The sequence below is a fragment of the Aulostomus chinensis genome, chromosome 19 (genome assembly GCF_037954235.1).
Source record: "Aulostomus chinensis isolate RoL2024-O1b breed Wild chromosome 19, RoL_Achi_v1.0, whole genome shotgun sequence".
NCBI classification, from domain to species: Eukaryota; Metazoa; Chordata; class Actinopteri; order Syngnathiformes; family Aulostomidae; genus Aulostomus; species Aulostomus chinensis.
In genome coordinates this window covers 12,133,091-12,203,069 of record NC_141338.1, presented here as the reverse complement: position 1 = coordinate 12,203,069, position 69,979 = coordinate 12,133,091, and the positions used below count along the sequence as shown (strand labels likewise).

Sequence of the window (69,979 nt, the reverse complement as noted above, 5' to 3'; positions counted from 1 at the left end):
ACTTCCAGGATCTGCTCAGGGGAATCGAGTATTGTGAGTATTCCAAACATGTTGCTATCTTTTCTCTGAGTGTGTGGCTGCGTTGTAGCATTTTTTGTGTCTGTCACTTTGTAATTTGTCACTTATCTATATGAGGCCAACCCCCGGAAAGAGAAGTTACACATCTCAAAACGGACTCTTACAAGTAGTAATTATTACTACCTCAATTTTTATTTTACTAAATCTTAAAGGCAGAAACTTTTCAGTCATCCAGTCTCGTGAGGTCATGCTTTGTACCTCAGAAAATGATAGACACTTGGAACGCAGACACTTGAAAATGAAACTGTCTTATTTCAAATCTCCAAAGCAACTCAGTGAACAATGATATCTTCCAATGCATGTAGTTTTATGCCTTTAATAGTCTCCGACCATCCGTCCCTAACTGAGATGAAGGTTTATTCTATGCAAACATAATTTCTTACGTCATTTTGAGGCTCTTGTGTATGTGGATCTGTTCTACAGTTCTCCCATTTCCCCAAACCCTCCTCTGCGCTGTTCTTGACTCAAGCCACCCACAAAGCTCATTTCAGTTGGCTCAGTGGCTCTTAATGCATTTCAGCACAGGAGAGGAGGTTGTTGCAATAAGTGTCGTCTTGGAGACCAGCACAGAGAGAAGGAGAGGGAGGGCTCTGCAGCAAGAACGCTAAAATTGTCACGACATTAAAAGTAATCCTAACTGAAGAAAAAGGGAACCTGTCTTAAAGGAACAGGCCTGCTTCCCTTACAGTGAGTGCTAGACAGGAAGATGGATAACCAGAGACCAGATGACCATTAGCTAGCTTAGCACAATAACTAGTAGGCAATGGGCAGGTTAGCATACTTCAATTTAAAATCATCAGAAACACTTTTCTCCAGAAACTGTCTTTGCATAATTCATGAAGTTAAGGTTTAAAGTAACATCCACTAGTAGATAGATTAACGTTTGAATCAGGTAAGTAGCCAGAATTACTCTCCTGACTGGGTTCTGTGGTTCCTCACAGCTCCTTCAACATTACAGACAAAACAGACATTTTTTGACAACTAGAAGAGCAACTGCTGTTATTGATCATGCCTGACTTTTAAAGAAAGGTTGATTACATCTGGATAAACCAAGATACTTATAGTTTTGCTAACACTTCCCACCCACTACCATTCATTGTGTTGAGCTAACTAGGGCTCATCTGGTCTCTGAGGGTCTATAATTCACACAGAGAGGAGAGACTGGTATCTGTCCTCTTGTCTAGCTCTGGGGAGGATGAAAATAAGATTGTTTCCCAAAAAGTGATGTCTTCCCCTGATAGAGTAGGAAGTTGGGTTGAGAAACACATTTCAAAAAGAAAAGTACCACAAACATAGTTTTCACATATCTGCAGCTGCTCTATTGATTTGTATTGGTGGCAGCAGATGCTGATGTGTTCTCTCAAACAATGCACTACTTTGCCTAAATTTAATTCACCAAAATATTCAAATCTTCAGAAGTTAACATTTTTATTTAAACCCTCCTTCTTATTTCAGAATTGTTTGAGTTTAGTGAGAATGTATATACAATGGAATACATTGATACTTGAATTATGAATATGTAAAAAGTGAGCTATTTTTCTGTTTCAACAGTACATTATCAGAGGATCATCCACAGAGATATTAAACCCTCTAACCTGTTGGTGGCAGAAGATGGACACATCAAGATTGCAGACTTTGGAGTCAGTAACCAGTTTGAGGGGACTGACGCCCTCCTGACGAGCACAGTGGGAACGCCTGCTTTCCTGGCCCCTGAAACGCTGTCAGAGACCAGAAAGAACTTCTCTGGGAAGGTGAAGGAACATTTAGTTAACTAGCGCCCCCTGCAGATGATTCCCTCCAGTACAGAAATCTCCTCATCTGGTTAAATAAAGAAATTGTTGCGTCAGTGGCCCCAGCAGAAGTTATTTGTTGAAAAAGTTCTCTTCCATTTCATTCAACATTTTCTCCTGTAGGCTTTGGATGTTTGGGCCATGGGAGTGACGCTTTACTGCTTTGTCTTTGGAGTGGTGAGTCTTTGCTTTTTCCTCCTCTGTTCGTGCTGAATGAGCATCTGCTGATCTTCAGCTGACATCAAGACTGAAATGTATTTCTTTGTTTCACAGTGTCCATTTATGGATGAGCGCATCCTCAGTCTTCATCAGAAGATCAAGACACAACCAGTGGAGTTACCTGAAGAGTCAGTTGTACTCTGCTTCATCCGATAAAAACTTGACTTTAGAAAAAAAAAAAGAAGTTATAGTTAGAATCTGTCGCTGTGATTCTTGCTGTCTCAACAGTGCTGACATATCAGATGATCTCAAAGATTTGTTGCTGAGAATGCTGGACAAGAATCCAGAAACCAGAATATCTATTCCACAGATTAAGGTAATCACACTTCACTTCTCCCTGTCATATATTTGATATGACAAAGAGTCGGTAAACCAAACTTTATAGAGTAGAAGGTTGTAAATGGATCTTAAAGTTCTCATAGCGATAAGGAAATTACACAGCAGTTGTGGTGCAATATTTTTGGGTTTTAAGAAAAAAAAACTTTTAAAATTCAGAGCTTTTAAAAAGCAGATTTTTTTTTTAACTTTCTCATTTAGTAAGTACTTCATTAAGGTGATTACTGTAATATTCCTTTGTTCTTCTCATGCTTACTGTATATCTAGGTGCACCCATGGGTGACGAGGCACGGCGCGGAGCCCCTTCCTCCAGAGGACGACAACTGTTGTATGCTCATTGAAGTGACAGAAGAAGAAGTGGAGAATTCCGTCAAACACATCCCAAGCCTGGCGACAGTGGTGCGTGTGTTACCAAATATGTGTGTATGTGGGCTTTGTGAGACGTTCTTCACAGACGTGCCTGTTTACTTTTTCCTTCTGCTGCCATTTAGTGAATTAACGACACCGAGGCATGAAAACACTGTCAGATGTAGACGAGAATGAATGATTTGTTACTAGCAATACACGTTTCTTTTTCTAAAAGTCAAGTTTGAGTATTTTAAAAAGGCAAAGTAATGTTCCTTTGGTTTGTTATTTGAGTTGTGAATTCCCCCTTTTTAGAACACAACAAAGGTTTGGTCTTTACTTTGCTATTATTGTTTATTCCTTTTGCAGATCCTGGTGAGAACCATGTTGAGGAAGCGTTCCTTTGGGAACCCTTTTGATTGGGGCCGTAAAGAGGACCGCAGCAGTTTAGGACATATGCTTGCGTAAGGATTATCATATACTGCAGACTCTTTACTAAAGTAGACACATTTGCCAGAATAGTAAATGTCTAATTAAACGTAAAAGAGTGTCTACACGATGAGCTCTACTCACTGAAGGTATCAGGGATTCATTCTCCACTGCACAGTGAAGCTCATGTGGGGAGGAATGTCTGTACGTCTTCGGTTGACTATGGTGCTCTGTGGGCTACCATTAATTGTAGTGACTTGAAAAATGTGTGGTCACTATTGGGCTTTGTGTTTTAACTTAGTGGCAGTCCTTTATGAGTAGTTAGTGGTCTGCTAGCTTTTCACATCACTTTTTTGTACTGACTCAGCCTTTTAGGTACTTTTCGCAATGTTTGAATGATGGAAAATTCAGGAAGGTGAAGAGAGCAAAGGTGGTGCCAAAGTAGCTAAATTCCCAGGTCTGGTTCTGGTTCTGGTCCCTGGTTCTGTCAGTGAAGCTGAACCATAAAAAAGAAAGATCACATTGATGTAATGAAAGAATCTATGAGTGTCTGTCCTTTTTTGGGAAGACAGAATGCCCTTGAAGCAATATTTCCCTGAAAAAGTATATCTTTCATACATTACAGTACATGTAATGCAGTAATGCAGCCATTACATTTATGAGTACTCACACAAAGGTTTATTAAATGCACAAGGACTTTTTTTTTTTTTACTGCTGCGTCACTTCTTTATGGCTCCAAAATGCAGAAATTCAGCCTTGTGTGTTTAGCCTGCAGCTGATGGTGTCCCCATTACAAACAACAAGCAAAACTGTTCGAAAACGACAGTTTACAAACTCTCAAGCGCATCTTCCAGTATAATCCACATCCTCTTTATCCAGCCGTATGCTGGGTGACCCACGAACATCACAGATGGATCCACATATTTATTCCTTTAGATATTGATTTGTGATCAGTTTGATCCAGGTAGTCAATCAGGAATAAAGACATACATCAAGAACTGAACATTAGTCCTCTTCTCACTTCATGTCACAGTTTAATGTTCTTCACTTCCTAATCTGAACTAAGAGCAGCTCATTACTCTGTGGAGAGATTGTCAGCAGTGTTTTAACTAATGCTGCATGGCTGCTGTGTCACTCAGGAAACAGCAGGCTGGTGATGGCATGAGGAGTATGGAACTGCCCTACGTGGGAGAGGATGAGGCTCTTTCCTGATGCAGAGGGTTTATTATGCACGCTGGCATCTGCCTGCCAGCCTGCCTGCCACCACACAGCATGACACCCCTTTACTCACAGTTTTGAACTGTCAGCCGACACCTACGAACATTTCCTGGGAGGTGGACAAGTGTGGCGAACACACAGAGGAAGTAAAGATCTAAGGCACTTTGACGAGCATTTTAAAGCTTTTGTTCTATCCCCTCTTCTTACAAGGCTCAGTCTGGGGTTGTGGAACTTCTAACTGTGACGTGGGAACCTTCCAGGAGAGGATCCTCCTGAATCTTTCATCTGTCTTCAGCCCGTATTACCCAACATACACCCCTCCTCTTCTCTTGCATGCGTTTATATTCCTAGCATGCTCTTTCTCAGGCTTCAACTGTACAGTTTTGTGTTTCATTGTAGTTTAGCCCCTTGTCTTTTCTGGACAATTCTTTCAGGTATACAGGACGAGGGAGCAGGACGTGGTGGTGCTGTAAGTCAGGGAGATTCTCAGTCTTCACTTTGACTCCAGCAGGTCTCTCGACAATGATTGTCGGTTCACTCTGCTTCAGAGCAACAGGGGCCAGTTTTATCAGCTATTGTAGAGGGAAGAATCTGTACTGTTTTCCTGGAGTAATGAAAGGGGAAATCAAATGTTTACTTCATTGAATGCATGTGTTCCCAATGCAAATATAAGCTATTTATAAACATTTACATGCTCATAGTGATTCTTTTTTTTTTTTTCAATCTTACCGCAGACCTTTTCATAAAGTCTCCCGTTTACTATGAGAAAGCTTTTTAAAAAAAAAAAAACAGTTGATGTAGTGCTTAGTGAACAATCATACAGTTCTTCATGACTGCATTCAAGGTATCATAGAAAATCCCTCTCTTACAAAGCTAGTGCTTCTGGTGAGTCTGTGTTCAGTGAATAATTTTTATGTGTATGCTCAAATAAATTCAGGCATTGATCCACCAACTGAATTTAAGGAAAGGTGAAAGTTTGGGATGGAAATGGCTCTGCGACCATTGTCAGAAGTATTTTTATTGTTTAAATCAGCACCGTCCAATAATGTGGATGATACAGGATCATGTGATGTGGCAGTGAGGAGGAACAGAGTGTTTAGTTATGTCCTGTGTTCGTTTCCTCGGTGTGAAAGTTTGTACGTAGAGTGATGACTATTGAACCTCAAGCTAAAATTGTGAATGTTATCTGTCTTATTTGTCTCCTCTTCTTTTTTGAAATGGCACTGGTATTATTTTAAGACTGCACATTTTCAAGACACCAAAAATTTAAATTCCATATAATTTTGTTAGTAATTTAAAGAAAAGCAAACCTTTAAACTATTTGTTTGGTTAGAGATGGAAGCATAGTGCAGCTGTGGGCTTTTTGTACAAATCTATGCATGAATTATCTATAGGACTTTTGAATTAAAAAAGTGCCATCTTTGGGAAGACGAGGCCACTCTGCAAATATTTCTAACAAATTTTGAAGTATTTGTGTGTGTGTTTTTTGTGTATTTGTTTTAATGTTTGATTTGATACAATCCCAAAGCAGCAAATTATTCAGCACTCTTCACTTTTTTCTATTTACTTTCCCTTCATTCGTTTTTTTGTCTCCAAGATATTAGCATAGATGAAGTCACTGGATGTCTGATTTATAGAATATTGACTGCTTCCACACACTGATTACTTCAGCACTTGTATGTGTGTGAGCACTTGTGTTTTTTTACTTACTACTTGCATGTCACTCTGAATTGTATGTCCAGTATGTCAGTTTTTTAAGACTAGTACTATGCATATGATATGTCTCTCTCTCTCTCTATCTCTCTCTCTCTCTCTATCTCTATGTTTAGTGCAATGGTACACCCCTGTCACATTGTACCAAACAGTGTACACACTAGGTGGCTGTGTGTGGTTCACACTATTTGCTACGTACTGTTTTTCTTACCTTCATGTTTTTTTTTCTTCCCCTGATAACAGAAATACCGGCCCTCTAGCTTTAGATTTCCTTAAAACTATTGTACTTTTAAAGATCCTCCCTCCCCCAACATATTTTTTATTTCACAGTTCAGTTGATCATGCCTCAGTTTGTGTTATACTGTGATATTTATTCCAACATACTGTAAATTGCTGGAGATTACTGTTATTTAAGATTGAAACTGTAAGGCCATCAGCACTTTTTCATTGATGTAAATATATTTTGCCCTTCGCAGATGTGGAATTACTCTAGTATTATAATTGTGCAGTCAAACGGAAGACATAGTTATTCAGAAAACTGGGGGTTTTTTGCAAATACATTTGCAATTAAAAATGTATTGGTGTGATTCCTAAAGTTTTGCCGGCACGTGTGAAAGTTCTGTTCATGGAAGCGAGGGTTTTTCTTTGCTCATGAGCTAAGAAGTCTCATGCTAACCTCGTCTCAGCGTTGGTTCCAGAGAGCACAACTATGGGCAAAACCTCCAGATTTCTGAAAAGAACATTGAATTTCTTTTCTTGCAGAAAAAAAAAATCTTCCTGTGAAATAGTTTTGCTCTTAAATACACACATTTGATTGCGGACATCATTTGATTGCGCAATAAAGATACTAAAGTGATTCCATGCAGGACCTGCAGGAGTGCAGTGAAGGACATTTGCGTGTGAATGCAGTGTGACAGTACAAGTTAAAATAAAGTTATACGCTAAATATTTCACACCAACAATATTGAAACTCAATTTATTTCAATACAGTCTTTGACAATTCTTATAAAAAGGAACAAGCTTAGTTTCAAACATATATTGATTGCATGATTTTGCATTCTGGACTGAAATTAATTTTATTAATACTTTCTTTTTTTTCCCTCTAAATGCATGCCAACATGAACACGCATTGTATTGTCAGCATGAGAGGTTCTCAACAAAATGCAGGATGTTTGAATCAGTAAATCTATACATACTGTATCTTCTTAAACATTTGAATAAACTATTATTACCTTTCAGTAATGCGTTTGGTCTGGATTGTATCGACATTTCCAAAGAGGCAGAACACTTGTTAGCCGTAAATAAGCTGATGAAAAAGATTAGCTGACTAGAAGTTTCATAATATGGGAAGGATTTGGTTTAACACGGGAGTAACTTGGTCACAGGATAAGGAAGCTATTAAAAAGTAAGACTCAATATTTATTTATAATATTCATATAAATGGCTAAATACCATAGAGCTAATGTGTGTCATTTTTCCTGGCTAGTAATACTATCATGATTCTGAGTCAGTAGATCACATGACAAGGAAGGAACCACCTGAGGAAAAAATTGTTTGCACTTGAATATTCACATTAAATAGAAGCAGCAAAGAATGCTATACATAGAGACATCGACTATTTTCCTTTTACAGATATGGAGTCCTGGATCACATAACATGGAAATTATTAAAACCAAAATGAAAATTTGTTCCTTACATGAAGAAAATGTTGCTTTACGTATATTGCATAAGCATATTGAGAATGGGAGGCAGGAAGTAAAACGCAACAAGTAGAGGTGTGTCCTACTTGCAGTTATCTGTTACTGATTTGGAGTCCTTTGACTCGTGACTCGGAAGTTTAAAAAAGACTTCCAATATATGAAAAATGTATATACTGTGATTAGAGGAGGGGGGCCCCCTCACTGCCAGAAGTCTCAACAGACAACAAACTAAACAGGTGAGCTGACACAGAGAGACTGGTTGGTTGTCCTCACCTGCACTTTTTCAGAAGGCCTTGTACTGGGACCCCCACAGTTTTACCATTTGAAAGCTAAGACTTGTATAAAATGTACATGCACCAAGTCCACGCAGAAACGCCTGTGGCTGAGTAGATTGATTTCAGACACCCCTAAAATGGATCATACCATTCCCGAACCCCCTTGACCCTCACCTTGCTTTCTAACACGCCAGCGGGCCAGTGACACCATTCACAGGTGATGTTGGTTCGGGTAAGTGACTAAATACACGTTATTGCCTCACTCGCAGTTTCTCAGCCGGAAGCTGTCAAGTTTGACGTGATGAACGTGACATTTATAACTTCTGCATCAAGTTTCATTTGGCAGCTCCTGACGAGCTTAGCTAACTTAAAATTTTTTATTAATAATTCATTGTAAAATGTCTTGACGGAAAACATACATTAAATTATTTAACAGTATAAACAAGAAAAGAACAGAACAGCGACGCTATAAATAAAATATACATCTTAGCTAGCGTTACCGGCCAGCTGACGAAATTGAACAAGCTAGTAGCAAAATGGCGGCCCCTTAAGTACCGATATTTATGGATGGAATTTTACAGCGAGCGGTGCAGATATGTGTGTCCCATCCATCCATCCATCCATCCATCTTCTACCGCTTGTCCTGTTAAGGATTATCCCAGCAGCCTTCGGGCAGGCAGATATTTGTCACTTAGTTGCAAAAGTTAGAAACTTGTAGGATTGAGACGATAATGCAGCCTGTGTTTTTCAGTGGTTGTCATGCAGGCTTTTGAATGATAGTATGGGCGATCCATGAGTTTCACCCCATTTTGCTCAGTGAATATTGTTTTTAAATGTTGTCTGATAGACCAAGAGAGAACTCAATAAATTGTCATACACGTTTGGTTTTTTTTGGATCACTTTATTTATCATTACAAATCTTTTTTTGTTGCTGGTTTGTTTTTTGTTGTTGTTGTTTTTAGATTTTTGCTGTTTTCTCAGGCAGTACAACATTGACCTTGATTAGTAATGAAAAATCAATCTTGAGTGTCATAGTGGTTTAAAGGTGTACTAAGCGTTGTTGCCTGACATTGCATCTGTTGATGTTCGTCGTAAAAACCAAACAAACACAGAACAAGCTCGCCCATCCCCCCATGTTTCTGTAAATGTCCAGAACGCACATCTACATTGAAAGTGGACCTGTGCTGCGCTACTGTCGCTAAGATTAGTGAGCAAACTCCAACTGTTCTGATTCTGAGTCTTAAGACAATAAACTTTACAGTATTAGGTTATGAGTTACAGCTGATATATTGAAAACCAGTGTCTTGTCTGTGGTCGTGCCTCGGCCATTTACCAGAGTGTAACAAAGAGTTGCTAGATGCTGGGCAGCTATCTAGCAGTTTACCACGACGCCACTCAATCCACTCTGCTTATTCCCCAATGTATGAATGCGCACTACCCCCCCCCCCCCCATCTGAAACCATCTTGTGATTGGCTGGCACGTGGTTTGTTATGTTTATGTGCACATCCTGTGCACTCAGTGTTTGTTTGCCATTTGTGAGCCCTGCGTTGTCTCCAGAGACCAGACTTTTTCATCATATATTCGGGGGCAGGCAACAAGCGGATAAAGGGGAGACAAAAACAAAGTCTCACTGAAACCATGCAGCAAGGCTTAGTGCAACTTTAAACTCTCAATGTAAGTCATCAATCAACATAATAAATAACACGGACGAAATAAAACAAGAAACCTGGTGCAGGTTCTCTCTCAGTCATTGTCATAGATGCAATCTGGAAAGCAGACGTGACACCAAGTAAAAATATTGCTTTGAATATAAAACTTACTGTGCGGAAATTTCTTTTACAGAATGAACAACAGCAAACTTAACATACCGTCTCCGATATCATCATAGATATCACCATCACTGTAAAGAGAGAACAAAGATATATTTGTCAGAGCATTGGTGTATCTGAGTTTAGATACTCTTGTTCAGACTCCATGTTGTACACTATTGTGCGAATTTACAATCGTGTCATGACAATATCTCTAACCTTGTAATCTTTTATGAGTTTAAATGATATCCTTGTTATTTTTTTCTGTTGTGTGTCCTTTTCTTTCTTTGCAGACGCTCCACTGGCTGATACGTGTGCGGATGTAGTATGGTAACTTATCTTTTCACTTCTATACCTACGTCACGTTAATGAAGCTTGTAATGTGTAAGGTGACAGCCAGGAGCCAAATGTCTCTAATAAAGTTCTTAAATCAGACCTCTGACCTAATATTCAATTCTAGATTTTTACTTAATAATCTCAAACCCCAAAAAGCACTCAGATGGTTTCTGTCCTGCTTAAAAATCATGTACTTACTACATTTTGTGTAACTGTTTTTCCTATTACTTTGTAAAGTGTTTGCTGTTGCTATGAGGACATTGTAGGTTGCCATTTTTTTAGATTTTGGAAATAGGTTGGTAGCCCCAAGCAGTGATAGAAGATGAGGTGTCCAGTGTTGCTGTCTACTTTTTGACTGATATGAGGACATAATCCTGGTAATTGTAGTTCTAATCTTAGCTGGTGTGAAAGTATTGTAGTTCTTGTAGAGAAGTACTTCAAGTGAGCAGCAGGGCTCATTTGTTTGTGCACTGATTTGTGGTACTTACTCTGTGACAGTGTGGCTAGTTGACACGTAACCAACTAGAATAAAGACAGAGAGGTTTCATTCACAAGGCCTAGGATTCTTGGGTCTCTCATGAGGTATTTGTAGTGTCAAGCTAACAGCAGACACTCACACTTGCCCTCCTCATTCCGACAGATCAGTTTGTTGTCCTCAGCTTTGACGATGACGTCAAGTGTCTCCCCTGCTTTGACTGACAGATCTTTCCCAGTCCACCGCTTATTAGTCAGTATGGGGATGATCTTCACCTGATAAAGCACCTGTATCTCCCCGTCGTACTGTAAAGGGTTGAGAAATCGTGTCTTGAGTGTCTTCACAGACCGGAGAAAGTAGCGAGAACTGCTATCAATACAAATTAAAGACACAAACTTTAAACTTCTTTCTGAAGTCCTTCTCCTCCTTCTCAAACTTCTTCTGCTTTTTTGGGTCCATGTCTTCTGTCTTGCTTTTGCCTTTCAGGGTTGGAAGGCTAGACAGTAAAATTAAAAAAATTACTACAAATCTTTAAAATTTTTACTGTAGTCTTACAGTGGGTGTAATCAGGGCCCCACCAATAAATCAGCCTATCACAGACCTGTCACCAATATATCATATCAGTGCGAATGTTCTAACTACAATGTAGAAAACAGTCCCTGAGATGAGATAAAATGATGTAACGTAGCCTATCCAGCAGAGTGCTCCACTGACTTCAGCTTTTTTACTTAGTTTTGATTGAGTCTTTATTTAAATGTTCATGTTTGACAAAGTTAGATATTTTAAGTAAATTATTTGTCAAAGACATTAGCCTTCTGAGTGCCTGTACATAGTCATATCACTGCAAAATTGTTGCACCGTGGAAACAGAAAGGGTCTTTATCACAGTCCAGTGCCAAAAATCACTATATGGTTTGCACGCATCAGTAATCAGTGTTTTCTTTTGAATGCTTTAAAACTGGCACCGGTATCAGGCTCAAGAGTCCCATATCAACTGGGCCCTAGTTGTAAATGTACCTGCTGATGGGAGGAAGCGGGGGCAGGTTTTGGGCGTCAACATCATCGTATATCTCCTCAGTAATCGTTGCTCCTGGATGATCTGTGTGAAGACACGGAAAAAGTTAGTCGGGTCACATGTTGAATTTGTAAAGCCAGTGTGGTGGTTTTTAAAATTCATAGATGATTTTTGTACAAGTTTGCATAAAAGCATCTGGTTCATTTTGAGAAATATATGATTAATAAATATTCAGGACAGTTCATTGAATCAGGCAGTGTAGGGCACCACAGACCATCCACATGAATTCAGGGCACTTATCCTGTGGTCCGATCAGAGCAAGTCTTTGGGTTTTTACACAGATATAAGAAAAGCCAAAGAAGGGAACATATTGAGAGTCTGTGTTAATTTTCCTCTCATATGCATTTAGGATGTGGTAGTACCTGCATTCCCATCTGTCGTAAACTGGCTGGGAGGAGGAACACTGGCACAACAGGAGAGAAATATTAATACGATACGATTCACAAATTGCAATATTTGTACACATGTTAAGAAGTTGTTCTTGCTATATGCAGATGATTATTTGATTTTCTTTTCGGGCATACGATCATCAGAGATGTGCGAACGACTCGAGTAAAATCACATGGGACTGAAACATCATTGTTTGATTGCTTGAGCATTCATGCAGTAATCAAGTTGCTGATCAAGACGATTTGTTATTCAGAGAGGTGATCTGATCCGGCAAATGAAGAGGAAACGTGAATAGAGGTTAACAAAAGTGGACAGTAGTTCTGTGATCAGTCTTACTACGGAGTGTATTTTACTCTTTAGTGCTGGCTGGACGTCTGTTCCTGTCAAACATCCTCAGAAAGACACGAGCCTTCGTAGAAGATCTGGATTCATGGGGACTAAAGAGCCAATCGATCAAGGATGGAAACAAAAACCTGCATCTTTTTCATTCATTTTAGTTTCTTTGTCAACATACAGTTAAGCGTGACTATTCAATGTTCCATGTTAAAAGAATATTCCACTGTAACTAAAGACCCTCATCCATCGGTGCCCACCTGATTGCAAAGTTTGGATCGACAACATCGTCGTATATTTCCCCTTCTTCTGGTGGCGGCGGCAGAACCACTAAATAAACGACATAAACAAAGGGATTATCAAAAAAATGCTCGAAGTGTAGCTGAATCTAAATGTGATTTCTATTTGGCAGATGAGATTGATAGCGTACCTCCTGGTCCTTTGATTTCACTGTAGAGAAACAACAGTTTGTTACATAAACATTACAGATTGAACGTCTAAGTTTTAAATCAAAGGCTAAAAAGTGCGCGGGCTCAGAACTGGTGTCACTGGTACACACAAGTTCCTGAACTCACTTGAGATAGAATAAACAACTGTCGGGCTTTTTCTCTCTGAACTCTGCCAGCCCCGCCTTGTAAAAGCATCTCAGTGGGAACATTGCTGGTCAAATAAAGGTAAAATAGTCAGATTCCTGGTACCTGGTACCTGAAGAGGCCACATCAATGTCATCATAGACCTCGGGGTCGTACGCCTGCTGAGCTTTATGACTCTTCAGAGTGTTGAAGTCAATTTCCACTGAGGTGGTTTTCACAAAACCAACTGTTAGAAACAAACAAAAAAAGTAGTCCCATTAAATACTTACTCATACATAGTAAAATGATTAAATGAAGAAACAGATTTGATGAGCATAAAGAGATAGTGGAGAAAACCAGGTGGTTGCAAATGAGGAGGCGGATGACAGGCAAGTTAAGACAAGGAGATGAATGAGTTGCAGTTGTGTAAACTTACTGGAGCCGTCCAACGTTCGCCCCAGCCATTTCCCCTCAGGGTTTCCTTGGACACGAATGATGTCCAGGCAGTCTCCCTGCTTGAGAGCAAGGTCAGTCTTACTGCCTCGGCAGTCGACGCAAGCCTTTCCTTGGTGGATCACCTCCACAGGGCCAACCAGCTACACGTAGATGCAAGCACACAAGTTGTCATTAAGTTGAACAAGAAACTCAATAGCACTCTTACTCTGTAAATAATCAGCCTACGGGAAGCAGGTGGTGAGGAACTCAAAAAAAAAAACAGGGGAAAACATGTACGCCCCAAAATATTCCTGTAAGTAGCCTAGTTTACAAGCCTCCATCTTCTCACTTTAAATTTCTTTCTGGCATCTTGTTCCTTCTTCTCTCGTTCCTTCTGCTCCTTCTTCTCAGCCTCCAGTCGTTTTTTCTCCACTTTGTCTTTCTCCTTTTCCTGATGTTCCTCCCTTTTTTGAGTGAGAGAGAGAGAGAAATCAGTTGAAAATATTGATGAAGATGCTCACAAAATGTGGTTTGGAACCCGGTCATTGGGTGGCGCGGTGGTGCAGTGCTTAATTTGAGACAGTTGCTCAGTGAATGGAGGTGCGAGAATTTTGGCCCTCAGGTAGGAAGTTTGAGCCCCTCTGGTTTGTAGTGAGTGCCATGTTGCAGTGTTGCAAAACCACCACCAGAGAGCAGTAAAGACACGCAGTAAGGAAAATAAGGTGGTGATAACCCCTCAGTGACGCTCAGTACAGAGAAAAATAGTCAAACATCTGGTGTTAGTACTACTACCAACAATATCAGCAACAATAAAAACTGTTGTAGAGAACTGTTGTGAATCTGGGAAATGAACAGGTTTATTAGAGAACATTCACCATCTGTCATCGAGTTCCTCGTACATCTCCCCACCGCTATCGTCCTCGTCATCTTCAGGTTCTTCCTGGTTAGACAGGAAAAACAGTCGTAAAGATCGAATTAGTTCAGTGTATCTTTCATACACTGGTATAAATACACCTCATCCGTGCCAGGCACATCTCTTTAATATCACTACATCTTAAATCACAATGATGATTTTGCTCCCATGAATAATTTTTTTTGTCTTTTTCAGTCCAAAGATTGTGCTCACTGTTAAATTAATTGTGACTCTACATTTATCTCAAAGCACTACGTTGCATCAATGCATTTTAAAACATTTTTAATCATAAATATGGCCTTCAGTTATGTTACACGTCCTCAAACACAAAACCTGAATACTAAATTCAGGGGCGGTAATGGTTGTGATGGTAGTGATTCCAATGGTCTTGTTCTCTCAGTGGTAGTAGTGGGTCTACAGTGATGCGCGGGGGCGCCCCCTCCCTCCTGGGACAGCTCATGACAACACATTCTCTACATGGGTTGAGGGTCATGAAAACAGTTCAGCATATCTCACCTTTGGCTTCTGACTGGGATGAGCTGAAGGGAGAAAAACAATAAGTCAGGATTACACATTTAGAGGAATTACATCAGCGTATTTATCATCATACCTCCCTCTACTAACGGACATGTTATATTTTTGTTTACCTCTCCTAATTATGGAAAACAGCTTGTGCTAAATCATCTGAAGAGAGAAGAAACTGCCAATTCAAATTAACAGTATATACCCCGTTTGAACTTATTTTTCAATGATAGCCTGGACAAACTGACTAATATTGTTCCTCTACTTCCAACGTATAGATAAAAACAAAGTTTAGCCTGACACGGCACTAGGCTGACTTCCTGTTGAGTAAAATGTTTTGCAACATGGTAGTGATGACATGTGATTACGTTACGGAACCTGCAGATGGTGGTAGAGGCGGAGGAGCGTTGTTCAATTCATCGACATCATCGTAGAAGTCCTCAGGCTGGACGCTGGAAGGCACAAGCAGGGGCTCAGTAGAAGTAGAATGTCTTGATCAGCTGTAAACTTTGTGCTATGTGTGTGCATGAATGCAACAGTTACATAGTTCCAAGATGTCGTGGAGGCAGGCTTGGCAGTTCACTCTTAGGGGGTTGGGTGACATGGTTGCTATGGTTACTGGGGTGAGAGTGCAAAGGGATGATGGCTTTCTTGAATGTTCCGGAACCTGTAACAAAAATCAGAGTGTTAAAAATAGAACTGAATGTACCTTTTAAATCTGTTCTTGGGTTTACATGAGTAACATATGTGTTAGCGTGCAGAGAAATAAACAAACACCAAATACAATGAAACATCAGCAGACTTTATACAATTCTGATTAAATGTATCCCAAGAAGGGGCAGTATGGCTCAGAGGTAGAGTGGCTGTCTAGCAACAGAAGGGTTGCTGGTTCAATCCTCACTTCCCCTGGTGGACCATGTTGAAGTATTCTTGAGCAAGGACTGAACCCTTAATTGCTCCTGGATGACTGGAGACCTGTCCGGGGTGAACCCCACCTCTCACCCAATGGCAGCTTGTGTGTGTGTGTGTGTGTGTGTGTGTGTGTGTGTGTGTGTGTGTGTGTGTGTGTGTGTGTGTGTGCGTGCGTGCGTGTGTGTGTGTGTGTGTGTGTGTGAAGGATTAATCTCATAATCTCAGTGGTCATCCTTCACCTCTGACCCTCTAGATCTACATTAGGTGTGTGTGTGTGTGTGTGTGTGTCGCGCGCACACACGTGCGCACGTGTTTGAAAACAGCCTCTCACTTGAAACTCTCCCTACTTACTTCCTCATGTGGGGAAACAAACTTAGCAACATGCAATGGGGGGGGGGGTTGGCACTGGACAGGGAACTTGGTCAGAGAAAATAGAGGAACCAAGTACGAATGAATATATCAGAACAGCTGTAAAATTATTTTTAATGTCATGTGCCATAGTTGACATATTAAAAAAACAAAAAAACAAGAAGCGTTTGTTTCTTCTCTCACCTGAAAAGTGTTGAGAACGTGAGTTTGAAGCTGCTGCCGATGAAGATTAAAGGCGCTAAAAATAAGAGGAACTCACTGTCATAAGACCTGCAAAAACGAGGCCCGCATCACTGAAGCCTCCTGACAGCAACAACCCGTGGTGATGGTATAACTTCTTGCTCCATGTTTGGAGAGAATTCATGCTGACACCTTTATCAGTCTTTATTGTAGTCATAGTCAAGGTGCCAGGTGTGGGTGAAGGTGCCGCTAGGTGATTGATTTACTTTACATTTCACTCCCATGAGCTCTGGTGTTAATCTAGTTTTGTTAAAATTAACCTCTTAGTTAAGATTAACCTCTTGATTTTTTTTGGTTTTGCAGGATAACTATCAGAACTGAGCTCCTGACAATGACACTTTTTGCAAAACCGGTGATGAACATCAGGCCCGGAGAAGGTGGGAAAATAAGAGGAAGAAGATTTTTATGATCACTTTGAGAAAAAAAAGTCTAAATGTCAAGAATAAAGGAGAAGCACTGTGCTTTTTATAAGTAAATTTAAAGGCCAAAGATTGCATTGTAGTTCTTTGTTAAGAAAAAAAAAATTTATTGCCTCTTTGATCAAGCTGAAGGACTTTTTGCGCTACTCAACACTAACTTATTATTCTGAAGTGTACATTTTACATCTCTCTCCTTCTATTGGTGATTTTATCTCTCATGACCACTTTTGTTGATGGGTTTTGGTGTAGTTGCGCTATTAAACAAATGTACTGAAGTGACACTTACCATTAGGAACCTCAGCACAGCTTGAGAAGTTTTCCAGGTTGACTCTGGGGGGTCGGTTAGGCTTAGCAGGAGCAGGACCCAGAGTGAAACTTTTAGGGAGGGGTTTGCGTTTGGGGCCTGAAGTAGCATCGCCGTTAATGTTGCCAGTCGGACAAGAGGGATTCTTCAAACTTGGCTTTTTACTGGCTGGAGGTTTAGGAGGAGGGTTGGAGCTAATACCTGGTAAGGGGAGTTTGCCGCCTGCATCGACGTTCACGCGACAGTCCGACTGCTCCATCTTTTCCTTGTTGCTGATATTCTGAGCAGCCCTGAAGTTAGAGGGGGGTGTGAAACTGGAGGTTGTCGCAGGAGTTGAAGGTTTGTTTTTGTCTGTTCTGGATCCGGATATTTCTTCACCTTGCTGCCGTAATATTGCAAAGCTGCTGCTCGGTTTATGATGTAATGGAGGTAATTTGGGCGGTGTGGAGCTGATTGTGGATGGTGAACCGCCATCAGTGTCCTCTTTCACCCAGCTGGGCTTGGGAATGCTTGCTGCAGGTGGTTTTGGAAAGGCAGGTTTGGAGTCAGAGTGGGTGTTGCTGAGGGGGGGCTTGTGGAGAAGAGGCTTTTGTAGAGGACTTTTAGCCTCAGGAGCAAGTGATGGAGTTGGTTTCAAAGGTATATGAACTTTATTATGAGTAAAAGGTTTATTGTTGACATTGGTGTCTTCCTGAGTGTTTAAAAATCTGCTTGCCAGAGGTTTCGTTTGGACCTCTGTATCACTTTTAGTGGAAACTGTGTTTTTCAGTACAGTGGGCTTAGGGGGAATATTTATCGCGCTGCCTGAGAGGCTCTCCAAGACAGGCTTCTTAATAGGTATGGGTGGCCCAGAGGAGAGGGTGGGGTGCAGGGGTGGCTTGGTTCGTCCTGCTGATGTGGATGAACTCTCATCAGTGCTCGCCCCACTAGCTTGGAAGCGAGCCATAATGGCCTTTACATCAGTCTTGTTTTCCTGGAGGGAATGGAGGAGAAGACCAGAGATAGATTAAATGCACAGTATGTCATTTTTGCAACGACTGATCTCTCAATCAAAATGAATAAATTATGAATTTTGAATTTCATGAAGTAGTGTGAGCTCACATATATGCTTGTGAGTTTCGTCGTACTAATTTACAAGTTGACATGAAAATCTGCAAAACTGAAACAATTCTGAGATTTCTGTGTCTGGCAGAAAAGGCTGGAAAAGTGGAGTAGGTGTGGTGCAGATGGAGGTCGCCAGTCAAAGTCCAGTGAACGTGTGGTTAAAAAGATTATTTCTAGCCTTATAGTTAAATGGTCCTCAGCCCAGATCAGAGTGACATGGATCATCCAGACGATACATGTCAGTTTTTAAGTCAACCTTTTTGGAAAGTTTTGCTTTTGCCTGACTGCAGTACAGTTTGCAGCTACCCCTTCTCATCTCAGTGATGCAACCTACCCTGAGACATCCCTGCTGGTCTCAGTTGATGAAGAACAATCACAGCAAATAAAAATTGTTCATTTGACTTCAGCATGTTTGGGTAACTAACAGGAGCGTCTGCGAGCGTGGGAATATCTAGTAAGAGTGTGAAATCAACAGTGCATGAGATATCTCAGCTTGTGTGAACAGAGTAGCAAGTCTGGTCCAGTGTCAGCAGTTTTACCAAGTATCATAATGGATGAGCCAATAGCAGCCACACCTGTTGAATGAGACATGTTCAACTAGCCCCACCAGGAAGTAGAGATAAGAGTGAGGACACACTACCTGCACTATCCCTAAGGTGGGAAGGGGGGGGGGGGGGGGGGCAACAGAGAAGACTGTAATCTGACACCCACTGGAAGGTCAGAACACATAAACACCAGATAGATGTTACCAGGGAAGAAGAAGAAGAAGTATATGTCCTTATTCTTGATAGGAGGCTGTGTGAAAGAGATGAACAAGCCAAGTGAGGCTTCCTCTCCACTCAAGTGTCACAGTGGTTTTCACACCAGCACAAATGTGTTGAACGAGTATGACACAACTGACTCTTATGAACAGAAAGGATGTCATTGTCTAGTCCTGGCTTTGACTTGCATGAAAGTAAATGGGTAGATAGATAATTAGCTGGGCTGTAGTTGATTTTTACACACACATGCACGCACACACACATACTGTATATATGTATATTTAGATCATATAGAGCAATATTTGTATCTATATATGATATACATAGGTGTCTATATGCGTGTGTGTGTATGTATATATATATATATATATATATATATACACACATACACACATATGTACATACTGCAGTTCACACACAGTTTAAACATTTTGTAACTCTAAATTAATTTGCAGGCTTGCTTCAATTTTTATATGTGGATGTGAACACCAATGCTGACAGAATGGAAACCACTTCATCAGTCAAGCTATGTAATAACAGTAATACTTTGATATCAATTGAAGAACTTGCTAAAAAAATTATGCAGTTTAGATTTTACTTTAGAAAATTCTCCTAATTTCTATCATGGTAGCCATTACCATATATACATGATTATTATCAAACATAAAGTGTATGTGTGTGTGTGTGTGTGTGTGTGTGTGTGTATGTGTGTATATATATGTATATATATATATATATATATATATATATATATATATATATATATATATATATATATGTATATGTATATGTATATGTATATATGTATATATATATATATATACACATATATATACATATATGTGTGTATGTATATATGTGTGTATATATATATATATATATATATATACACACACACATATACATACACACACACACACATATATATACATATCATATTCATATTTGCCTTCTTCTTCTCTGTCCCTTTTACTTTGATGGAAACTTGTAGCTGTGCATTTTTTTTTCCCTAAAAGAAACTTATTTTGACAGTAGAGTTTCACATTCGTGCTGCCAGTGAAGTTTGTCAACGCTACACTTCTGAAATCACAGGAAAAGAAACAAAGTAAGGTTCCTTTATGATGCAAATGGAAATCACTAAATATGTTTTGTTACCCTAGAAAATTACAATTTGTCCATCCATCCATCCATGCATTTTCTTCCACTTATCCTGTTAAGGGTCGTGGGGGGCTGGAGCCTATCCCAGCAGCCTTCAGGTGGGAGGCGGGGTTCACCCTGGACAGGTCACCAGTCCATCACAGGACCAACACATAGAGACAGACAACCATTCACACTCACACTCACACCTACGGTCAATTTAGAGTATCAATCAGCCTCGTCCCCTCTTGATGTCTTTGGACTGTGGGAGGAAGCTGGAGTACCAGAGAGAACCCACACAGGAACAGGGAGAACATGGAGACTCAACACAGAAAGATCCTGTGATGGAGCCGGGACTCGAACCTGACAGACAGTGCTGACCACTGCACCACTGTGCCGCCTTACAGTTTGTCTTCTAAACTTCTTTCTTGATACAAAAACAGCATTTGAAAGGTAGAGGTGAGAACTGCATCACTGTATCAGTCATGGGTGAAGTTTACCGGTGGTTTCCTTTTGCTGCAAATATTTAACTGTGTGCATGCAGTCATACACATAAATCACATAAGTAACTTTAAGAAAAATTAACTTATAGTCTGTATTTGTACAAAGAGAAAACTTTTGAAAACTGCGTTACACATCGTACTCAAAATGAAGGGAAAAAAGTACACAATGTTTCGTGTTTCTGCTCAATGATTCTCAGCAAACGCTCCCTTAGAATGTCAGCAGCTTTCTGAGTGCTTATGTGATATTTTTTTGTCTCAGTGCCAGTGTTCTGCTGTGAAATGGCATAGAGAAGAGGAGAAAAGCAAAGAGGAACCATCATTTCCCAGTCTGAGAAGCCCAAGGTTGCACAATCTAGTTTACAGAAACCGAAAAATTACAAAAGAAATAAACTCTTTGTCCTTTTTTATATGAAAAAAAAAAGAAGTTAAAGTTGAAGAGAAAATGAATTAAATGCAAAACTGTAAATGAGCAGGGTCCTAAATGTTGTAGTAATTCACTAAAAGCCTCAAAGTCACTCAACGTGATTTTCTGTGTTGGTGAACTTTTCAAAAGTAAATTCAAGTCAATTTCACGAACCATGCAACCGTCGGCCTTGACGGATGACTACTCTTCTGTTGCTGACAGCTCGTCTGACCCGCTCTCATCACCTAGCATCTCGCCCTATAGGGCAGAGTTGCCTCTGTTACTGCGTGAGATAAATTGAGGTTCACACTCACCATGCTGACATCAAGACCCCCCGGCTGCCTCTGCTATTTCCCAGTGTTTGGAGGACGATGTGGCAGAGCGTGTTAGTTCAGTGCCTCTGTGTGAGCTTCTGTACCTGTCGGCGAGATAGTGAGCACATAAGCAACAGACTACTTCCTCTCTTTGTGTGCTTTGTGTGAGTCTCTCGCCCTCTGTTATCTTTGTGTTCTAATCTCATGGATTTGCCTGACCTTGACTAACTCCTGGCAGTTTCCCCTCTCAATTGACGCTCACTCAACCAGCTCCAGGTCGAGGCAACTGCTGGAGAGAAAAAAATGTTCTCCTCTGTAACCACATTCAAAGCTTTAAAAGCAATTGAATTTTTTTTTTTTTTTTAAAGTCCAAATGAACAATTTGTGGGTGGGTGCTTTAGGAGAAACTGCAATGCAACCCCTAAAGTTAGCAAAGAACTGAAGAAGCACGAAAAATGGTGACATCAGCTGAACAGGAAATGTCTACAGATCAGAGTTGTGGCTCTTTCATGTTGTAATTAGGTTGTAAAGGGGCCATTTACAAATGTGCAGAGAAAGCACTAAAGCTTAGCTTAACCTCCAAAAACCACTCGCTTGTATCGTGTTTAGCAGATGCTTTGATTAACTGCAGCAGTGAGGACACCACACAAACTCACCAGCAAACTTTATAGCTAAAGTAGGGCGGCAATACGATGTCGTAGTTGAAGTTTCTTCCTACATGTGAGTTGATATTTAACCACGTTTGTTTAAACACGCTCTGGCAATCTAATGTTCATGTTCATGGGTTTTTTTCTCATTTTTTCCCCTTATTTTGGGTTCTTTTTTATACCTTCATACACATAAATTGCATAAGTAACCTTAAGAAAAATTAACATGCATATGTTTAGACAAAGAGAAAACTTTAGAAAACTGCGCTACGAATTGGACATGAAAAGAAGGGGAAAAAAAGTACACACTATTCATTGTTTCTGTTAAATAATTCTCAGCAAATGTTCCTTTAAGATATTAACAGCTTTCCTGAGGCTTATATTCCTTGTTTTTTTTTTTGAGGAAGTAGGCTACGTTTGCACTGATCTCCAGTACATGCTGCTGTACCTGCTGCCATTAAAGTTAATGTGACACACACACACACACACACACACACACACACACACACACACACACACACTCAAACCAGGAACCTGTACCACCTTTCATCATCCATAACAAGACACAATCTGAAATCTCTCATTTGCCTCACTGTCATTTTTTAGGACTGTGAGAGAACCTTATGCCAACAAGCAAATCTAACATATAGTCAGTGTCCATGGCCACTTTCTCCTTTTTCAACTTCTTAAGTCTCAACTTGTTGATGTCTTTGAATATAAGTCACGAAGACCACTTCTACCGATGTAATCCAAGTTCACAATCAGGGTTCATGCACTTTCACTTTCATTTTGCAGTATCCCAGCTATCGCCTGTTCACCTTCCCCTCATTATTGCTGACAAACTGCCAATTGTCAGTCTGATGTTTATTCTGTAACATCCGAACTTGGTAGGATTCTCATTAGTGTTCCTCTACGGGTAGATTCAGGAACAAAAAAGGCTTCATGTTTAAAAACTACAAGAACCGCAATTGAAAATCACACTTGAATTTCACAACATCCCCTGCCATGAGATGTGGGTTCCTTTGGAGACTTTACTTTTTCAAAAGTCCACAAAATCCCACAAAATCCCATAAAGCCCCCCCCCCCCCCAAAAGTCAAAGGAAAAACTGGATGTGATCAACACAAAGACCCTGCGGCGCTTCTACTCCTTCGACTTCATCGCTTTTATCCTGGATATACAACAGATAGCTTCTTGTCTCATGAAATGATGATGTGTTTATGCGCAGCAGTTGATGACTGATACTGGTAGCAGCTCTCAAAAGATGTCCTCCCAGAATGTGAACTAAACCAACCATTGGAACCTGTTAGCCTGCAGTTGTGGTCTGGTTTTATAAACAGTTGAAAGCCTTTAAAGTGTCCCATTCTCAAGAGTCCAGAGTCAGTAACTCTTTGTTTTACTGCCCCGATGCGTCTGTAGCTCTTTAAAAACACATACTTTGCTTAGAGTTCCATAAAGAACATTTGTTTCCTTTAAATACAGTTTCAAGACCGCAACATTTCGACACAGGAATTTTCCGTTTGTGTACTTGACAGAAATGAATGTGTTTGAAAAAGATGGGACTGAAGTGCTGCCAAAGCTCGCCAACCTTGTCTTCTTCCTGCTGCGACTGCAATCAGCAAATATCAACACATCAGTTCAGAGAGAGCAGAATGGTTCACATATGCTTTAATCCACACTTATTGAATGAAATTAGTTCACTATTTTCTTCTCCACTTTTTACATTTGTGATTTGTAAACAAAAAAAAAATCTAGCTTGTTATTGAGGTGTCATCGTCGTCATCAGTCCTCATATCTGAGGTTTGTCCATTTGCAAGGCTGCCTCTTGTTCTAAATCACTGAAATGAGAACTCCTCCTCTGACCAGTCTTCATCATATCTGCGATAATGTCCTTCTTCCTCGCCTCCTCTTCCTCGCTCCTCATGGGGGCAGTGGATCCCGAGCTTCCTCTGGAGCCTCTCCTCCTGGAGGCGAAGCTCCATGGAATCCACCAGGTCGTAGATATTATCCAGAGACCACATGGGTGACGGGAACCAGGCTTTGACGTTGCCGTCCTTCCCCACAACCAGCATGCTGAAGTAGTCTGTACTGATCTTCAGCTGCTCCCTGAGATTGTTGACCATGTCACGGGATAACGGCTCCACCTCGCTCTGACTATGGCCTGGATGAAAGATGGCAGCGTAACCTACCTCACAAAATGATGAAAAACAACTTTTCAATATTCAAATCTGGACTAAGACTCACCATTGAGAGGGAAGAGCTCGACACTTCCCGAGGCTTTGTCTCCAGCTCCGGTCAGCTTCAGCATAGCAAAGTGGCGAATGCCTGCAGGAAAAAAATAGAAATTGTCACACATTTCTACATGTGTTAGTTCATGTTAGATGTTGTCCAGGTACGCTGATGTTCTCGTGTGACGGTTTACCAACCTAGGTGACACTCCTGTCCGCTGAGGGCAGACAGCTGCTGCTGGAAGGAGTAGTCTTCCTCGGTGGGGGCGGAGACGAGCAGCAGTCTCCTCTTCGACATGAACCTGGAGGAGCATCAAGAGGACGGTTTTGCTGTGGTTCTTTTAATCTTTCGACATTCCTCAAGATAATTACATTCTAAACATTACGTTAAACCTTATTAGGAGGCTTGTGATAATAGCAGATACAGATGAATTGTGAATATAAATCTTTTAATGAAACAGAGCTGGTTTAGATGAATTGAGTACATAAGGGAAGGAGAATCATGTCACCTCACCGGTGTATCTGTTTGTTAGACGAATAAACAAACAGATTATGATTAAATCATAAGGAATGAAGTGGTTAACTGGTGGAGGTTATCTGACATTGGCAGGATACACCAACGTACTAACTTGTAGCTGTGTTTTTTTTGGTCATAGAGGAATTTTGACCAAATTCCTTGAGTTTTGGCTTCCAGAAGTCAACTTGACCGTGTCCTGAAGCTGTGACGCAGAAGAGCTATTTCCATTATCATTCTCAATATCTCTGACAAATGTGAGCATGTTTTGATGAAATTTGTTGAGTCCATAGATTTGAATCAGAGATGGATTGTGTTGTAGGTGAAGTGAGCCAGAATACTGTACTTATTTTCAGCAGTAGGAAAGAACATGTCTAACCACCAGGGATGGGCCAGTCAACGTCCTCAGAAGCTGTAGAGGCCTCAAGGAAGACAACTGATAGCGAGCAGTGATTTGCAGCTCTACCTGAGGAGGGAATTTTCAGCTCCAGGCTCTTGTTTGTCTTTAAAGCAGGCGGGAGGAGTTTTCCTTTCTTTCTCTTTTTCTGCATTCCTTGAAGGAAAGTTGTCGATGTACTCGAATAGAGCAAAGCTTGATGGTGGAGCTTCAAACACTCTCTGTGGGAAGAGCACAGTTAAATAAGGAAGGTCACATGTTCCTTAGTGAAAGTAATCAACAACGCAAGAATAGATGAAAAGCACACTGCACTAAGACAGCAGGGAAGAATGGGAAGTGTCATTTCTGACGTAATGACGATGGATGATTTGTCCGAAGAGTTTGACGGAAATATTTCCTGTTCGATTTTTGCAAAAGGAGCCTGCTGACATGAGTTACTCATGAAGGGCTTACACTGGGCTTGATGTCATAGTCGGTGACCGTCATGGAAAAGAGGTCCGGGGAAGAGAGATCCAGCTCTGCTCTCAAAAGGGAAATCAGGCCTGAGTCTGAGAGCTGCTCTGGTAGGCCGCTGAATGGAGGCTCCGATTCTGTCAAAAAAACACACACACACACACCCACATGCACACGCACACAATGATTGAATATGAAGGAGCAGCACCATCACAATGTCACTATGAACCCCTGACCTGTCCTGAAGCTCAATCGAACAAATATTTGAATATTGTTTTTATTACGTGGCCGTGCCGGAATATTCCCAAACTGGCACATGTCCATGTCGTTTTGACCAACTGGTCCAGTGGTGGGTCTCAAGTGTGGTGTGGGGATTACAAAGACACTCAATGAAATCTCCCTACTTTTTTTATGTGCAAGACTCAGACATGTTTACATTCTACAACCTATCAGACAATCATAGGGGATTTTCTTGTGGAATCACGTTGGCAAACATCAACGAAAGACCATAAAATACAGCAGCTCTGACTGAGAAGCAGAGACTAAGGTGTGGCATGCAGCCGCACGTCTTCTTCTTCAGGTGCCTTGCCTGTTGCACTCGTGGACAATCGCGGATTCCAACATTGAACAACCTCTTGCGGTGTCTGTGATATTGTTGAGTCTTGCACACCCATTTAGTTTCCTCTTCCACATTTCTCATTCAAAAGACTCATTCCTGTCTGGCTGACCAAGGATTTAACGTTCACACAAATTGTGTAAATGCTGCAGTGACTACAGAAATTTCCCCAGTGTGAGATCCTATTACTATTATGATTTCTTTTTTTCTTTTTTTTGTCTGGGCACATTTGAGTACTCTGCCATTCGTTAAACTATCATATGATGTTTTCGGTGTTTTAACCACATTTTTGCTAATTCTGCATTTCATTGGAGACTCGCGGTTGTATTGTTATAAAGGGGTTCCATTATTCTAAAAGCCACTTAAGGTTAATTTGAATACATTTATCAGCATCGTGTGCGCAGAAACGCCAGCATGACCAGTGTACCGTGTGCATGGAAGCGTTATATATGTGCCTTTGGTCACGCCTTTAAATTGTTTACTTCTATTTATGTATTCAACCACAGACAGAGATGGAGCAGCTCTTCCTACCCAGCTGGTGGTGGTGCAGCGTGAGCGTGCCATCACTTCCTCCACCCACGATGGTGGCGACGCTGATCTTCCTGATAGCCAGGTCACAGTGGTGCTTCTCATTCTCTTCATTCTGCTGAATGTACAGCGATGTAGCTCTGCTGGGTGTGGAGATGAACTGTTGCCATGACAACACACAAATAGATTCGTCACTCAGTGTGGCTGGCAGGAGGCTTCTGATCCAGGACTCTGAAGTTTCTTACCATCAACCTTCTTTTCCCCTTTATTTTATCCAAAAACTCCTTCAGGGTTGCTTTATCCTTCTCACTTGGCTCTTTGTTGGACTTCCTCCCTCTGCCTTTCCCTCTCTTCCCTTTCTTTCCTTTGCCTTTTTTCTTGGAGCCGTGCTTTTCTTGTGTGTTGTCCTCAGTGTTTTTAACATCATTTTTCTTTCCCACAGTGGATTCAGGCCTGAAATACAAAACCAAAAAAAAAAGACTCATTCCTGTCTTCTTGATTTAGGAGGCACGGCAAACCAGATGTGACCATGGAATAAATGAAATGCTCAGGAGTAGAGGAAAAGAAAGCACCTGTCTGGATTCACTTCCTCATTTTTCTGTGACACAGACACAGAATTGAGTGTCTTCTGTTTTTCCTGGTCTAGTTTCCCACTGTTGTCAGACTCCTTTCCCCTTGAGGGTCCTTCAGCTGGCGTCTTACGGATGACAAATCTCAACCGTCCGCTCAGTATATTCTGGATCTGACTCTTCAGAACGGCCTTTTTGTCCAGTGGAGCTCTTCTTTGCATCGCCATCACTGAGGTCACGTTCCCTTGCCTCTGAGGGCTTGGAACCATCTTCCTCTGCATCTTTTTCCTTCTCACCATAACCTTCTTTTTGGTGGTTTTACACCTGGTAAAACAACAGTAAGCAAAAATTGGCAAAGGCAGACAAAGCTAAACAAATTCACATACTTTTGTTAGCTTTTTTCTTGTGAATGTGCAGTTTTTTTCCACTTGAGACTTTACGTACAGGGTAGTTTTGAGTTCTTTCAGGCTACTTAGGAACAGTTGAATATGTGAGAAATGTAATAAAGCAACTGGGAACATGGACGTGCTCAGATTAATTTGTTTGAAATGTTTGTGATAAAACTGAGAAGAATAACACTGAAACTGCAAGCAGAATTTCAGACCTGCGCAACTCACTTCAGCTATTACAGAGTCATACTTCTACCAAAAAGTGTACTTTGCCGTTCAAATACTCACAGATGGGTCACAAACAGGTGTATAAAAAGACTTTGAATTGGATGAGCACGAGCTATACAACCAGCACAGAAGTAAAAGAGTCACAGTTACTTTGGTTTTGGCTCTTATTAAATAGATTATGGATAATTGAGCATACGGTGGGCGGCACGGTGGGGCAGTGGTTCGCACTGTTGCCTCACAGCAAGAAGGTTCCAGGTTTGAGCCCCGGCTCAAGCACGGGGTCTTTCTGTGTGGAGTGTGGAGTCTAAATTGGCCATAGGTGTGGCTGTGAGTGTGAATGGTTGTCTGTCTGTATGTGTTGGCACTGTCGTGGACTGAACCCCGTCTCTCCCCTGAAGGCTGCTGGGATAGGCTCCAGCCCCCCCGCGACCCTTAACAGGTTAAATGGTAGAAAATGGATGGATGGATGGATGGATGAGCATACGGCTGACTTGGATGGATGATGCGCTTGAGTTTTTAAACTGATGTTTTACTGTTTTTAGCTGATAGTCACCATTCGCCTCAAGCCAAATCTATGTAGCTGGCTCATTCTGCGTTCTGGAGTCACAAAGAAGTGATGAACTAGTGAAAAATCAACAAAAAAAGGCAACTATTTAAGCTTAAGGCAACTATTTTAGGCAAAATATCCCTTTAATGTAAAGCTGACTGTATTAGCATCAGCACAGTGCAGAAACATGGGATGGAACCTCATTTTGGATCCTTTTCGGGTCATCTTCTCCAGCTTCCTCATGGGGAACTGATCGATGAGCTCCAAGATAGCCTCAACACGTACTGGATAGGGGAACCGCTCACTGACCAGTAGGTTTTTCTTCAGAACCAGCATGTTGAACGCTTGGTTCTGTAACATGATCAATGACAAGCACATGCAACCCAACAAATAAAAACTGTTAAATTTAATTAGGACAACGATCTTAAAGAAGTTATGATATATATTTACATGTCATGAATTGATTGTGAAAGTCACCTGGCTGTTAAGTTCAAGGAAGTGCAGCAGCTTGGTGACTGTGTCGGGGTCCAGGCTCTCTACTGTGGCAGCTCCCTGGAAAGTGGTCTTCTGGATCCGTCCCTCCATCATGGCGTTCTGGATGATGGTGATAATGAAGGTGTCTCTTTCTGCAAGCTGGCAGTTCAGCCCTTTCTGGGAGAGAGAGAGAGAGAGAGAGAGAGAGAGAAATCACCTCTAGCGTATCTTATAAGAATTCTCTAATTGTCCAGTTTTATGTTTGGTCATCTCGAACCACCTGCCCCATGTCTTCCAGCTGTTTCTCCATCATACGAAGGTAGTGGTCATTGTGAGTAGGTGCTGTTATCACCCACAGCCGCTTTTTACCTGGAGGGGAGAAGAGGGGCTATCATAGGTAGGGCAGACAGACAAAAAAGATGCATCCTCTGATTAGATAGTTGCTCTTGCCTGCAAAGTCAGCCAGGAAATCCAGCTCTGGAGCCAGGCTTGATGACGACCCTCCAGCTCCTCTGTTGTCTACGTGTTCTCTCTCGTCCTCCAGCCCCAGTCCCTGCTCAATACCTGGAGGCAGGTCTGAGTAGTCCCCCCAGTCCCGTACATTAGGGTCCAGATGATCCTTGGACTTGCTGTGAGGGAAGCCCGGCCAGGCGGTAAGCAAAACTGGACAGCTGAAGCTCCACAGAGCAGCAAACGACAGCAGAGGCCAGTGAAACATCCTTTCTGAGCCGACTACAGCTGGTTAGCAGCTCACCAAGCACAAGAAATACATTTTTGTCTGAAAAAGTCTGCACTGTTGGGACAAGATAGACTCAGCAGCTGTTTGGAAGGGAGTTGAAAAGCTCTGGAACATCAGTCACAAACCTCCCAGCTGTTAAAAATCTCCAAAACTTCATCACAGTCAAAAGTCCATTCAAGGCTGAAGGATTATTCAGGCACAGAAGAGCAAGTGGAGCAAATGTTCCTCAGAGGTAAAGGACAGTGAAGACAGCAGTAATGTTGACCGCTCTCACCAACAGAGAGGGACTGACGGGGGAGACTTTACTCTCCCTTCACAAACACTCTCTCTCTCTCTCTCTCTCTCTCTCTCTCTCTCTCTCCTGGTTCACATTATAGCCAAGCCTCGTTAACTAGAAACTCCTGGAATTTTGTTTGACTTCAAAGCATTTTGCTGAAAAACCTCTCTCTCTCTCTCTCTCTCTCTCTCTCTCTCTCTCTCTCTCTCTCTCTCTCTCTCTCTCTCTCACACACACACACACACACACACACACGCACACAGTTGGAAAACAAAAGTAGGTTGGGAGGGCAGTGTATTTGATCAAAAGACTGAATTCATACCTGATTCAGACTCCAGATTCCTTCCCACAGATATTAACATCTGGCACTGTCTATGAGAAGTTGGCACTGACCCAACAAAACCAACAAGTTGGAGAGAAAGTGTTGAGGCAACCCTTTCAGGTCACACTTGTACTCCCTTCCTCAGCAGCTCAGCCCAACGCCATCTGTCTTGCAGAGGTTTGGAAATGACAACAATCACGAATATCCTGCAGGCTGGTGGCTAGGAAAGGTCACACCAGGTCAAAGTGGAGGCAAATATGCTCACAGGTGTCTTACCTGAAGGGCTGTCATGTATCTGTCACACACAGATACACACGCTGCGTGCACAATCTCACTTAAACTTGGAACATCTTAATCACACTCACGCTCAAACAAACACCTCTTCCCAGTGGCCAAAAGTATTCGCTATCAAGCATTGTATTTTAGTACAGTATTGCAATGTCCGTACTTTGAGTATGCATATTCAAGGGAAAATTTGTACTTTTAGTCCACTACATTTCCAAGGAACCGTTGCCCTTTTTACCAGCGACTTTGAGGAGAAAGATTGTGCTGATGTACTTTTCCTAGCATCGTCCAGACCACGTTTAGAGCTGCACAGCACGATCGCGTGTGACTTGATCATGACCTTTAGAGGTCAGTGGTTTGAGGATTAAATGTCCCTGAGCACTGGACTACATACGTACTTTTTCTTTTGACACTTTGGTGAACTCATTGTCAAATTCACTTTTACTTCAGTCAAATTTTCAATGGAGAATTTTACTGCTGCTACAATTTTATCAGGGTATTTTTACTTTCCTTCAAGTAAAGGAACTAGATTCTTCCGCGACTGTTTCTTGTGTCACTAAACAGTCAGAGACGCACAAACATGTGAACAGGCTGTTTTTGACAGACTTATTCTGAGGGAAATGGTGGCAGTAACATTAATGAATATAATTTCAGATGTTGGTTCAAGCAAACAATGTCATATATTACATTTAATTTCTAACTATGTTTTTGAAATTTGACTTGAATTGGATGTTTAATGAATGACTCCAACACAAACAAATATAAAGTAAACCTCTCTGAATGTGGGGCCTGCAGCTCACTGATGTGTGTTCTAATAGAAATCATATGTGGAATGAACCATGATCCTGTTGTGCTGCCTTTCGTCTGTTGGCCTACATCAGTTTCCAAAGTACAAACTTTTATTGTCTTTGATGCAGCAATAAGTAGAGAGTACTCCAAGAGCGCATACTCCACTGTGCAGACTTCTGTCCCTGGAACTTCCCAGCTTGGGTTCTAATGGAAGCTGCGAGCGGTGACGAGTGGGCCCTCCCACACCTGCACATCAGGTGTTCTGTGGAGTGATAGGGAGGTGAAATCTGATATTTGCAGGAGGGAGCAGACTGATGAGGGCAAAGTGGTGCAAATCTCCCCAACCACTAGGAGGTGCTGTGACATAAATCCAGCTTGTCGACCTCTCCAGGCCATGGCTCTTGGAAACGATCCGACCATGTGGAATCCGGTTACAACAGTTTCATGTTCAATGGCCAAATTTCCAAATTGGCCGCAGCCTCATCATGATAACATAACATGAAGAAAACTCCCTGTCTCACAGAAACAATGGAAGACATTTCCTAGATTAATCTGGGTGACCCACTAGGAGGTGTGCATCAAAATGTCAAAAAGTAAACATGTAATGTCCTCTTGCCACCAGGTGGCGCTATGCCTAATCTGCTTTAAAATGTAAAGGGGGTCTTCCTTGGTCTGTGCTAAATCCCTCCAACAAGTTTTGTGAAAATCAGCCTCATAGTTTTTGCACAATCCTGCTGACAGACAGACAAACACCACCAAAAACAAGACCTCCTTGGCAGAAGTCACATTCAAGTGGACCTGGATTCAGGTATGCAGAGGATACGCTTGCATTTGGTTTGCTGTGAGTGGCCCATTATTGCTTCCTTCAAGTGGTTTGATAGGCAAACAGTAGATTACATAGAGATATCACAAATCAAGACAATCGGAGCGATAGGACAGATTTGGAACTGGAAGAAGAACAACCAATTGAGTTTAAAATGCCTGAAAACACATTTAACACCCATGAACGCTCCTGCATGTGCCGCCCAGCCTCGAAACACACACCACAATCATATGTGCTGCTCGAATTCCCAGATATACTCTTTCTGAGGAAAAAAGATGAAATGGGGTAAAATGGTGAAATGAGAAACAGGCATAGCAACAATGCATTCCTCTCTCTGATCCCCGTAAGCAGAACCAGATGAGCGGCGTATGAAGAGAGGGTGGACACCGTAGTGTACCTTATAACATGAGTGGTCACACAAGCTGTGGCTCAGTTTTTCATTTGGGAAGGTTGAAAATGAGTCTCACCATGTGTCTCCTACAGCACAGCAATACTGGAACAATGTACTCTAATATTTACAGCGACAGACATATTTTCAAACAGGCAGTTTGGTGCATATACTGTACCTCATGGTGTCGTAATTCCTCACTAAAAATGAGAATCCTTTTGATTGAAACTGCAATTTTAAAAAAGAAGCTTCTAAATTGGACAAAGACTGCAGAGTAAAAAAAAGCCTGTTTTCTGAAATTTGGAATTCTCATGGAAAAGGCGGCTCTAGTTAGGGAGGCAGACGAGAGAAATCTGAAGATCCTCACATCGTCTCATCAAACCACCTCAGGGCCTGCAGGTCACATCCAAGTCACGCTCCTCACTGAATTCTTATTTGAGCTGCAAGTTGTTGTTTTTTTTCCATCTGAGTCACAGATAAAATCAATGGTGGACTGATTTTTGGGTTAAGTAAGCAGCTTTGTTTTTTGTTTGTTTTTTATTTTACATTTGAACTAAATTATTCAGAAATACCCAAATATATGTCTGGATGAGTCAACCTTTATTTATATTGGACCTTTCAATGGATGGACTCAATTTTATATAGCACTTGTCTACCTTAGTGGCACTTAAAGTGCTTTACAGTGTCATCTCATTCACACACACACTGATGGTGGAGGATACCATGCAAGGCACCAACCTACTCATCAGGAGTAATTATGGGTTCAGTATCTCACTCAAGGACACTTCGAAATGGTCACCGTGGTTGAGAATCGAACCAGTGACCCTTTGGTTGCAAGACGGTCACTCTACCCCTGAGCCATGCCCCCCAATCACATCAACTTTTACAAGGAATTGAGTAAACACAAGAGAAATAAGTAAGATTTTTGAAGACGAATAATGCACCTTTAATAAGCATAGAAGAGAATAGTTTAGACATGAATGAAATAAAATAATAAAAACTTGATTGTGAGTGGTAAGAAACTGCTGCATTAAATAATTACACGGCTCATTGTAAAACTGCTTCAAGTGATTATGAAATAATAAACAATGAAAAAAATAGGTTAAAACTGTACAAGACGTAAATGTGGAATAACAAAAAACAACTACAAAAAAGAGACTAATAGATGCTATGGTACTGGCTGGGGTGGTATACAATGATAAAACAGCGCCCCTTAGTGGATGTATAGAGAATAACATGTCAGAAATCAGAAAAAAAAGCTTTATTGACAAGTACGATTTTACACATAAGAGGAATTTGTTGTGGCGGTATTGTTAATGTATGTATCCATAACCCTATGCGTTAATGTAACGCATAGGGTTATGGATGTAATCCCAATGTGTAGAGGCAGAGGTGGAGTGCGAGGAGTGTCAGGGGGTTCCGGGCCTTGTTGATAAGGCTGGTAGCAGATGGGGGAAAAACTGTTTTAGTTTTGGTCGGTGCAGCACGGTGGTGCAGTGGTCAGCACTGTCGCCTCACAGCAAGAAGTTTCCAGGTTCAAGTCCTGGCTCCAGCACAGGGTCTTTCTGTGTGGAGTCTCCATGTTCTCCCTGTTCCTGTGTGGGTTCTCTCTGGTACTCCAGCTTCCTCCCACAGTCCAAAGACATCAAGAGGGGACGAGGCTGATTGATACTCTAAATTGACCGTAGGTGTGACTGTGAGTGTGAATGGTTGTCTGTCTCTATGTGTTGGTCCTGTGATGGACTGGTGACCTGTCCAGGGTGAACCCCGCCTCTCACCCCAAAGCTGCTGGGATAGGCTCCAGCCCCCCCCCCCCCCCCCGCAACTCTTAACAGGATAAGAAGAAAATGGATGGATGGATGGAGGTTTTGGTCCTGGTGGACTGCAGCTTTCTGCCAGAGGGACGTGACACAAAGGGATTGTGACCAGGGTGGGAGGGATCAGCCGCAACCTTTCCTATACGTCTCAGGGTCCTGGAGGTGTACAGGTCCTAAAGTAGTGGTCCCCAAACTACGGCCTGCGGGCCAGATACGGCCCGCCTCCACATTTGGCGTTGCTTTATTCGCGCGAATTTGATCGCTGGATCGATCTGTTTATATTCACGTCATTCGCGAATAAAGTGACGCGAAAATTCGCATTGCCGTTTGGTGTGAACACACAGTCAGTTCGTAACTATTTCATACACGCATAGAACGTGGCATTCTATTCCACCCTTCTGCGGTCCGTGCCCCTATCTGGCAACCCCCCAGAAAAAAACCCTAGACCCGAACCCAGAGAGGGTTATTTGGTAGTGTCATTGTGTGTCTTTCTGGAAAACAATACATTTTTACGTTTTGGCACCCCTGCGATCGTCACACTTTTTCTGTTACAAACTCCCATCAGAGAAGGGAAAAGTTATGTGGCCCGCACAGAAAAAAGTTTGGGGACCCCTGTGCTAAAGAGACGCGAGAACACCTCTGCAGACCGGATGACACACTGCAGTCTGCCCCTGTCCTTGGTGGGGGCAGCAGCGTACCAGATGGTGATGGAGGAGGTGAGGATGGACTCAATGATGGTTGTGTAGAAGTGCACCATCATTGTCTTTGGTAGATTGAGTTTCTTCAGCTGCCGCAAGAAGTACATCCTCTCCTGTGCTTTCTTGATGAGGAAGCTGATGTTGGGCTTCCACCTGAGGTTCTGGGAGATGAAAGTTCCCAGGAAGCAGAGAGACTCCACAGTGTCAATTGTGGAGTCATAGAGGGTGATGGGGGCAGGCGGGGCTGAGTGCTTCCTGAAGTCCACAAATATCTCCACTCTTTTAAAAGCATTGAGCCCCAGGTTGTTTTGGTTTCACCAGGTGGTCAACCTCCCACCTGTCATGGTCTGGTGAGGGTGGTGTCATTTCAGATCTTCAGGAGCTCTCATTCATTCCCAAGCCTCCAATGCTGATATCATAAAAGAGATAACTGTGTTAATTAATCCATGTTTTAAATTTTCCCCTATTTTTTCAAGTTAAAGCCGTTTTTATTAATCTGCGCTAAAAGCTACCCAGAATTCCTCCATCTATTTATCCAGCTGTTTCTCGGCTGCCGAGCTCTGCAGCTGATTTAAAATATGAGCTTTAATATCAGAGTCCCGCGATGATGTGGTGATATCTTCAACAAAGAGCTAGATAAGCAGTATTTACGGTCAGTGACAGCGCATCAAAGGTCATCGGATATCTCGTGATGCTTCTGCTCATGTGATCCAATAATATTCCCTCACCGGCGGCCTCGCGAGTTCGCTTCCGGGTCGACGGTAAGTTCGCCTGTGCAGCACAAAAAAAAATCCGGGACTGTCTGCAAAGGTCAGTGGAGTGACTCGTCGCTAACATTCCTCCTGCCTCCTCTCACCATGCATGTGTGTTATTCTGCATTCGTGGGCGCGTGTAGGTCAATTTTTGATTTGTACGTCCCCGTCATGCGCGAGGCAGATGTCATTTTTTGTTGTTGGGGGCAGCTAGCGCGTTAGCTCATGCTAGCAGCAACCGGCTAGACCCTGCAACGAAGGGAGGCAAAAACCTAGAGGTGTCCGACGGTGAGGAGGATGATGATGATAACGGCTGAATGACTCATGCTGAGACGGCAAAGAGTTGACGGAAAGTTTAGTAAACCGCTAGTTTTTGCTTCCCGAGCTGTCGACGTCACTCAGCTGTGAGGCGAAATGTCGGTTGGCAGCATTTGAATGAAACGAACATGGTGATGCTACGTTGACAACTAAATTAAACTTCAGACTGGTGGAGGTGCTTGTATTTTTATATATTTTTTTTAATTTTCAGGGCTAAATAATTAGAAATAGAGCGAGAAAAATGTCAGCTGAAATCGTGCCAGGTTTCTGTCTTGGTGGTGACGTGGTGGTTGTAGTTCTGGTTTTAATAACGGCATTTGAATATCCGGAGAGTAAACTAATGACTTCTGTCTGATATCAGGTTACCATTATTCAGTCGACTAAAAATAGATTGCAAACGAGGTGCATTTGTGTTTTGTATGTAAAAAGTATTTTTACAGCAACAAGTATTTACTCAGTTGCCTATCTTTCCAGTTAAGTTTTTTTTTGTTGTTGTTGTTTCAAATGCTACAAACATTAAGAAATTCAAATTACAATTTCATAAGTGAAAATACTCAGATATTGATTCATATGTTTAAATTACTCATTGGGCAATATTCCAGTACTTAAAAAAAAACGTTATTCTGTCTTATTTTGTTCAGAGGGGAAAACGATCATCTTAAAATGTTACATTTTAACCCTTTTGGTGCCATCTTTGAGAGGAATTTTATCTTAAACAGCCCTGAAACCATGTTTTTAAACTTTGACATGAACAGATAATTCTTGTAAGTGTCATCAGTGAATGTCTGATATTTACCTACAGTTGTTGAGGCAAATGTCAGCTGAGACTGTTGCATGGCCGATAAATAGTTCATTGCATTTACTCGCTAAATGACCTACCCGATCAATCGATCTGAAAGGGTATTGATGTTAATTCATGTGAGGATTCACTGGCTACTGTATGTAATTTTTTAGCTCCTAAATGAATTGAGGGTTTTAGTAAACGGACGCCTGGTGCAAACAGAGTTGCAGGTTTTCGTGCCGGTAAGTTCTAGTTTGAACCCATCTGTGCCGGCTGTGTAAAGCCAGTACGTCCCTGATCCTCTAGCTCCTCTTTGTGTAAACATGCAGCCCGCTGCCTCCCTCATTCACTGGAGGTCAGAAAATAGCTGCAGTTTCTCTGTGAGTTTGTGGAAATGATTTCATTTTTATGTCCTGCAAAATCCATAATTTGTTCATTTGTGAGCTAAAGTTAAAGAGAGATCACGTGGGAGGAGGAAGGCGTTATTTCTATGAATGGGGTCATGCTGCAGAATTCTACAAGTAAACTGGGTCGGGATATTTTGCTGTGTCAAGTGTGACAGTTACTTGCAAGATAGAACAGCTTTCATCCTCCTGTTCTACTTCTTTAACCACAATTGCCCTTCCTTATCTCCGTTGTCTCTCACTTGCTTCTCATATCTCTCCCCCCAGGAGGAGTTCCATTTGTCCTCTTGAGCTCCTGGTGTGTGAGTGCACCATGGCGAACCTCTTGCGTGTCGTTGCTGCCAGCTGCTCAGCCCCTGCGTTCAGCGGGGTTTCCTCTATGAAGCTGCTGAGCAGCCGTGCTGTCCAAACACCCTGCGTACGCTTTTTCAGGACCCATCAAGCACTCGGAAGATGTGCCAGTCCAGGTACCCTGACACAACATTTTCTGTTTACGAACAAAAAATCTCAGTGTGAGAGCCTGATGAATATAAACATATATAAATAATCTCAGCCGTGGTCATGTGATCTCGCGAACCACTCTTACAAAAGGACAGTAACAATACAGGCTGTTTATGGACAAATTACATAAAAAAGATAAGGGTTGCCATGGTGACACACACACACACACACACACACACTCACTCACTCAGAGTCTTAACTGTTCTTAATACAGTGGCTTGCAAAAGTATTCATACCCCTTGAACCTTTCCACATTTTGTCACGTTACGACCACAACCATTAATATATTGTATTGGAATTTTATTTAAAAGACCAACATAAAGTGGCACACAGTTGTGAAGTACAGAGAAAATTATACATCCATCCATCCATTTTCTTCCACTTATCCTGTTAAGGGTCGCGGGGAGCTGAAGCCTATCCCAGCAGCCTTCAGGTGAGAGGTGGGGTTCACCCTGGACAGGTCGCCAGTCCATCACAGGACCATCACATAGAGACAGACAACCATTCACACTCACAGTCACACCTACGGTCAATTTAGAGTATCAATCAGCCTCGTTCCCTCTTGATGTCTTTGGACTGTGGGAGGAAGCTGGAGTACCAGAGAGAACCCACACAGGAACAGGGAGAACATGGAGACTCACACAGAAAGATCCTGTAATGGAGCCGGGACTCGAACCCGGACCAACCTTCTTGCTGTGAGGCCACCGTGCTGACCACTGCACCACCGTGCCACCCGAACATTAGACATGATTTTAAAAAAATCTGTTGAGTAATTGTTGTTGGAAGTATTGTGGTGTATAGAATTTTCCAATTTGCTGAAGTCTTGCTCATGTGTTATGGGATGCAGGCAGGATGATATTAGCAAATTGTTGTCATTGATCATTTCTGAGAGGAATGCAAATGTTTGTGTGTGAGAGTGGTAGTATTGATAGGCGAATTGATTGGTAGCAAAACAGCACATGAAAAAAATTACATCACAATACAGTTTTGTAGTAGAAGTATCTGTTTTTGTCCACATAATGCGGAAAAGTTTGGAATGTGATTTCCTGGTCAAAGGCAAACAGTTTATGGAACGATATTTGCGTTTTGATTATTGCCTCTATTCTGTTGTATAAAATGCAGAAAATTCGGGATTTCTACAAAAAAAAGAATCTTAAAAGTGGAATGTTTGATGGCAAAATATTTACTGTAAACGCAAGAGCGAGCGTGACAGGGGTGCTGATGCTCCTGGTGTTAAAGGAGATACTGTCTCACCACCATCCAAGCAACTATCTGGCTCTCACAAGATCTCAGACTTGGGTAGGCGGTGATCACCAGCGTCTGTTAATATGACTCAGATATGGCGAATAGGATCCTGAAAATCTACAGAGTAGCATTGGAAAGTATGGAATTTCCTGATAACCGCATGAAAGCAACACCACCTGTTACTTTAATTTGCATTCTCATGAAGCTGTGTGTCAGGGAATACGGTAGCAGCATGAACAGGTGTCACCATACTCATCACCTGACACAGCAAAAAGCAGCCCCCCCCCCCACACACACACACACACACACACGCCACAGCCCCCAGTAATTCACAGTAGTGTCCCTCTCTCTCTATTCCCTTTTAGGATCGATACATGGTAGTTGTTATGAGACGGTTACTGCACTGTTTTGTCAAATTAGAAATAAATCTAAGATGTCCTGCAGGTCAGTAACTTGTCCTTTATCGCTGTCTTCCTGTTGAGACATTTGTTTCTGAGGTCAGTGTTGTGTGCCATTTACTGAGTCAGGGTCACATGGAGGGAACTGCAGCCCTCGGGTGTTATTCCCTGTTTCCATCCACGGACTAGAGAAGGTGTGTGCTCTGTGAACCAGTGTCAGCTGGTTGGAGTGTGTGTGTGTATGTATGTGCACGCGTGCACTCTGTTTGAGCAAAAAAAGAGTGTATGCAGCCTGATTCATGACAGAGGTCGACATTCCTGCAGGAACAGCTGGCAGCGTCTCTCTTCTATTCTTGGCATACAAGTATCAACTTACACTCTATAGGTAGCCCACAGAGGTACATGCACATTCTCTTAGTGACCTGTAGAGTTACATGTGTACTCTCTAGTTAGCCTCTACATGTTTGTTGTATTGACAAATAACACGCCCAGCAGAGAGCTGGTGATCAGTTCTTGGCTTCCTTGTGTTGTGGCACATTCGGTAAATGAAAAGCATCGAGAGGCCAGGTCAGCGGAGCCGACCGGCTGAGAGGAAGGGCAGTCTGTCTGAGCCTCTTGTGTTTATGTATAGACAAGGAGACAGTGGGAAATAGCAGTGGAATTTTCCATAGGAGCCAACACACCACGTGAGCCCCCTCTGCAGCTTAAACCTCAGTGAGGGTCCTCAAGAAGAGACCAATCTAGACGATCACAGCTTTGTCCTGCAATAGTAATGTGTGTCTTCTACTAATTTGCCCTGTTGTAATGACGTATTCATGTTTAATAAGCTGAAATCCTGCTGGCACACACACATTCAGGAGGGCGTTACATCATTTCAGTCATAAAATCTTTATCAACGCAGTCATATCAAAATGTCTCACTGCCCTAATTTGAGTTTCTACATAAGTGCACTGCATTCACTTGAGGAAAACGAAAGTATTTTGGAACTAACAACTTGAAAGTCTTGTGAATCCAGGAACAAAAAGGTTCAGATTAAATACCTGCAAAACTAAAGACATTTCCATCAAATTCAGGAATAATTTAAAGGGACTGACAGATTGATCAGCTGGCTTATCATAATGATAAATGGGCTGATATTAGTTAGTTGATGTGATTTTAGTTGTTGTTTTTTTCAGTGCAGGCACAGAGGCTTATTGTAGTTTTGAAATTATGTCCTTGCATCGTATGTCCAGCAGAGGGCTCTAATGCTGCACTCATGGCACTGTGGACAATAGAAGTTATTTATTGTTAAACATTAGAAATGCTCTCTCTCGGTACACATTTTTGACACAGTTGCTTGAACAGCATTTAAGATTATACACATAATTGGCTTATTAATTGGTTATCAGAATATTTTATTCCCTAAATATCTGCGTAAGACTCAAATCCCACATTTCACAGGCCCAGATAATGTGTGATTGGTGCAATTTTGCAAATGCTTGTGTGCTAAAGTGAACATGGTAACCTTCAGCATCATCGGTTACATTGCAGGCTCAGTATTTCTAGTAAATAATTAATTTCTAGAGGGGATTCTGGAATGAATTCCGCTCTTGTAATGAAACTTAATTGCCATTACAAATGGTAGATTAGTCTAAAAACAGCTTGTTACCTGTCCGTTAACACAATTCCATATAATAATTATTGCTTGTCTCTCACGCTAATCTGTTGTTCCTTTTTTCTTTTTCCAGGAATTCCATACAAACAGCTCACGGTTGGCGTTCCGAAAGAAATATTCCAGAATGAACGACGTGTGGCGCTGTCTCCCGCCGGTGTCCAGGCGCTCATCAAACAGGGCTTCAATGTGGTCGTGGAGTCTGGAGCCGGGGAGCCTTCCAAGTTCCCAGATGAACAGTATTCCCAAGCAGGAGCAGCAATTAAAGACATTAAAGATGTCTTGGCATCTGATGTGGTGGTTAAGGTAGGCTTTAATGAGGAGGGGATGATTTAAGAGAGAGAGGGAGGAGAAGGTAAACAAGGTGCTTGGCTGAGAGCACTTGAACATGTCAGAAATGTCCTTATCTGAAGGCCTAATTAAGTTATAAGAAGACATAATGAGGGGAAAAAGGGAGTGAGGCAACAGGGTGGGTGAGTTTCTGAAGCTGGCAGCAGCAGCTAAGTGATCACTGCCGCTGCTTCAGAGTTTTAGGAAACGTTAAAAGTCGTGATTGGGTGAAGTTGTGATTCAGATCAGCTCATTTTTCAGCGCCAATTGATTGGTTTCAATGGGGATGGCGAAACATCAACATTGGCCATGAAAAATTCCCAGTGCTCCCAGTAATCCATCACCAAGTACTTAAGGTGATCAAATTAGAGGAGGAATACTACTGCTGCACCACTCCAAGTTTGGTGGAGTTTGAGTCCATAGTTTTTTTGTGTCATCCTGCTAACCGACTCACAGCAGAAAACATGAACTCTTTTGTGGTAAGTGCACGTGGGAATTTCAGAGAAATGTTGGCGCTTTTGTACTTTCGATTGCGTAAATAAAGACAAACTTCAAAAGATTTTCACTTGGACAACACAAATATATGTATTATATTCACTCCGCCACACCACCTCACAACAACTGAGCTGTTTCCAGTCCATCCCTCTCTAGGAGACAGTGATGATAGGTGGGACAGGGGGGAAAATTCAGAAACAACATTTAAGGGTTGGACATGGAGCCGAATTTGGCTGAAAAATGATTAAAAATATTGAAATTGACAGAGTAGAGAAAAGGTAGACATGGAGAGAGGAAACAATTATCCTGCTCTACAGTAGCTTTGACAGACATCCTGGAATGACACGCTGGATCGGGCATGTTTCGCCAGGAAGAACGAGACGGAATCAAAAGAAAACACAGACCTGTTCTCATGTCAGATGTGTAGACGTTTGGCAGGTCAGTTTGGAAGGGATGAAGAGCACAGCCATTACATCTATTTAAAGATGTCAAAGGTGTTGGTGTTGGAAAGCGTGTTACAAAGGAGAGCAGGGTGAGACGGCTTCATATCCTGAGAACTCTCCAGAATGTATAATAGTTTGACTGTTCTGCAGATAGATTCATGCAAAATCAGTTTTTCTGATCTTTGCAGGATTTCTTCCTCTGAGATTAACATAACGTCCTACCTGTTACTAGCACAGCTATCTCTTCTCTTGAAGTCCACTCGCTGTCTCGAACCAATTCAATCCTCCTCCCTCCAGGTCCGCGCTCCCATTTTCAACCCAACTTTGGGCATCCATGAGGTGGAGATGATGAAGGAAGCAGCCACTCTAGTCAGCTTCATCTACCCGGCTCAGAACCCGGAGCTGATGGACATGCTGTCCCAGAAGAAAGCCACTGTCCTGGCCATGGACCAGGTCCCCAGAGTCACCATCGCCCAGGGTTATGACGCCCTGAGCTCCATGGCCAACATCGCAGGGTGAGTGCATATGATCTTCACAAGCTTACGTGACATCTCAAGAGTTGTATGTACAGTGCATCAAGATAATAAATGATGACGCTGTTAGCACTGAATTTCTCTGGTGCCTTTGTAAGATTTCAGTCTACAGCAGTTGATGTGCCTGTCATTTTCCTCTTTGTCTCTTCAGGTACAAAGCAGTTTTACTGGCAGCTAACAGCTTCGGCCGCTTTTTCACCGGACAGATCACAGCAGCTGGGAAAGTCCCTCCTGCAAAGGTGTGTGTGTGTGTGTACGTGTGTGTGTGTACGTGTGTATCTTTGAAAACACTGTACAGCCCTTTTGTACTAATGTCAAGAATGTGTAGGTGCTGATCATCGGAGGGGGTGTGGCTGGACTTGCAGCAGCAGGTACTGCTAGGGCCATGGGAGCCATCGTCAGAGGGTTTGACACCAGGTTTGTTCCTGCTACATGGTCGAGTCACAAATGAAATGAAAACTGCCTTGAAAGGTATTTACATATAATTACACACTTGCATTAGATTATTTTCTTGTTCACAGCTACAGTGCTAGTGTCTGATGTGTCCTGTACTTGAGGAAATAATTCTCACAATGGCAACAAACTGAAACTCTTGAATAGATGCCTGATGACTCAGTTAAGTTTTAAGTTTTTTTACAGTTAAAAGTCAGTGAAAATCTAACCACAAGAAGAACATTGGTAATGTAGGCATACAAGAACTGATTTTTCATTGAGTATAGAAGTGCTGGGCACTAGTGATGGCAGCACTGGGCAACCGAGCAGAACTTGCGCACTTGAGACTGATGAATCAAAAGAATTTGACTAAAATATGACAACTTGCGCTTTTCTAGAAAATGAGAAGCTAATGTTTTTGCTTGAAATATGATTGGATCATTTAGTTGCTATGTTCACAAACTTGGCAACATACAGGGTGTGGTAGACTAACGAAGCTAGCATGGAAGGGCCTAGTCATGAAATTATAAATTTTAGATTCAGCAACATTAGTGAGAAGTGAACCGTGGTAAACTGCGTCTGCAGTGGTAGGTAAATTTAGTTAAAGCCAACTTAGCTTGGGCTTCAAATCAATCATACATTTTATTTAGAAGATAAAACAGCCAGTTCACAGAAATTGGAGTTGAATATCTGAAAAGGTGGAGCGTGACTTGCTTTACTCATGGCGGAGACTCAGCTCGACTTGCTTGTTTCTAACCACAGTAACGTGGGACTTGAAGGTTAAGAATTGCTTGTAGCTAACGTGCAGTCCCACCAGTGACACATAGTATAAAGACACAGTTTAAGGGTCTTCATCTGATGTATGCCACAGTTTTATGCAACTGTACGCACATTAACTGTATGCATAAATTCCTGAAGATGAGCAATATTACTCCTACATTTCCAGTAAAGACTGACACATCCAGTCAGACATGTCCCTTTCACCCAAACAAGAAATCCCCTCTGCTGACCCGTCACCTCCCTCTCTCTGTTCCAGAGCTGCCGCGTTGGAGCAGTTTAAATCTTTGGGCGCAGAGCCGTTGGAGGTGGACATTAAGGAGTCAGGAGAGGGCCAGGGAGGCTACGCCAAGGAAATGTCGAAAGAGTTCATCGAGGCAGAGATGAAGCTGTTTGCCAAGCAGTGTCAGGATGTCGACATTGTCATCAGCACCGCTCTTATCCCTGGTATGCAAACCAACCTTTAACCTCACATCCATGTTAACAATGTTTCCCTGCCTTGTGAAATAGCTGCAATACCACAGAATTTGGGATGTGTATTATTGGCAGGTAGTCAGAGAATTTTTAAAATAAAAAAGGGTAAGTCATGGAATACTGAACATATAAATTACTTTACCGGAATGTACCAGAACATATTTTACAACCCCATCACATTTGTTCCATTACTTTGTGGACTTTTTGGTACATAATGTGACCACAAATGCTCGGTCTGATTATCAACCACATGGGATAAGTTTCCATCTGACCATTGTAGGCAGGCGGGCACCCATCCTGATCACCAAACCCATGGTGGAGAGCATGAGAGATGGCTCTGTGGTGGTGGACCTGGCTGCTGAGGCTGGTGGGAACATAGAGACCACCGTACCTGGAGAGCTGTCAATACACAAGGTCTGTCACACTCCCTCACATCGGTAGCAGAAGTTAGTCAATTTCAGTCTTTTCTTGTTTCGCATGACATCGCAAAACTCTGTCTGCTTATAGGGGGTCACCCATATTGGCTACACAGACCTGCCTAGCCGTTTGCCGACACAGTCCAGCACTCTGTACTCCAACAACATTACGAAACTGGTCCGTGCAGTCAGCCCCGACAAGGACAACTTCTACCTCGATGTCAAGGACATGTTTGACTACGGCACTATGGATCACGTTGTCCGAGGTTCAGTGGTCATGCAGGTATGCATTCTCAGATGGCAAGCGAGAGAACAAACATGTATTTGCACAGCTGAGATTTACATAGAAGTGGAATTGCACAAAACATGAATGATGATTTATAACTGAAACGTGTTTTTAGCTGCAGGTTTTGAGTTTACACAGTCGAGAAGTCTCAGCTGATACACGTGTTGCTGCATAGAAAGAAACCAGAGCCATGCAGGTGTAGAAAATCCATCAAAGTGCTCTGCAGGTGCCTTTCCTGATCACTAGATGTCACTCTTTAGACAAACAATTTTATTTTCTTCCCCTCATTTTACACTTTGTAAATTACTGCCTTTGCAGTAATATAAAATCTATGTACACACACCTCATTTTAATAGGTCAGTCATAAATGGCCTTCCATTAATGGTCATTAGAGTCAACAAGCCACCCCTCACTGACAAAATTCTCCCCCCTGTAGCTTTATGAGTGCAGTTTTAAGAAATTGGCTCTGGATGTATTTCAGGTAACTGTTCTCATACGTTCCTACAATGGCCGCATTACAACCCAAAAGTTCCAGGAACTAAGAAGTAACAGAATAATCCCAGGAATTAAAGTGGGAGCTAAAAGTCTCCGTTTCACATTTCTGGTTGCGTTTCCAACATATCTGGAGAATGATACATTGAAATTGACAGCAGCGTTTGAATCGCTTGTAATACCACATGATGTTCCTTAAGTTGAGTTTGTGTGATTTGGAAGGTTTGGAGATTAGAAAAAGAGACTGGATAAAGTCGACAGTTATATAGTAACAGTTTTGCATATGTTTCTCTTTCTTACTTTTGCAGTAATCAAATTAATGTGTTCTGAAATATGTTTATAAATGTGTGGATAAAAACAAAAAACTCTTGGCTGAACACCATCAGTGATTTTCTTGTCTTGTGTTTTTAGTGTTGTTTTTTTTTGTTTTTGTTTTTTTTTTTTACCCCCAAGCACATTGTCCTCAAATGTCCTGTACTGGTGAGACAGTATCATTATCAATGACCGAGGCTCAGCATCTGACAGACAGAGTGTGAGGCTGTGGTGCTCTGTCCCCCGCCACAGCTGTCAATTTGAATTTATTTATTGCTTATCCAGAGTAAGATTGACATGTTATTTATCCATCCCGTCACAGATAATTTTCATGTTCTTGCTTTTAATTCAGTCTCGGGCAGGGGGAGTTAATTTTTGAAGTAAACAAATGAAAAGCAGTCCGTACCTTACCCATAATTGATCACAATTATGGTTAGAAATAATGGAGAAATGCATATGATACATACCATTAGTTGTACATGTGTCAGAGGTCATTACACAACAACAGGTAATGAGAACACAACAACATTAATAGTAGATACGCTAGAGTGACACATCAAAATATTTCTCTCATTTCTGCCTTTTTTTTGGTTTCCATTCCTCTCTTCTCCAAGAGTAAGTAATATGCTTACTGAGAAGATTGATTGTCCTCTTTTTGTCCTGGTTCTCTTTTTCACTTTGCTTTCGTCATCTACAGAATGGAAAGAACCTGTTCCCCGCTCCCCAGCCAAACAACTTACCCACCGCCGCTCCTCCTAAACCCAAGTCTGTGAAAGAAATGGAGGCCGAGAAGTCTGCACAGGTCACTCCCTTCAGGGCTACACTCAACACTGCTGGCGCCTACACTGGAGGTTAGTGCACGCCGAGGCAACTGAATGGTCAGAATCATGCCGTGTGAGAGAAGTGCGATTTCCTACGTTGAGGTTCGCTATAAGGTGAAGAAAAGGTTAATAGTTAGCTCTTGAGGTCACTGATGGAATGTGCACAGGAGGCGAGAAGTGACAGAGGCAGAGAAGTGACAGAAGCACACCCTTAGTGTCAGGAAGTGTGCATTATAAAAGCAGTGTCACGCTGAGTGTTTGTTTGAAGTAGTGCTGTAGTTAGTGGTTCCCATGGTGCCACACAGCTCACCGTGCAAGTGCACCACATGCAGTTAATGTGGTTCACACATTGTTGAGGTGCCACTGTAGTTTCCTACTTAACACCAGCACACAGTCGCCACTGTTGTTAGCAACCTCTTTATTTGAGAAGTGAAAACTTGCTTAGTGCTGCTTATGTGCTTAATTAGCTTGGCATGTAATTTAGTCATTTTAAATGATTTTTATTTCATCAGACATTCCCACAGACAAGTCTTTGTTTCTCACATATTCTCAAAAGTGCTTGTTGGGATTTTTTTTTAGGGCATTCTGCTCACTTTAAACTGCTATCATGCTGATATTTAGATGAAAAGAAGAAAAGGTTTTCATACCCAACTTTCCTTTTCTTATTTGGGCTAAGATAATACTGTAGCAACTACCAGTGTGTGGTTCCTGACCGTTGTCCTGTGCTAGGCATCGCCACCTTGATGGGTCTGGGTCTGTCCGCACCGAATGCTGCCTTCACTCAGATGGTCACCACCTTCGGTCTGGCCGGCATCGTGGGGTACCACACCGTGTGGGGCGTCACTCCTGCCCTCCACTCGCCACTCATGTCCGTCACCAACGCCATCTCAGGTTAGTTGTGTTCTGTGCATTTCATATGGTGGGTTCAGACATGAAAACTCTCATTCATTTAGGAGCATTATTGGTATTATTTCCTTAATTGCACATTAGTGCAAGAATTAAATACACGTTCTGCAAATTAAACAGGATCAGGCAAAAACCTCTGAGGATGATGCGATTCAGTTCATCATCATTCAGTATAAAAAAAAAAAGTATTTGGAAAATATTCAAAAATTGTTTACCAGAAATTGGCTACATCTTTATCTACACAAGTTACAACATAACCATCAAGACTTAATTTTTTTTTTAAGAATATTGAAAATAGACTATATTTACCCAGAGCATAATTGTTCCTGCAGACACTCAAACTGCAGTACACTGGATCCAGTGGAAAAAGAAAATGGCTCAAAGAAATACAGATTTGAATTGCATTCTCCTCAGAAAAGAAAAAAAATCTGTGTTTTTCTTAATCAATGACACAACATTTTACCAAAAAAAGTACATTTTTAATTTTTAAAAATGGTGTGGGGTCAGTTTTCAGTGAGAAGCTCTCACTCATCTTCATCCAGACTCAGTACTTATTGTACTTCAACTGGTCTGGGATCAGCAACGTTACAGGTAGGGTTCCAGTTCCATGCTACGTGACAGACGATGGCAGGGAACTGTTTGCTTCACCACATCGCAGGACAGAGAGGTTTATTTCCTCGATCCGATGGACAGAATATATTAAGTAAAACATTTTCTGAATTCAGAAAAGTCTGGCTCTATTTTGCTCTGTGTCTTCTGCATATAAAAGAGGCAGAAGAACATGCAACATTTATGGAAGCAAAATAGATGGAGGTACAAATCCCAGTACGCTTGTGAACCAATGCAAATTCAACATTTTAGAGAGGGCTTCAACATAAAGACCAAGCCGGACTCTTGGGTATGTCACTTTCCTGCAGCAACCCCAGCGCTTGTCTGAGGCTTTGCTATTGACTCTAAACAACAATTTTAAAGATTTTGTCCTTGTTGTCGTTTGCTCTTTAACACAAAGGGGTGAAGAGGTTAGCGGGGTAATGTGCATGTGTGTGTTCTCATGGCTTTGATCACACATAAGACCCACGCTGGGGTAGGAAGTAACACACCACTGGTGATCTTTGAGGGTCAGGGTGGTCTTAAACTCATTTAGCGACACACACGGCCAGACAGGGTTCTGCTGTGGAGCCTCGGTGGGAACTAAGATGGACAATTTTCACTCCCTGTAAAACTTTATGGGTGACAAGGTCATGTTTAAGTTGCCATCCTCACTGTCTGCGGTCATGTTCTGCCCTATTTTCTATATGTTTTAAATTCACACTTCCAGTCATTAAAAAAGTCTTTGAACATTCTGAACACTTTCCAGTCTGGGATGAGTATAGAAGGCCTTCTCACATCATTGCCGGGACCACATTCGAAGTAATTATTCATTTAAACTTCATTAGGAGTGTTTTTTTTTCTTTCCCCCTCTAGTCTTGTCTGCTCGTTCTCTTTCTGCCCTCTCTTTGCCCTCCATCTCTTGTTCCTCTTAGTATTTTCCCCCTTTTTTATTTGGCATGGCTTTGTTACTTTTTTTTTTAGTCACAGACTGACTGCAGTTACGGAAAAACTGAGACCAGCAGAATTCTGTTGTTGTTGTGCCAGGCATCAATCATAAAGACACACACACACACACACACACACACACACACACACACACACACACACACACACACACACACACACAATAACTCAGACATTAGGGAATGGTATAGGAATTTAGGGGTTTGAGTGAGGGGCAGTTTTCTTGTTGGGTAGTTTAGTGTTACAACCAGTAGTGACTGTTGTCGTCATACCATGTTTTCATATCCAGTGGAGACACAACTTCATATCTGGTGTCTGATAGAAAGCCTTTAATCTACTTGAGAGCACTGATTCACGGTTAGTCTGTAGCCTGCTGGCCAAAGACACACTCTCAGGACATGAGCCCACCCAGTATATTTGCGCACGCGCGTGTGTTTGTGTCCGCTGATGCCTATTGGCTTTCTTTCTGGCTAATCTGTCCGAGGTGTCTAAGATCTCTGACTAAGGGGTGTAACTTTACCTGATCTTTTAATAAAGAACAGTTACTTCATAGAAACATGATTTTTTTTTTAAATTTTAATATGGTTGCATAGTTGATCATCTAGCATAATTATTCTTAATATAATAAACAAGTTTAACTGAGTGGGAATGTATGTATAATAGTTGTATCTTAGTCTCATTGTGTAATGCTTTGCTCTCTCAACTAGATCTGGTGAATGACATGACAGAGAAATAACCTGGTGACCTTTCACATCATTAGCTGTAAGAATAGAATGGAATGCATCTGTTCTTCTCCGGGTCCTCGTTCAAAACTGGTTCTACCAACAATAAATGACTGTAATAAAGTGTTTTTCAGCGATGTTGCTCTCCCCAAATAAAAAGCTGTTATTTCTGATTGCTGTTGAGTCAATTCTGTGTCCAAATTAATACATTTGAACTCAGATCTAGAATGAAATTAGCAGTTGATCGTGTTGCTCAATAGTGACCGACCAGTCTAACTTAGATTGGAACTGTCAGCAATCACAGTGACATATATGATCTATCACATGCAAATAAACACAGGAGTATTGGGTAGATATCACTAAAATGGTGATGGTCAAAATGAAAGCATTGATGGGCAGCAAAAATATTCCAAAGAACTAAAGGCATATTGAACTAGAAGGCACTCAGGGGGTTCTTACTTGACCCATGTTACACATCTCCCCACATCATGCTGCCAGATGCATATCAGTTCGCACAATAGACACCAGCTAGCTGCTAAGTTGATAATCTGACCCCAGTAACCAAACCAGTAGTGTTTGTCAAGTTTTATTCATGTTGAAACTGCGTATTTGAGAAGTATGTTTTAACTCCGAAGTCTGTCCTGTTATTTTCATCACAAAAGCTTTGTATGTTTGGTTGCATTGCAACCTTAAAATTCACCAGTATTGTAAATTTTGAAATGTTTTTTTTTTTACTTTATTGTTTGACAACCTTTGCAATCATTTTTGATTAGGACATCATTTACACACACATACACACACACACACACACACACACACACACACACACACGATTATAAGGTAGACTCTGTTGGAGAATGAAGGGAGTCTGAGTGAAGGTCATACTTCACAATTGATTTTAGAATCCAATCTAAAACTACTGACTTCAAGCTCTCTCTCACTCACTCACTCACTCACTCACTCACTCTCTCACACACACACACACACACACACACACACACAAACACACACATAAGCACAGGCTCTCCCTCCCAGCTAGTCAAGGGTACACAAACACACAGGTCCGTGTGAAGGAAGGCTTCCAGGGAGCTGTGTATTGCATCTTACTGCCTGTAAGTCATTATGGGACTGATGTTATCAAGGTTTCCTGAGCCTTTTTTTGGTAAACACACACACAAACCCTCTTTCTCTTTATTTCTCACTATCTCCAAATCTTTTCTCTATTACCAATCTGGGAAGCAAAGCATTCTGTGGTTATGAAGGGGAATACATAATGTCTGTAGATGTGACAATTGAACAATTCTAAGTGCAAAAATCTATTTTAAATGGCATTTTTGCTGTCAGCTTGTGTTGCTATCTTAGCCAAAGGGTCTTTTGTTATAAAAGATGCTAAAATATTGCCGTTGTGCAGGTCTGACTGCTGTGGGTGGTCTGTCGCTGATGGGAGGCAGCTACACCCCAACAAATACTGCTGAGACACTGGCGGTGCTCGCTGCCTTCATCTCCTCCGTCAACATTGCTGGTGAGTCACCCGCACATAGACACCTCACAGTGATCCCCGCCAGTTATAGCAACCTTTAGCCAATAAAATATCAACTTGGGCTGAAGATTGAAGGCTTCTATATTGACTGCACAATAACATGTCTCTGACCAAGTTTTGCAGCTGTCCTTCTCTTCCCACCTGCTCTGACCAGAGTCAGTGGATCTGGCTTAGACCACACACATCTCTGCTGTTACCCTCGATAATTTTCCATTAGACTGACAAAGTGTTCCTGGACTCATTAGAGTGCTCATCACTCTCTAATAGTCCTGGGAAATGCCATGTTCCTCCTGGGCTGAGCCATGAATTCATTTTAATGTGTCCTATTAGCTCACAGCTAAACACCTGGGGAGACTTAATGGTTTAACTGGCTTAATAGATCTGCTCTGCGTGTTTGTTCAGACGCTTCTTTGAGTATTGTGCAAGAGAGTCTGAGAATCTTGCCGCATCTCTCTACGACGTTACTGTTCAAACCAGTTTTTCGATCCCTTAACGAAGGTATGCTGGACTACCGCAGCCTTTTATAAAAATACCTTGTGTCTTCCCACTTATTTAATGTCATTTTTGATGTTCCTCATGGTTTCGGTTCCACACACACATTTCTAAGTGGTTCGCCACAGTACCCATAAACCCCTGGGGTCAGAAGTAATAACTCCATGGAAGGGAATGAAGCACAATAGTGAAATTTAGCTCCAATAAAACCCGACCCTGGAATTTTTCAACTTGTCTCAGAGAACAGGTCCCTTGTTGTAGCTTCTTATTCCGCAGGCGTCAGATGTGGGCAACACACAAACCACCTGGGTCTCTTAAGCTGGGTTCTGTTTGGTTTCTCACAGCAATCAAAGCTACAAGATGCTTTTATTGCAGCAGATCCCCCCCTCCCCCACTACCACCACCTCAATCACTGCACTAAAGCTAACTCTCATTATGATGTCTTATTTAATTAGAGAAACAGAAAAATTTGCCATCAGCCTACCTGTCAACTACGTGACAGGGGATGTTATCTGTTAGTGGCTTGTAGCTTTCTAAATTAAAGTGCATGATTTTCGCTCCTGTGCAATATGATAACAATGTGAGGAGCTGTGTCAAAGTCCCAAAGTGGATAGTTGGAATGTAACTATTGGAAGAACTAAAGTATTTTTCCATGTGAGAACATGGATTGAAAAATGTTTAATTGCCACAAGTGCTTTAATTTCAAGGTTTGAATTTTAATCGCATTACTTTGACAGTGATATCTTGTGCCGATGTGGTTATCATACTGATGTGGACCTGTTTTAGTGCGCCTAAGCTGCTCATCTTCTCACAAGCTCTCTTAATATATTGCCAGCAGACCATGACCAGGAGAACTGGTTGGATACGAGCTTTGGCTTGTCAAAATACATGAACATTCCTCCATATTAATATATTGACTCAGATTGGTCTGCAATAATAGTCCGATTATTATTGCACGTTATGACACACAGTCCAGGACCAAAATTACATGAAGTGGGAAGAATCGTTAGGGGGGGTTAGCCTCTGATTCACCCTTGGGTGCACAGGTCCATGTGTGTGCACATGGCTGCAATCATGCCTGAGGGAAGGAGGGAGACAAAGCCACAGTAACGTGAGCTCCCTCTGTAAAGCAGTGAGACACTGCTGCCCGTTTGATACTTTTGAGGTTTTCTACTTGAAACATTTACACTGACATAAAGTAGACTCATTACATTCCTAACATTGGTTATTGGCTTGGCAACAGCGTTAAGTCAATGGCTTTAAAACACCTGCTGTCTAAAAATAGATCTGTTTCATGAACTTCAGGTGTGTTGACTCCCTGCCTGGACATCCCTGCCTCAACCCCCCCCCCCCCCCCCAACTCTTATTCTTTCTCTTTTTATCCTTTTTCCAGTTTGTTCTCTGCAGCACTTTTCAAACATGATTGAAGGCAAACTGTCAGAGCACTTAGTTTGTCTTTCATTCAGGTGGTTTTCTGGTGACTCAGAAGATGTTGGATATGTTCAAGCGTCCCACTGATCCACCAGAGTACAACTACCTCTATCTGCTCCCGGGGGGCGTCTTCGTTGGAGGATACGCTGCTGCGCTGCAGTCAGGATACAACATTGAACAGGTGGGAAAGGACACAGGTGTTTCTTCATGCTGAAGCTCCCCCATAACGAGTTTTGTTCATTCATTTGTAGGGACGGGGGCTGGGTTTCACCATTTTAGCTGCTCCATCCATCATTTTGTCCTGATGCAGCATCTGGGTTTTTCCCCTTTAACACGTGATGTGCTTTTCATGTCATTTAGGTGTTCATGGATTTAAAAAAATAAATAAAAATGAACAATTGGCAATGGCAAAGGCCTTGTTCTATATTTTTTTAAATTTAATGATTCCGTCTTCTACAGAGGTTGAGAAACCAGGGTCTACATCAGATTCTTTAGGAAAACCCTCATGTTCTAGGAGGTTCTTCACAAAAATGCTACAGGTTTTTCTAGGCGTTTTGGTCATTATGTGTTAATCACTATGCATCTCTGAATCGCTTTACTTCTCACACCCCTTTTCATTTGTTGCAGCCTTTATATTTTAACCATCAATGTTCCATCTTGGTATAAGGTATGTGCAAAATGTTTGCACGCTGAACACTCTTCAGCCTTTGTCTAAAAAAAGAACAAAACAATAAAGCTCTAGATCAGTGTTTTGTGTATATTCTTAGTCCTTCAGAATAGTTGCAAAACAGTCCTTGACCGTAAGAGTTAGCTAATTATGTAGTGTATGTTTTCCCTGATGTTAGAAGGAACTTTCTCAGTAAAATCTTTTCCTCCTGCCTTGTCGTATCTCTCACCAGATGATGTACTTGGGCTCCGGTCTGTGCTGTGTTGGTGCTCTAGCAGGCCTTTCCAACCAGTCCACAGCCCGTCTGGGAAACGCTTTGGGTATAATGGGAGTAGCCGGGGGGATTGTTGCCACTCTGGGTGCACTCAAGCCGAGTCCTGAGCTCCTGGCACAGATGAGTGCGGCCATGGCTGTGGGCGGCACTGCTGGTGAGTCTTGCTGGATTTATTTGCTGAATTGTACTGTAGCAGATAAAAATGGATTTTATATTGTTTGTGTGTGTGTGTGTGTATTCCAATCTTGGACAGATTATGTAGCAGGTGTGGGGCGCGCTAAGACTCTGATGTTTACATCAAACACAAAATGACTAAGTCAGTGCCAGACTCAGGAGGTCTGTCCAAATCGTCAGCATTGTTAGTCACTTTCTCTCGCTCACTCACGGCAGTTTGATCATTTATATGCTAATTGTTCCAGTAACAAAGTAGAAACCCAGACTAAACTATCCACACAGACATCAATGCCCCTTTCCAGATACAGTAACGCTCGAAGGTTTCCTGGACATGCACACACACACATACACACTCACAAACATGGAATTTCCCCAAACAGGCCTCATCAGCAGCACCTGGCTCATCAGATGGACTCATTTCCCAGCTGTACTCTTGAGTGTGTAGACATGTTATTTGCGTGTTGGCCTCTCCGAGCCAGTACCTTTGTTTACTTACCATCCCTCCCTCTTTTCTTCAGGCCTGACCATCGCTAAGAGGATCCAGATAACAGACTTGCCCCAGCTGGTGGCTGCCTTCCACAGCCTGGTGGGACTGGCCGCCGTTCTCACCTGTGTGGCAGAGTACATGGTCGAGTACCCTCACTTTGCCACAGACCCTGCAGCCAACTTGACCAAGATAGTGGCTTACCTGGGCACCTACATTGGTGGAATCACTTTCAGTGGCTCTCTGGTGGCGTATGGCAAACTGCAAGGTGTGAAACTACAATTAGTGCTGGTGTCTGACAGAATAGCTTCCAGGATGGCGCTGATGTCCAGACAGAAACTGAATAACGCTGTCATGCTATTGTTAACACATTTGTCACACTGTTGATGAAGCACAGATGAGGAGAAGCACTAAACTGCATATCAAATGTAGCCGAGTACACAATCGCACTTTCACTGTTTTGAAGACTTTGAACTAAACAAACACTTGGATGGAATTAAGATTGGTGCAGTTTTACTCCTTTATTAAGTCTCACACAAAAAAACCAAAGCAGCTAATTATTCTGTAACAAAACATGATGTGTCTCAGCACTTTACCTGCAATGTCGTCGCTGTGATCAGATTCCTTGAATGCAGGAACTATAGGCAACATTTCGGGAACGTTTTGGTGAATAGTCTTGAGTGACCAATCGCATAAGAGCCAGCTTTACTTTTTTATTAACACAGACTGAAACCAGACCTAACAATGACTGGGCTATTAACTCACTACCTAGTATTACATTAAATTAAGTGTTGTACTGCTGCAGAGGTGTCCTGGCTACATATCATTTTCTAAAGAAAACATGTTTTCACATTATTCAAATATAATCATTTAAAAGAGTATTCAAATGAAATTCAATATCCGTAGTAGTAATTGTGCTTTGTTATTTGTAAAAAGAAAATGTCCAACTCTAGTGTGACACAACCCAGGGTTAGAATAAATGTTGTGTTATTTCTGAGCTCCTTTCTTGCGTGTGAAGTTGCTGATTGGCCTGCAAACAAATGTCAAACAAGAGAGGAAGTCTATGTTTTGGCTACCCCAAAGTTTGGTCATTTCCCGGGGGAATACTCCTGAGATTGCCCAAACTGCTACCCAGTTACAGACAATTAATTTGTAGAGAAGTGGTGGTTTATTCTAGTAGCAGCTAAGGCAACCATTACCTAAAGGCCACTACCAGCAATGAGGAGCTCACTTCTTCCTATTGCCTAAAGTGACAGCACTTGAGAGTCCCTCTGGAGCCACAATGGCCTCTTACATATGCATTAGTAGGGTTCCCAGGGGCTTTTCAGACTTTGATGGCGTTTTCCTCTCAGGGAACATTTTTGGAAAAATGCTTATTTGTTTTTTGGGTTGTTTTTTTTTGCCTCTGAGTTAGATGAGAGGATTGACTACCCAACCTGAGCCAGGAGTTGATGAACTTAGCTTAGCATCAGAGCTGGAGTCAGTAGGAGTCAGTCTCTCTCATTTTGATCTCTATCAAAGAAATGAGACAAACCATTTGAAACTCCCAGCCCTGCAGTTCAGTGCATTTGAATGTACACGGGGTAGATATTGACTTGATGTGAATGAACTTCCCTCAAAAGCAGATTAATAGTTTGTTTTTATTTTAGCTGCAGTCAGATGATGTGTCGGCTTGGCCGTACTGTAGTTGTCAACAAGGAGAGGTCTGATGCCTCATGGCCGCTGCTGCCTGCTGTGAAGGGAAAAGGGGAAAAAAAAGAGTTCATCAGGTTCATGTGCTGGCACCAGGCCTAGCTGCCACACTGTTGTGCCATGTTGGCTGCAAGTGTTTCATAAGGACAAATTATGCATGGACACGACATTCGGTTTTGTTGATTTTATGCTTTTTTTATGACGAGTTCACAGCTGAATGTTAAATGAATGTCGGTGTTTATGTAGAGTCAGTGGTGGTATTTGGTTCTGCACCAATAAAACGTTCTCTCTTGCCTTGTCTGCCCATCATCCTCTTCTCTCTGCGCAGGTCTTTTGAACAGTGCTCCCCTGATTCTGCCTGCTCGTCATGCTCTTAATGCCAGTCTTATGGCGGGCAGTGTTGGCACCATGATTCCGTACATGTTGGATCCCAGTTACACCACGGGCCTCACCTGCCTCGGATCAGTCTCTGCTCTCTCCACCATCATGGTACGGCCCATTTGTTGTTGTTTTTGTTTTGTTTGTTTTTTAGAAACATGCACTTTAGCTGTTATAGACAACAGGCTGCAGTTTCTTAAAAGCTAACAGACTGGACTAGTAAGAATGATGATTTCCTGCTAACACCAGGAAGGGGAGAAGACAAATCATTGCTGGAAACAGACTACAAGGTTGTTGATGTTGTTGAGGCTTGTTGCACATTGATAAGTAGCTGCCCAGAATTCAAAAATAATTTTGATCTTGAGTTGGGGAGAAACCGTTAATACTCTGGCAGCCATTTTGGCAAAAGAGGCCAGACTTTATAGGAACGGGAATTGAGAACCAGTTCCAACAGTGGAGCTTTTACACATCTGAGCGACATGCAAACTATTTCTACGATCTGTTTAGAGTTAGAGATAATAGTTGCATTAACACTGAAAACCTGTAGGTCCCTTTTCTCCACATAGAACAGATGAGGAATCAGTAAGGTGGGAAAATACACTGGCATTTGTGTCAGTAACGTTGTATCAATTAGCACTCCTGGCAGTGTTACAGGTGCTGTTAAAAAAAATCAGCAACTGGACTTTTCTGCTTCCAACAAATGTATGTCTCCCAAGAAAATTTTGATGGATGTAATTTAATTTTTATTTGAATACTCTTCAGTCAGACTTCAAATTGCAGTTTAAGTATCCACACTTGTGCAAGTTCCCTAAAGGTACATCTGCAGCCCGTCAGTGAGACCAACCAATGATGTGCATCTGTGCGAATCCAGAAAGTTTAGCTCACACTCCTGGATTGTACTGCTGTTTTGGTAACTGCAGTCAGCCCTTGTCAAACAAAAAACTCTCAGATGATAGATCGACAGAAAACGAGTGCTTGTGAAATGTATCTGACACTTAAAAGGCTGTTTTCTCTGCCGTGGAGGAGTGAGAGTATGCTATTGTTTTTGAGGGAGAATCAAGCTGAGTAATAATAGTTGGATCTGCAACATTCAGATCACAGCAGTGGATTCAACTCCTCATGTTCTCCCTCTTCTCTCCTCCAGGGTGTAACCTTAACAGCAGCTATCGGGGGCGCTGACATGCCGGTGGTCATCACTGTACTCAACAGTTACTCCGGCTGGGCTCTGTGCGCCGAGGGCTTCCTGCTCAATAACAACTTGCTGACCATCGTTGGAGCTCTCATCGGATCATCTGGAGCCATTCTGTCATATATTATGTGTGTGGTGAGTTTGTGCGAAGCCTCAATAACAGGAAGACTTGAATTTCATGTACAAGTCAGCAGTATCATTTGGTCATTCCTCTCCTGTCCACCAGGAGGGACTCTAACGTTATCATGATGGCAAGATGGTACAGTCTCAAATCAGAACTGGATCTCTGCTCTGTGTCTTTTGAGAAGATTAACCCTGCTCATCTGCTGCACAATCAATAAAGTCAACTAGATAATGAAGCTATCTAAAAAATTTAAATTGGACATATCAATGCTCACTTCTCAGGCCATGAATCGCTCGCTGGCCAGCGTGATTTTGGGAGGCTACGGCACCTCCTCCACCGGGACTGGAAAGCCCATGGAGATCACAGGAACACACACAGAGGTCAATGTGGATCAGACTGTTGACATGATTAAAGAGGCCCAGAGCATAATCATCACTCCAGGTAAGACGCGCACACACACACACACACACACACACACACACACACACACACACACACACACACACACACACACTCCCCCAGAGGTCTCATATGTGAGTGGAAAAACATGGCACTTTGACTTTACCAGTCCCCCCTTCTTTTTTTATCCCCTTCAGCAATAGCAAAGTGTGTGTTCTGTTTATTTAACCTCTTCTTGACCCATGTTACGTCATCATTTTGCTAGGCTAATTGACAAGACATGGTAGAGTGGCCCCAACACACTCACACACACTTTCAGGTGTTTGTGTGGTCGTCAGTCCCTGCTAAATAGACATTTTACAGTGAAAAGTATGTGTGTGTGTATGTATGTGTGTTTATATATTTATATATATATATATATATATATATATATATATATATATATATATACATATATATATATATATATATATATATATATATATACATATATATGCAAGGTCAAGGGAAAATGAGATGGAATGACGTATGGTGGGTTTTTGTTGACAAGTCAAGTACTACCTTTAAAACTGGCTCGGAGTTCCAATTTCACGGTTTAGGCGAGGGGGGGGGGTGCGTGCTGTGTTTCAGCTGCAGTTTCACGTATTTTCAATATCAATATCAAAATGTCTGTGTTGGGCTTTGACCTAAATTCATTATCCCACGGTCCACCGTTGTGAACTGGTCGTGGCTCCCGAGAGTTGTCTGACTCACGTGGGTACATGTAAACATAGACCAAAGCGTGCTGACCGCCTATATACAAGAACTCAATACTCGGAGGAAGCTAATGCAATTTCCAGAAAGCTGCAAATATAAAGTTGTGACACAGTTGAAAGTATTGATCAATGAAGCTGAGTCAAATCTGGGTCAAACCAGTTAGATGGAGTAAGGCCAGTGTTACATTTTACTGATGGGATTTTTATTCATTGTTTTTTTCTTTTTCCACAAAATGTTCCACAAAAACACCAATAGTGAAATAAATCATAAAATGGCTGTCATTTATTTGGAAGGTTTTGGAAGGTGTTAAACAAGTACAAACATGAAAATTTGAAATAAAAAAAAAAAAAATCCCTCCAATGATTTTGGAAATTGGCTTCGAAGGTCAGTCGGGGCACACTCACACTGCCCGATCCGTGCTGTGCCCAAGCAGGTTTTTATCCCGAAGTCCAGCCTGGTTGACCAGTGACATCACGTCATACTGCAGTCAGACACTTGTCATTGACACAGTAGGAAGAGATGGATGTCAGTCAGCACAGTTTCCCAACTAACACATTACAAATTATTATACCAGTTCAACAGTTTTCTGTCATCACTGTGTGCACACACAGCATTCAATTGTGTAATGTTTTTCTCTGCTGTAGTAAACGGCTCATAACCAGCACTCGGTCAGTCGGTCCCTAATTGAAGCGGTCAGTCTCTTGGCCTGATTGACAAGCCTGATAAACAAAAATGTCATCTTGGCTTTGTTTGTATACATGCACGGTCTACTTGTTTCTTTTTATAACTCCAGAGAGAATATCAGAACCACTGGAATGATTGTAAAGTGGAAAAAGGATAAAAAAAAAAACCCATTAAATTATCCAGCTGAACTGCAGACGTTAGGCTATGCTTCTTTCTTTTTTTCCCAATGCTGTATTTAAAATGGCGTTATATTGATTGGTGCGCTGGAAAGAGACAGTTTCAGACTGGTTGTTGTGACAAGGCTAGTAAATATCACTGGACCATGTAGCTTGGGTTTGTATGTGTGTGATGGAATGATAAAAACCCAACAGCAGCATTATCAAATGAAATCCAAAGCTTAGGGACGGAAACGGAGCTGTAGAATTAAATACCACCTGTCCACTAATCAGAATCTTTTGTATTAATATTCTGAATAAATGTAGAGCCACAAAGGCACTTGCCATAAGAAAGGTCATGAAAATCTGCAGAAATCGGTTAATCGTAATATTTGAGGTATATTTTGTAACCCTCAACACATTTTAAGGCAGAGTAGCGTTAGTCACCTTCATAGCTGACCTTTGGCTCTGAATCCTGACTGCTCACACACACTGGGAGCAGTCCTCAGTCACCACAGAGCCGACATCAGAGAAACAGACATTTATTGGTTATTTCCCAACATACAATCACCCCTAATGGAATTCGTTTGAAGGCGGCTCGGTCATGTGTTAAATATTTAAGTAGTATACCTGTTCAGACACACACGTGCACACGGTGTTGCAGCGCTCTCACGACTGCAGTAGCACGTTCAAGGGAACCATAAAAAAAAACGAGTGGCAGCAGCGGTTGGGGGGTGACACAGTTGAAGGTCAGCGGCAGGACAGTTTTACGTGGTGAAGTCAATCCTGGCTAAAACCACCGATGTTGTTCACTTTAATTGATTTCTACCCACAAGATCAGTCATGCTTCCTGTTGAGTCAGAGGATGGGGACAACAGGATTAGTTCAGTTGGAACAACCCATGACTAATTTTTATTATATTATTATATTTTAAAAACTATTACACAGTTTGGTTTAATATTAGCTCATTCTTACCTGTTTCAACGTCTCTTTCAGGTTATGGACTGTGTGCTGCGAAGGCTCAGTACCCCATCGCTGAGCTGGTGAAGCAACTCAAAGATGCTGGAAAGGATGTCAGGTAAAGGCATGAATTTCCCAGAGGGGAAAAGTTTCACAACACACACGAATATTAACATGAAAACAAAGAAAGCCAAAAGAGGCTGGCTCCAAGATAACAAGCGAACAGGACTGGGGTGTGAAAGCCACTGTTGTGTTGTTTCTAGACAGGGAACACTGTCATCTAATTCACAAGTGATTTCCAGTAATGTCACACAGATCAGTCTCACTAGTGAGATCAAGAGTAGGGATGCACGATTTAGGATTTTTTTTTTAACCATATACAAATATGTATATATTAATTTTTTAGTAAGTCGGCCGACATTGGATACTTGCTGAAATCATCTGTTTCAAATCAAATGTATAACATGTTGACAATTTGTTCAGACTTGAAAAACACAGTGAACTTGAAAGACAAGGAACATGAAAAGGAACCCTAATCTGGAGTGCTTCTCTGCAATCCTACATGATGCTACTTAGAATATGGATAATGACGTACAGAGAAGACACCGTTGTGTCTACCATTAATCATTGGAGTTGATCAGAACAGTTGATGAGGGGATGATACCTGTTCCTGAAGAAAAGAAGGAAGTATCACTATTTCCCCCAGGAAAATCTGCAAGCTAGAACCTGGATGGCAGGAAGATGGGATGTGAAAAGTGAGGAAGAAACCTGTATGAAAAGGAGAAACGTGAAAGGGCACATGGCAAAGAGGAGAGGAAGGACGAGGTAGCGGAAGCTGGTCTAATTGTCCTACGTTGGCCGTTTGATCCTGGCTGTGGCAGCTGCTGCTACTTAGAGCATTTGTGTTTAATTAGAGGAAAGTGGGTGGCCAGAGAGGAGACAAGCTCTCTCTGTCCTCTTTTTCTCTATGCTAACTTTTAATCGTCATACCTGCCTCTTCCTTGATCTTAGTTTCACTACGTCCTCTTGTTTCTTCCCTCTCTGGACGCTACCATGCCTGAACAATGGGAAGCCCCCCAAGACCGCAGCCCCTCGTTCCAATGTCATCACATGCATGTAGGCAGTGTGGAATTACATGGAGGGCAGAAACTGACATCTTCAATCTGTGGCCGCCATCACTAATAAATCCCACATCTGACAAGCCATCTGTACTCTGTATCCGCCGAAAAATCACCAAACAAATAGGAAATGGTCACATGGTGAAGTGGAGTGAGCCAGCCACCTGAATTCAGTGGCTGGTGTTGATTTCCTACCATGATTACATGACATGGCTAATTGAGTTTGAGAGATTTGTATACCCACATACGCACTCCCACACAAACGCACACACGCACACTTAACAAACAATATGTTGGCAAGGACTTCAGAACAATATAATTACAAACATTTTTCAACTGCAAAATTTCCATCACGTGTTTTTAGCCAACTCTCCCTCGTTCCCAGTTTTCATCTCTCTCCCAACAATTAAAATGGCGGAAAGCTGTAGATCAACAAAATCAAGACATGCAGTAACAGCACAAAGCACAAACAACATAGACAAGAGCGGGTTGTGTTGAAGTGTAAAGAGTCAGTATTTTGTGTTCTCAGGTTTGGTATTCACCCTGTCGCTGGTCGTATGCCCGGTCAGCTCAACGTGCTGCTAGCTGAAGCCGGCGTTCCGTATGATATCGTCCTGGAAATGGAGGAAATTAACGAGGACTTCCCAGGTAAGATGGCACACCACGAGACCACTAACGGCCAAATTATGGATTTTTTTTTTTTCCTTTTGTTTCTGTCTGGGTTTTATTTTAAAAGCCAAAACAGTTGCATGTGGCTACGTTAATTTCTTTTCTTACAGATTTTTTTTGCCATTCAGAAAACTGAGGATTACCATTCATCTCTCAAATACATAAAAAGAGACCATGTCTGTTTGCCATTTGATATAGAATTGCTATGTTAGGACTTTAAATTTGGTGTGTGACATCTCTAAATAAGTTGTGATATTCCTCCCATAACCCTCTTACAATGGCTTTGAAGAGACAGATTTAATGAGGTGGCACTGGTGCAGCTCAAGTCTTTATTTTAATGTGAAACTTATATCATCTGTTATTAAACACATGCAGCATCATTGGTCTTTGCACACCAAGAACAAAAGGATGTACTTTGAAAAAACAGATATGTCTTGAATTTGGTGAAAGTTTGCATGTGTGAATGATTAAATGAGATGCAAAATATTATATAAGTACATCATAAATACTCTATACTGAATGATTTGCATTTTAGCATCCAAATGTGATGTCATGGGTGTTTAAAAGCCTTTAGTAGTAATGTCTGTTTCAGTGACCTTAATGAGTCAAATTCTTAAAAAAGACACCCCCCCCCCCCAAAAAAAAAAATACAACAACTATTTTTAACATTTTAACACCAATCTGTAATTTTGTCCAATCAGAGACTGACCTGGTTCTGGTGATTGGCGCCAATGACACAGTGAACTCTGCCGCCCAGGAAGATCCCAACTCCATCATTGCTGGTATGCCTGTACTGGAGGTCTGGAAGTCTAAGCAGGTGAGACATCTGGCGCTTGCATGCGTGAAACTAAAAGATTTGTCCTGAAGCCCAAACAGATAAAGAGGAATGCACTATTTTAACGACTGGACCGCTTTTTTTTCCTCCCAACAACCGAATGTTGAAGTCAACACACAGTGAGGGCCCCCATATGAAGCCACACAAACTTAAAAAGATGCATACTCGCATTCATTGACGCACACACCCAGGCTCACACACGTAGACACAGATCTTTGCAGCTCCAGGTGCAGGTCCATCCTGATCCCATTAGTGGTGACTGTGTCGCTGTGGAATGACGACATCCAGAGCATCCCGCTGGCACCACTCCGAGATCTGGGATTCATACAGTGACGGGTTCGCACACACTTTCCCTCCTGGGAAATCAAATAGGACATTATACTTATTCACTCATTCAGCCACACGCAGGTGCAGGTACCAACGCACACTTTTGGGAAATACCTTTAATTTGACATTGGTAGGACCTTCATGATGTGGGCTTGAGTCATGTGACACTGACCGTCATTGGTGTTGAAGCTGTAAAACTCTTGGAAAACCCTCATGAAACGACTCGTTTCATCATCAAGATTTGATCCATTTGGTCTGTAGTGTATGTTGAGTCTGGAGGAGCCACAGCATTGAATTATTTATCCAGATTCAGGTAAGCAGGAGGCTAACTGGAAGTAGCCAGCTCGGCCTGTGTGAGTCCCTGGTGTGCATCCTCCTGGGGACGCGGGAATGTCAACACACACAAACTCCTCCTACTTTGACATGCAGAGATTTACCTAGCAACGACAAGCATAATGAGCTTTGGTGAGGGCTTAAATGTGAGAGACGCTCATTAATACGTACAGCTGATAGAGAAAAATTGAAAATGTAGTGCTTTAGTCTGTCAGCTCTAGGTAACATAATGTTAAATTAATGGTAGCTTTGTCATGGTTTTTTTTAAACTTAATTCATTGTAACCAAAATGTTCCTTCAGGATGTCTCAAAAGCAAAGATTGGATTGAAACAGTTTTTTGTAAATATTAGGGGGGGAAAATGAGTCATTTCACTTGAATTCAGCCTCCAAGACTTCTTGAGAATGAGAAAATGTGTGTGTGGGGGGGGGGTTCTGTCAATAAATAGGAACATTTTGGTAGGTATCAAACTTTTCAGTGCCAAAAAAGTGTCTTTGAAAGTGCTGTCCTCACTGATCCTCCAATTTGAGGCTGACAAGTGTATTATGTGCACGAATTTATGACGGCATCTCCTCATGTTTTAGGTGGTCGTGATGAAACGCTCTCTGGGCGTAGGCTATGCAGCCGTGGACAACCCCATCTTCTACAAGCCCAATACTGCCATGTTGCTAGGTGACGCCAAGAAGACTTGTGATGCCCTGCAAGCGAAGGTCCGCGAGTCTTCAAACCAGTAAGGTCTCCCAGCCTGTCACCAGAAGCAAACTCTGCTACGAGCACGTGCGGAGTGAGGAAGACGAGGCCTTTCTCCTGGGGGTTCATGGCGTTAAGATCATCTTTGTCCCAATGGCTCTCAGCCATTTGAGCAAAGATGATGATTGAGCTTTTAGGCAAACCCTTCCTGTCATTTATGAATAATAGAAATGTCAGCATTTATTATAAATAATATGCAGTCAGATTCAAGCGATGTTGATCTTCTAAATAATTCTCCCACTTATTTGTCTTCATTCTTTTTGACACCATTTCTTTTATTTCTAAATATTCACAGGAAGGGAATGCCCTACATTAATGTAAAACAATCAAATGATGTAACAATATTAAGATGTTAGATATGTAAAATTTCACTGTTTTAGGAAATGGTCAATAGAACATGTTGGATGAATTGGACTAAATGAGGAGCGGCAGCATTATCGAAGGGGGAACCACCAGAAAGGTAGTAGAGGTGTAAATACTGTTCTCCCCTTGTTTTTCTCCTTCATTTTCTTGGATTCTAATAAGATAGATCTTGGTGTTTTCCTCTCAATACCTTCTTTTTCTGCTCAAGTAGAAAGGGGGGGGGGAGGCAAAATAGTGCAACATATTTGTAAAGGTCTTTCTGTTCCGGTTTTATACTGTATTGAGAGATTTTTTGTATGCTGACAAATAATCAGAACCCCAGAAAAATGTCCGTGATTGCTTTTTAGAAGCCATAGCCACTTTCAACAGAAAATCTAGCCACGCTATTTGCTTTTTCTCCTTTTCACTCAAGTGTCTCATGATGTCTGCTTAGTGCAGGAATCCCAACTGGCTCCGAAAACAGTCCAAAGTCCATTCAAACAGCAGACACTTAATGCAATAAAACCATGCGACCTTTTACGTGTGATAGAGCAGCTGTGTTGTCATGCTAATAAAAGCTCTACCACACATTCGTAGCTCTGATAGCTGAATGGATTTTATGGTGTTTTTGTAGCAGGTGTGTCCCATCATCTTGTTTGCTCTATATATTACAGTACATGTGGTGTTTGCCTTTGGCTTTTACGGGAAAGAAGGTTTGTTTTTTGTTTTGTTTTTTCTTAAGTGAATGTGACTTGATTTTGCCCTCATCCACTCCCAATATTTGTGTCCTCATTATTGCTGTACAGGGAAATGAAGGGTTGTAAAGGAGTGCCAGATGTTAACCTGACTTGTCGAGTCAAGAAGTACCGGTGCAGTTATTTAATTTAATCTATCGCCACATTTCAGCGCTAGCTAAGCATTAATGAAGTGACATTACTCCCTGTTTTTGTTGAAACCCAACATAAATTGTGCCAAGCTCTATCCTGGATTCTGCATCCAGATGTTTGGCTGCTCTGCAACGATTTGACAAAGTTACGAAAGACAAAAATGACAGTAGACATGCAGCACCTGCCTTGATGCAGCTGAGCCAAGCAAACTAAAAACAAACCAGGAATTTGGGGCATGGAAGTTTTAAATTTCAGCTATGGTTGAATTGCTGCCATCTTTCCGTTACTTCACTCTCTACTCTTTTTTTTTTTTTTGAAAATTAAGTTGTAAGGTTGTTATTCTTTAACACGGTTAGAGGAACACGGTCTTTTTAATTCAGTCGTTGGAAATCTTAAGAATTCAGGATTTGAGTAGTAGACCTGCTGATCTGTACCATAGCTTTCATGCTGGGACCTGACACGTTGACTATTACAACTACCCTACCTCTCCGTAAAATGACCAATAGCTATAAGCCTTCATCTGACCATTAAAGCGCTTGTCTTCTTCACGAACCGGAGACTTTCCATCCCGCTAGCTCTCCTGTAAACTACACCTGACCAATTGCCTTCTGTTTTTGTGTTTATTTTGCATCTTTCACCGTCAGACCTCAGTTTTCTGCTGTTGGATAGTTTACTGTGCAAGTGTAGAGCTGCAGATGTCACTGGCGCTAATTTGAGATTGAGTAATTTAGACAAGCAAATGTAGTCGTCACAATTAGATTGAGAGTCATCTTAATATTTGTTGCTGTGTCTGAGGTATTGATCATTTTAAGGGAGATGTAAAATGTTGATAAATGTACTAAGGCCAATATATCCACAGTGCCCCTCTTGCGGAAAGTATTTTTGTAGTTATCATATGTGTGCAGCACAAACGGGGCTTTGAAGTTGTCCGCTGTTCCAATGGACCATGATAGGGAAACGAAATGATGAAATGTACTGTGAACGTTTTCTTTTTCGTTCTTTGTTGATCATGGAACATTTTCATCCCTAATAAAGCTGTATTTACACTAAATGTGGCATGAAAGTGTTGTTTCTTCCTTGACAAACTCTTAACGGTGCAGCTGAATTCCCCCATAGTAAACAAGCTGATCTGCAAGGTTTTCCCCGAGGTCTACCACTGCTTTGATGGGAAGTTTACCTGCTCAATTTTCTACGCCGGGTTTTGAAAACTCAAATATTTGCAGCAATTACCTAAATGATGGAATTGAGAGCAGAGGGTTTTCCACTCTTGTAACCAGTTATGTTACATGGAGGGCAGACAAAATGATGTAAAAACATCACTTCAAATTATATAATAAACTAGAAATACTGCATTGATGTATGGCTCTGAGATTGGCGCCTGTTCCAGAGACCTTGACCTTTGACAACCACAGTTTTTATGCCAGTGGAGGTTTTTGCTGCATTAAAAATTCTCTAAAGATGTTCCTGAGCTATTGCTTTTATATGCGGTAACCTTGATCTTTGACCACCAAAATCTTCTCACTACATTCTAGAATCTCTGTTTGGAAAAAAAAAAAATCCCTTTTCATGGCTTTTCCAGATTTAAATGAATTCTCTCAATCCTCCTTGAGACATTTCTTCTAATATGCCTTTGCAAAGAAGTTAAATTTGGACATGCACTAGTCCAGAGAATTGGGGGGGGGGGGATAATAAAAATTAGATCAATTAAAAAAAAGTTAGGGTCCAGTTTGTTTTGATGTTGCTGAGGTCAAGCTCACATTTACTGTAACATGGTTTTCAAGGAGTCTGCTTCAAAAAGTCATCCCCACAGACCAAGGAATGAGACTAGGACAATGTCTCTGCTTTGATGGGGTGGGGGGGGGGGGTGATGCACTTTGGTTAGGTAAGCCACCTGCGTAACCTCAAGAGTGGGGATTGCATGAGTCTGTCATGAGGGCTGCGATAATGACTGAAATGTAAATATCAGTTTGTGTGACATTTTCACCTTCAAGCAGCACTTGATTGCCATTCATCAGTGGAGAGTGAGCTGGAGGTAGTCAGAGGGGGGGTGGGAGTGGTCCCTACTGAGCTGGAGTAGATGAGACCACAGATAGATTTATGAGGATGGGGATTGCATGTGTGTGCCATGAGGGCGGCTTCATCCTGTAACAAGTAGCACTCAGACAGGCTATTATCTGCTCTAAAGCTAGAGGAGATCTGAGGAGAACTGTCACTCCCACCACTGAGGTGAGATGCAGAGATTGTGATGAGAACAGCCCAGACATTACTGTCAAGAGCTCCGTAAGACCACTTAGTGTGCGCCTCATCCGTCTGAATCGCTATCTTGATACAGGTATTTATTTAGATTTGATTTTTGTTCGGAGGATCTTAATAGTGTGTGTTGGGACAGCGCGCAGATCTGTAGCTGGATAAATCTTGAGGTGACAGCCTCTTCAGCTGAAGCAGGTCTATTGTCACACCGCCAGTATTTACCCTCCCAGGGCACTGAAGGAGAACCGGCATGTTCCAGCCACAATAAGCCTCCATCCTCAACTTCATGTAGGGAGTGTCCATCCTTCCCCAAAGAAAATAACACAGTTTGTTTTGCCTGGCCTTGCATGCAATTTGATGGCAAAGGTATTTAATTATTTATAGGGAGAATGTTTTGGTGTGTTTGAATTTGTTTGATGAGATGTGGAGTCCACGTTTGATAAGGTGAGCGTGTGAGCACGTTTGTTTTTGGTATTTGAGTAAATCTCTCACTCCCAACGACTGGATCAAACTGCTGGTGGGCCCAGGGCGAAAAAAAAAAAAAAATCCTCTTATTTTTGTTAATCCATTGAAGACAACGTCACTTAGACATGTAAAATGCTAATTTTGTGCTATTCATCATTGTCTCGGAATCACATACCGAATCCAGCGCTAATCAGGTGAGTCCATTGTACTTGGCCCAGTGGCAGAGTTCACTTTGGAGTAACTGGGACCCATCTAGAGGCCCCGTATCCACTTGGAGGCCCCAAATCAGTTTCCCTCTCAGAGCAGGCTGATTTCTAACAGGAGCGAGCTGAATAACAACTTCAGTAATTTGACCTAAAAAACAGTGTCTGACTGTTTACAAACTGATTTGTTTGTTATGTTCAAGTA

General features: G+C 41.9%; 4 protein-coding genes and 1 long non-coding RNA gene across 14 annotated transcripts in view; 3 read left to right on the top strand and 2 right to left on the bottom strand.

The window, feature by feature from the left end:
* Positions 1–7,366, top strand: part of camkk2 (calcium/calmodulin-dependent protein kinase kinase 2) — a 24,043-nt gene extending 16,677 nt beyond the window's left edge. For 2 of the 3 annotated variants that reach the window (XM_086186750.1, XM_086186748.1), the window contains 8 exons: positions 1–33; positions 1,630–1,829; positions 1,992–2,045; positions 2,142–2,215; positions 2,316–2,403; positions 2,691–2,822; positions 3,138–3,232; positions 4,850–7,366. The exon at positions 1–33 is cut by the window's left edge and continues 56 nt beyond it. In XM_086186750.1, coding sequence (XP_086042876.1) covers positions 1–33; positions 1,630–1,829; positions 1,992–2,045; positions 2,142–2,215; positions 2,316–2,403; positions 2,691–2,822; positions 3,138–3,232; positions 4,850–5,060 — 887 coding nt within the window. In that variant the 3' untranslated portion in view covers positions 5,061–7,366. Of the gene's footprint in view, positions 34–1,629; positions 1,830–1,991; positions 2,046–2,141; positions 2,216–2,315; positions 2,404–2,690; positions 2,823–3,137; positions 3,233–4,336 lie in introns of all 3 variants that reach the window. The other variant, XM_086186749.1, reaches the window with a different exon arrangement.
* An 881-nt stretch (positions 7,367–8,247) lies between these two features.
* LOC147244096 (uncharacterized) lies at positions 8,248–27,881 on the top strand. Of its 3 annotated transcripts, XR_015110295.1 has the most exons (5): positions 8,248–8,335; positions 10,206–10,242; positions 16,787–16,860; positions 26,788–26,894; positions 27,314–27,881. It is a non-coding gene; the product is annotated as an uncharacterized LOC147244096 (long non-coding RNA). The 3 variants fall into 3 exon arrangements; XR_015110296.1 differs by lacking the exon at positions 27,314–27,881 and having other exon boundaries at positions 26,788–27,301; XR_015110297.1 differs by lacking the exons at positions 16,787–16,860; positions 27,314–27,881 and having other exon boundaries at positions 8,301–8,335; positions 26,788–27,301.
* fyb1b (FYN binding protein 1 b) lies at positions 8,517–21,670 on the bottom strand. Of its 3 annotated transcripts, XM_086186496.1 has the most exons (20): positions 21,648–21,670; positions 21,429–21,532; positions 17,189–18,179; positions 15,506–15,629; positions 15,341–15,414; positions 14,957–14,979; positions 14,403–14,467; positions 13,877–13,991; positions 13,529–13,688; positions 13,219–13,339; positions 12,951–12,970; positions 12,781–12,850; positions 12,541–12,624; positions 12,160–12,200; positions 11,740–11,821; positions 11,120–11,219; positions 10,866–11,028; positions 10,737–10,770; positions 9,973–10,004; positions 8,517–9,870 (listed from the first exon to the last, which is right to left on the bottom strand). In XM_086186496.1, the coding sequence occupies exons 2-20, from the start codon at positions 21,429–21,431 to the stop codon at positions 9,848–9,850; spliced, it is 2,325 nt and encodes a 774-aa protein (XP_086042622.1). In that variant the 5' UTR covers positions 21,432–21,532; positions 21,648–21,670; the 3' UTR covers positions 8,517–9,847. The 3 variants fall into 3 exon arrangements, with proteins under 3 accessions (XP_086042622.1, XP_086042621.1, XP_086042623.1); XM_086186495.1 differs by lacking the exon at positions 21,648–21,670 and having other exon boundaries at positions 21,429–21,587; XM_086186497.1 differs by lacking the exons at positions 12,541–12,624; positions 21,648–21,670 and having other exon boundaries at positions 21,429–21,586.
* ccdc80l2 (coiled-coil domain containing 80 like 2) lies at positions 23,730–30,117 on the bottom strand. The gene is made up of 12 exons (XM_086186498.1): positions 29,467–30,117; positions 29,297–29,385; positions 29,020–29,193; positions 28,742–28,893; positions 27,382–27,702; positions 27,055–27,262; positions 26,813–26,969; positions 25,666–25,802; positions 25,282–25,433; positions 24,500–24,603; positions 24,318–24,398; positions 23,730–24,234 (listed from the first exon to the last, which is right to left on the bottom strand). The coding sequence occupies exons 1-12, from the start codon at positions 29,732–29,734 to the stop codon at positions 23,909–23,911; spliced, it is 2,169 nt and encodes a 722-aa protein (XP_086042624.1). The 5' UTR covers positions 29,735–30,117; the 3' UTR covers positions 23,730–23,908.
* Positions 30,118–35,888: 5,771 nt separating this feature from the next.
* nnt (nicotinamide nucleotide transhydrogenase) lies at positions 35,889–67,901 on the top strand. Of its 4 annotated transcripts, none has more exons than XM_086186494.1 (22): positions 35,889–35,915; positions 37,677–37,876; positions 41,281–41,510; positions 42,770–42,987; positions 43,157–43,244; positions 43,334–43,422; positions 44,474–44,661; positions 44,969–45,102; positions 45,196–45,387; positions 46,892–47,045; positions 47,745–47,906; positions 51,609–51,719; positions 53,696–53,841; positions 54,560–54,755; positions 55,294–55,527; positions 57,280–57,440; positions 58,474–58,653; positions 58,924–59,083; positions 61,633–61,714; positions 63,244–63,362; positions 64,085–64,200; positions 65,462–67,901. In XM_086186494.1, the coding sequence occupies exons 2-22, from the start codon at positions 37,723–37,725 to the stop codon at positions 65,609–65,611; spliced, it is 3,264 nt and encodes a 1,087-aa protein (XP_086042620.1). In that variant the 5' UTR covers positions 35,889–35,915; positions 37,677–37,722; the 3' UTR covers positions 65,612–67,901. The 4 variants fall into 4 exon arrangements, with proteins under 4 accessions (XP_086042620.1, XP_086042617.1, XP_086042618.1 ...); XM_086186491.1 differs by having other exon boundaries at positions 35,896–35,964; XM_086186492.1 differs by lacking the exon at positions 35,889–35,915 and adding an exon at positions 35,964–36,045.
* The last annotated feature ends 2,078 nt before the right edge of the window (positions 67,902–69,979 follow it).

Excerpts from the sequence above, each read along its gene's own strand:
- fyb1b (XM_086186496.1), bottom strand. Across the intron at positions 11,029-11,119 it reads ACTTCAGAAAGAAGTTTAAA|TACGACGGGGAGATACAGGT; the intron begins GTTTGTGTCTTT and ends AACCCTTTACAG. Across the intron at positions 9,871-9,972 it reads CTATGATGATATCGGAGACG|ATTGCATCTATGACAATGAC; the intron begins GTATGTTAAGTT and ends TCTGCTTTCCAG.
- ccdc80l2 (XM_086186498.1), bottom strand. The coding sequence starts at position 29,734 with ATGTTTCACTGGCCTCTGCTGTCGTTTGCTGCTCTGTGGAGCTTCAGC. Across the intron at positions 27,263-27,381 it reads GAGGAAGTGAATCCAGACAG|GCCTGAATCCACTGTGGGAA; the intron begins GTGCTTTCTTTT and ends TTTGTATTTCAG. Across the intron at positions 24,604-25,281 it reads GCTGAAAATTCCCTCCTCAG|GTTCATGTCGAAGAGGAGAC; the intron begins GTAGAGCTGCAA and ends ATGCTCCTCCAG.
- nnt (XM_086186494.1), top strand. The coding sequence starts at position 37,723 with ATGGCGAACCTCTTGCGTGTCGTTGCTGCCAGCTGCTCAGCCCCTGCG. Across the intron at positions 45,388-46,891 it reads GAGGTTCAGTGGTCATGCAG|AATGGAAAGAACCTGTTCCC; the intron begins GTATGCATTCTC and ends CGTCATCTACAG. Across the intron at positions 61,715-63,243 it reads GATGCTGGAAAGGATGTCAG|GTTTGGTATTCACCCTGTCG; the intron begins GTAAAGGCATGA and ends TTGTGTTCTCAG.